We start from the raw sequence: 58,862 nt of genomic DNA on the forward strand, positions 1-58,862 counted from the left end.
GATGTCCCTTTATTGAGGAACACCATTCCCCTGGAAATGTTCCCACCATCCACATCATTTGTTTTCCTCAAACTCTTTTATATTAGGCATTTGGTGATTTCATTACAATATTCCCATTATAAATTCAAGCATTGGATCCCCATTTTTATTAGGTTGATTATCAGATTCTACATATTCAGTGTGTAACAAAAACTGGATAATTTTGTATTTGATAGATCAATACTGCATGTCTCATTTTGTAGTCTGTCTTTAGAGACAAGCTGGTGTGGAGTGCATTATAGTTGTCTAATCACATAGCAATGAGAGTATGAGCTTTTGTTGACAGTAAGCAGATGATACCCAGCTTTACATCTCCACCCCATTCCCAGTCAGCGAAGCAGTGGAAGTGATGTGCCGGTGCCTGGAGGCTGTTGGGGTCTGGATGGGTGTCAACAGACTCAAACTCAACCCTGATAAGACGGAGTGGCTGTGGGTTTTGCCTCCGAAGGACAATTCCATCTGTCCGTCCATTACCCTGGGGGGGATCACTGACCCCCTCAGAGAGGGTCCACAACTTGGGCATCCTCCTCGATCCACAGCTCACATTAGAGAAACATCTTTCAGCTGTGGCGAGGAGGGCGTTTGCCCAGGTCCGCCTGGTGCACCAGTCACTCATGCCCTCATCACCTTGAGGCTCGACTACTGTAACGCTCTCTACATTGGGATACCTCTGAAAAGTGTTCGGAAACTTCAGATCATGCAGAATGCAGCTGCGAGAGCAATCATGGGCTTTCCCAGATATGCCCATGTCACACCAACACTCCGCAGTCTGCATTGGTTGCCGATCAGTTTCCAGTCACAATTCAAAGTGTTGGTTATGACCTATAAAGCCCTTCATGGCATTGGACCAGAATATCTCTGGGACCACCTTCTGCCGCACAAATCCCAGCGACCAGTTAGGTCCCACAGAGTTGGCCTTCTCCGGGTTCCGTCGATTAAACAATGTCGTTTGGCGGGACCCAGGGGAAGAGCCTTCTCTGTGGTGGCCCCAACCCTCTGGAACCAACTCCCCCCAGAGATCAGAATTGCCCCCACCCTCCTCGCCTTTCGTAAGCTCCTTAAAACCCATCTCTGTTGTCAGGCATGGGGGAATTGAGATATTCCCTTCCCCCTAGGCCTATACAACTTATGCATGGTATGTTTGTGTGTATGTTTGGTTTTTAAATAAGGATCTTTTAATTATTTTAAATATTAGATTTGCTATATGTTGTTCATTATTATTACTAGCCGCCCTGAGTCTATGGAGAGGGGCGGCATACAAATCTAATAAATAAATTATAAATTTATAAATTTATAAATTTATAAATTTATTTATTTATTTATTTATTCATTCATTCATTCATTTATTCATTTATTCATTTATTCATTCATTCATTCATTCATTCATTCATTCATTTGGGTTTGTATAGTGTATTTTGGAGATAGTGACAGACGTATGCAACAAAAATTCATTTTAATGTATTTATTTATTTTATTTTATTATTTATTAATTGGACTTCTATGCTGCCCCTCTCACAACATATAATAAACAATATACAGTATCTTGGATCCAATTAATAATTTAAAATCTACCCCCCAAAAAAATCCATTAAAAAAACCCAGTCATTCCATTGGTTCAGCATTGTCTCAGTACATTCATTGGCCAGGGGGCAAGAATCTAATAGCTCCAAGACTGGCGGCATAAGTGAGCCTTCAGACTCTTACAGAAGGCGAGGAGGGTGGAGGCAGTACGAATCTTTGGGAGGAGCTGATTCCAGAGGGCTGGGCCCCCCACAGAAAAGGCTCTCCCCCTAGGTCCCGCCAAACAACATTGTCTAATCGGTTGCGGGGATTCATGCTGATTAGCATACATTCAAAGTGATAATAAAGTTAGTCTGTCTAAGTCTAAGCTGGGTGATACACAAATTCTGTACATATAATTAAGCATTTGAGTTTAAGAATATAAGTTCCAAACATTCTGTTGAAAATTTCTATGATAACAAAATGCCTTATAAGAAACAATGTTTATTTCCCAAACCTTACATTGCTGTTTTGTTAAAGTATCATTCACAGAATTAGAAAAAAATATGAAGCTGGGGATTTAAAGAAAATATAAATTAATTTTATTTGCACACCACATGCATTGTTTTTCAGGCTATACACACACACAAAATGTCTACAGAGGCTCCAAGACAAGGAGGAACATGGCGACAAACTCGAATTCTTCTATATAAGAACTGCCTAATTAAATGGCGGACGAAAAGGACTAGTATTCAGGTGAGTTGTTCAGAAGTATTGTATTTTAACCTCATTTCAACATTAAACCAGATAATTTATATCAAATATATCAAGTTGGTATACAGGCGCATTCCATTAATAAAATCCCATATCTTAGGAGTGTAATACAATATCACATCTCCAATATATTTTTATACAGAATTACTGGTATGTTAATATTTGTTATCACAAAGTAAAAACAAATCATGAATGAACGTGACCAAATCATATGAATCAGGCAACCATTACATTTCTTACAATGTCAATATTAAAAAAATCTTTTCAAAGGAATCTTTTCAAAGGATTCTTTGAGAAGTCCAATAAAAACAGAATAAGATTTTTGAATAAATTAACTACTTTCCTAAATCATATTTAAAAATAATATTTTGGGGGGAAATGCATAAAATTGAATTGATGGTTTCACTTTAAATACAGATAAGCTTAAAGATCATGATATTTCAGATATCTCTGAAGCTGATAAAGCATCATTTGATCAAGGCTTCATTTAATGGACGACGTGTCCATTCCATGAGTCTCCTGTATGATTAGAAGAGAAATTATTCTTGCACAGTTTTCCATTAAAAAAATCTAAACTATCCTTTAATTTTCTCAATTTCCCTTCTAGGCAATCACTTTGCTCTTTAAGCACACATTTTTTTCCTCCTTTGACCAACAGTTTACACATGACTAAGATCAAATAACTAGAAAGAGCATGTTGTTATATAACATTGTTAAAAAGACATGGAGTTTATTTAAGAATCACATGCACTCAAAGCTCAGTGGGACTCTTTTCCCTCCTTATTAATTTGAGATGCAATTAAAATCTTTTAACAAGAAGCAAGCTCACTGACTTCCACATCTATGTTGGTTGAGGCAGGCAGGATTCCCTTGAGTACCATTTGTTGGGGGTCAGGGGAAAGGGAGGGTTTTGCCTTCTTTTTCTGCTCAAGATCCCCATGGACAATTGGTGGGCCACTGTGTGACACAGAATGCTGGACTCGATGGGCTTATCTTCTTACATTCACACTTAGTTAAGTGTTATTGTTTTAGAGCATTCTTCACCCATACTTACTCATTCCCTCATGCAATTAACTCAATTTACTAATGAAACTGGAAGCTGGCCATGTATCTTGTTCAAGGGTACCTTTGCTACTGGTTTGGAAACAGGAGTGTGTGGGCATGCTTTGTACACGTGCAATGCTTCTGTGCATGCACAGAGTGTTTTTGATGACATTCAGGTGGCTGGGCAAAGCCTTATGCTGCCACGGCTACTGGTTCACCTGATCCGGTGCGAACCACTAGCAACCTGCCACTGCTGTAAGTATTTTCTATCCAAACAGGAAAATCTTTCGTTTCAAGTATGTTTACTAAGCTAATTCTATTTTCCAACTCTGATACACAAGACGGCATGTTAGGTATTAACTTAAATAGTCAATACCCTCATTCACACACACACACAGACACACACACACACACACACACACACACACACACTTATACATATAAGTGCATGTAATATACAAAACATACCTGAAGTTCTCATTTGTTATACATTTCAGAGTAGAGATGTAATGTACTGTTCTGGATTATTTTTCCTCTGTCCCTATTAATCTGCCCATTACAGAAATAAGTATTTCCTAGAAGTAAATCTTCCAGATAGGCTGCATTTGTGATATTCTGGATATACTCTGGTCCAGGAACAAGTCTATGAAACATCTTTAAGGAAGTCTTTAAAACATGACATTCAATAATATCATTACTTTTCTTTTTCAAGCAGATTCAGTGAAAATAACTTATTTAGATGTTTCTACTTAAATCAGCAGCACTTAAGATGGCATCTCATTTTAATAGGCCAACTAATACATATGCTAATATTCTAATAAACAGCTCAGCCAATCTGTTTGGTAAAATATGCTTTTAATTCATTTCATTCAATTCACTTACTTATCTTATAAAATGTTATTTTAAAAATCTCAAAATCTATTGCGAATGTTGTGTGTATGCAGGGGTGGGCTGCTGCCCAGACATGGGGGGACGCAGTGGGGTAGTGAAAATGGAGCTCCACCCCATAGTACCCAATTTGCACTGAAAGATGTTGAAAGAAAATGCAGGACGTCCTGCATAAGCCACACCCACAGTGTGGTAGTAAAAATGTTGGTAGCCCTTCATTGTGTGTATGTTATATCCACAGAAGGATTGCAAAAGGCAAGATTGTAAAAGGCAAGTTGTGGCACGGCTATGTTAGACGCCTTGCTGACATAATATATGAATACCCTTAATTCTTGTTTGTTTCTCTGTAAAAATTGAATTTAAGGAATCAGATTACCATTATTGTTATTGTTTTAATTCCATTTTTTACATATTTTGGTCAGCTAAAAGCAGCAGAGATGCCTGATACTCTTGCTTCAGTTTTAGCTTAAAATCATCTACAAAAACGCCTCTGGGCCCTCTGCAGAAAAAATTAAAATAAAGCATGAGCAAGCAGGATAATAGAAAATATTCCAGGGAATTTGAGAAGGTTGTGGGGAACAGTCTTATCAGATTGCCTTAAATGGATGCTTTCTGACAAATCTCTCTTACCATGCCACCAGTTTTCTGAATGGGTGAATTGTGTTTATCTGTGCTTCGTCTAAAATGTGTTTTGATTAAAGCTGCAGTTGTATGTGCTGCACTTTATTGCAAATATAATTGCAAATTATTGTTTATTACTCATTTCTATTTTAATTTTCTCATCTATGTAGGAAATCCTCATCCCTCTTTCCTTACTAGGTTTGCTCATTATCATAAGCATGATCCAGCCAAATAAAAAACATGACAGGATGCCTGATACAGTTCTTTATTCAACAAATCGCACAAGCATTTCTGAGTTTATTGTAGGCTACACACCTGTAACTAATGTGACAAGAAAGATCATGCACAAAATGTTTTCAGAATACTGCCCAGAAGGTACTAAGAATCTTTGATATTTTGTCCTAAATAAAACTGTTTTTCCTTTGGAAGTTACAATCTGTAAATACAAATAAATTGTAATCCCTGCATGGAAATCTATTTTCTCCTATGTAAACAGAATTTTAAAACTTGCTTTCAATTTTTGGCAATCTAAACATGCAAAAAAAAACCCCAAACAAACAATAGGATGCTCTTTATTGCTACAAAATAGTATTTAAGCTCGTTGTTGGATTATTCAGTGCAAAATTTGTGAATAAAAACAGAATAATGCCCCTTTTAAGAATAAGAAGTAGGTTAAATTAGGTAATTTTAAAAATGTTAACTTTGTTCATATTAAAAATGAGTATTATTGCATTATTAGTATTGGTTATGTTGAATTTGTAAGAAAAAAATTGGTCTCCGAAAGGTTTGGGATGATTACAAGTAGAAATATGGTACATGAAGCCTTATAGAAGTTTGTTAGCTATGTCAGCTTTGAAAAAATTGAAAATGGTAAATATTTTTATTTTTTAAATGATAGCACCACCACATTTTGACTGCTTGAGTTTGAAAGGGCTAGTGCAAAGTGCTGCATGCATTACACTGGATGTTCATTCCTAAATAACAAGATGTATAATCTGGATGTTAGATCCCAGACTTAATATCCTGTTTTGCCCAAAATAAAACATCCCCCGGTAATAAGCCCAATGCCAAGCGCTTATTTCAGGGTTCAAAAAAATATCAGACAGGATCGTATTTTCGGGGAAACATGGTAATAGCAGTCCAATTTCCTTGTGGATATCATTTGGTTATTGAGATTGTGGCAGTTCCAATATATTTTGCAAATGTATTTATTCCTGGTGAATAAATACAAATAAAATATTTTATTATTTTGCTGAGTTCACAAATGAATAGAATATTTGAACATACAGTATACTCCTAACACTACAAAATAAACTTTTGATGTTTTGCAGGAAAAGAGGTGCAAGAATTTCTAACTGAACAAGAAATGAAAGAAGCCAGCCTTCTTAGTCCAGGAAAGTTTATAGGTGTAATTTTTAAGGATTCTATGTCCTACTATCTCAGAGTTCCTCGACAAATGATTCCAGAATCTTCAAGCCATTTAGAATCAAAAAGTAAGCTATATACATGCTCTTTAAAAAAAAAAAGAACATTTATCTTGCCTAATTTTATACAAGGTTGAAATAAGATATAAGGAATTTATTCTATAAAAATAGTATAATAAAACTGTTTAGCAGTAATAGATAGTAGGAGCTATTGGATTAGATTTTAGATCATACAAATTATGTAAATTCCAATAATTTGGTGAAAGGGATGACATATCAAAGGAGTAAATATAGTAATATCATTAAATAAATGTTTTTATTTTTCTGGAGATTAGAATTGCTATTGGCCACCATAGATCCATTGGGCCATTTATCCATCCATTATGATCTAGAATAAGGGAGATACAGTGAGTTCACAGATTGTTGGGATTTGAATATATAGAACAGAAACAACCCAATTTAAACAATTTAAGCATATTTAAACAATTAAAGTAAGCTAATACTTTCTTTTATATAATTTGTTTTTTCTATAGCTAGTTGTTCAAAGTCTTTTGAAATGTGTGAAGCTGAAGTATACTGGTACCATGGATTTACAGCACTACAGATCTGCATTGATGCAGCAATTATACAAGTAAATGTTAAATAATTTAGAATTTTCTACACTTTAAGTTTTTTAAAAATACTGGTTTTGGCTTTATTTTTTGAGAGTGGCTGGGTAATATATCACATAAATCATTATTTATTAAGGGGATTAATTGAATAAATTGTAGCTGGTTAAGTTCACAATATGGTTTACAATGGCTTAGGACAGGTTAACCATAGTAAACCAAGATACATAAGCCCCATTAGTATGTAGTGAGGCACATAAACATTGGCAGCATTCATTCATATCTAAGAAAACATAGATTAAGATTTCTCCATAAGGATCAAGGCATTCTCAGACTACTACAAAACAATTAATAAAACTCAAAATGTTTCAATGTTTAATGTAAGTAATTAGTAATTTACAGTGGTACCTTGGTACTCGAACGCTTCCTTTCTCGTACATTTCGGATACCGAACAAAATTTTCGGCAAAAATTTGCTTCTGTATCTGAACAAAAATTCGGATACCGAACAGCCACAGAAAATTTTGTTTATTATCCAAAATGAGGGGACGGGGTGAGAAGGAATGGGAGTCGGAATCCGACACGCCCATTCTGGCCGCCCACTAAACAGCCTCCCAGTCGTGCTCCAAGCTGTAGGGAGTGGGGGGGGGGGGGCGGCTGCAATACCAGCAGTTTCAGGGGAGCTCCTTTCCTTTAAGCAGTTACACCAACTTTCTCTTTCCCGAGAGTAGCGACGGCAGCAGAGGCTTTCCTTAGAGCAGCAGCAGCGCCGGGAACGTGAGATGAGAAAGGGAAGCCTCTGACGTTCCCGGCGCTGCTGCTGCTCTAAGGAAAGCCTCTGCTGCCGTCGCTACTCTTGGGAAAGAGAAAGTTGGTGTAACTGCTTAAAGGAAAGGAGCCCCCCCAAAACTGCCGGTATTGCAGCCGCCCCCCCACTCCCTACAGCTTGGAGTATTATTACTGTATTATTCAGTAATACAAAATGTCCTAAAATATTTCCCATGGGTCATCTCCTGATGTTTGACTGTGCTATACATTTTCAACCTGGGATTCTTTAAGGCAGATCCATCTCTGAAGTAGCTCTCTGAATTTTTTAAAAATTGTCTAGTACATTAGAAACTCTACTATTGTTGAAGGCATTGATAAATATGGTAATGAAATATTTCTAAAATGAAGATAAGTAAATCTTGATATATATGTACACATACACACATGCAGAAGTAGCTTGTCTTTACTCCTTCCTGGCCGAAGGTCACACTGCTGGCTTTGTGCCTAAAATGGGACCAGAACTCCCAATCTGTTTGAGATGATTGTGGAGTCCTGAATAGCAGACCTGAAAAAGCATAGTGGGGTAGGAGTCTAGACAGGAGGAAGAAAGAATCAGATTTTCACTTGGGCAAAGCTAGATTTTTCCCTTTGATATATTCAAGCTTATCTCTGATTTTAAAAACAAAAAAAATCTGCAAGAGCTCTGGTAATATTCAATTTATTTTAACTTTTCCTCCACCCACCCCACCCCCGCCCAAGTTTAAGACCAATCATTCCATTTTGGAACGCCTGGAGGAAACAGAAGTTGTCATAATGGGGAAATCTGCTGCAGTGGAAATCGATTATTTTTTTCGTGGAGTCATTCTGATTTACTTAGTGATTGCTTTTTCGCCATTTGGATATTATTTGACAATCCATATCATGACAGAAAAAGAGAAGAAACTGAAAGAATTTTTAATAGTAATGGGACTTCAAGACACGGCATTTTGGTATGTGAGTTTATTCATTTAATAAATAATTCAAGGTAATGAACAATTACTCTTTCTGCTTCCTATTTCCCTCCTAACAAAAACTCTGTTCAGTACTTTCTGCAATACTTTGCACATGTTGACTGGAACATTGGTGTATAAGAGTTTTTCCAATTAAATATAGTGCTCTGGACAATTTTTGCATAGCAAAATAGAATCTGCTTTGAGCGAGTATAGATGTGTGTGTATACATATATATTCCAAACTTGCAAAGAGTCTTCTGAGAGGGGCGGCATACAAATCTAATGAAACTTAAACTTAACTTAAAGAACTGATTAAAAAATGAAGGGAGACTAGTATTGATCTATTTCAAGTTTTTGGGCTCTCATCAGCTAGACATGCCCTTCTAGGATTTAAACCTGGGCTGTTTTGCCTGCTCTTACAAGGCAGGGGCTACAGGTTCAAATCCCAGTAAGGGTATGGCTGGCTAACAAAAGCAAATAACCTTGAAATAGATCTATACTAGTCTCCCTTCCTTTACATTATCAGCAAAATTATGTTACACTTATAGATTATAGTTTATCTGCCTTGGAATATGGCTCCTGGTGGGGTTAAGAGACAAAAAGGAAGCTGTATACTCCTCCCATATTTGGGTATACCAGGGTAACTCGACAAAAGATACCACGCCAACCCACACATATATGTACACACACACACATATGATTGTGTTGTCATACTATTGTTTGTAGGTTATTATGGTGCTTTTATCTTTTTTTAATACTTTGTATTTACTATTTATATATTTTCTTCTAAATATGTTAAATAATTTTCAACAACTGGAGTTTTTCCTTTGTACTTTAGCTATCAAATCGGAATCCATTCTTTTAAGTTAGAACTTCTGTTTTTAAATTATATTTGTTAACCTACAATAGATTTGGTTAATGATTATATATATTAGATCTATAACTATTTAATGCTACTAGAATGTTATAAAAACAGGAAAAATGTTTGGAAATAGGAGTTTAAGAAAAGTTAGAGTTTTTCTTGAAAGGTGATACAAGATATATTGAATCTTTTTGCTTAAAGCTTCTAACAATTATGAGAGAAGCATCCTACTCTGTAGTTCAGGTTCTCTTACACAAAAGTAGAGGTAGTTCACAACTTACAACATTTCACTTAGTGACAGTTTGAAGTTACAACATTGCTGAAAAAAGTTATTTATGACCATTTCTCACCTTTACAACCGTTGTGGCATCCCCATGGTCATGTGATCAAAATTCAGATCCTTGGCAACTGACTAGTATTTATGATGGTTGCATTGTCCCCAGGGTCATGTGATCACCTTTTGCAGCCTCCAGATAAGTAAAGTCAATGGGGAAGCCAGATTCACTTAGCAACTGTGTTACTAATTTAACAAGTGCAGTGATTCCCTTAACAACTGTGACAAGAGAGGTCGTAAAATGGGACAAAACTCACTTAACAAATGTCTCACTTGGCAATATAAATTTTGGGCTCAATTATGATTGTAAGACGAGGACTACCTATATGTCATCTTTGACAACACTATTAACTTCTTTTTAAAACTGTATCAACACTCGTATCAACATCCATACAAAAGCATCTGTACCACAATGCTTACAGGCAGGAACAACAAAGCATTTATGTAGTAGGACACAGTGAGTGATTTTAAAGTGCAGATACTCTTCATCATTTGTAATACAACTAAAATATAATTCTCTGTAATTTGGATTGGGCTCATTTAAAACATTGTGGAGTAACAAATTCAAAAACTAATTGATTACAGGTTGTCCTGGAATCACACATCTTTCCAACTTAGTTATTTGCCTAATTTTCCCCTATATAGCTTTGAAGTAGCTGTCCAAAATATACTGTATGTAGTACTGGCTTACTGAGTGCCTTGCTTAGCAACATTCAAAGTTACAAAAGTTGAGGGGGGGGGGGGCGCAACAGCTTTGTGATCACTCCTCACATTTATGACTATTTAAGCATTCTGCAGTGACCCAATTACCATTCAGGTGGTTCATAATTGGCATACATTTATAATTGTCACAGCATCCTAACATTATAATTGTCACAACATCCTAACATTTGCAATCCTGACAACCAACTTTCGAAAAGCAAAAATTTCCACCTTCTCTTAATGGAGAAGGTGGAAGTGAAATGATGTAAGTAAAGTGTCTTACTTAACAACCATAGTGATTCACTTAATGATGGTAGCAGAAGTGAATCTGATGTGGTCATGTGATTCTTCATTTAGTGACTGCAGTTTTTAGCAATAAAATTGCCAGTGTCAATTGTGGTCAGTAGCAAAGGACTATCTCCATTGTTCTGTTTAATCCATGCTTCTGGTTTTCATGAAAACATGGAAAGCTCCTTTCCATCTTCTATATATGTTTACGATCCCATTCTGGTTTATTTCATTTCTCTTTTTCCCATTTTTCTGTATTTGCTTCCTGCTCCTTCCTTATCCATTTTTTCAGTTCTACAGTTCTAGTTTGTTATCTATTTTAAATTAAATATTTTCCAATGTTATTGCTATTCTGTAAAAATTTCAGAGTGAGAATGGAGTGATGAAACAAGTGAAACAACTTGAGTACAGAAAAAAATGTTAAACCTAGTTTGATTAATTTGCTGGAGAAACATTTAAACAACCTTAATCAATTGTAACCAGATCTCAGTTTCAAAATAACTAGTCACTGAGCAACTAATCAGAGATTAATTTAAACTGATTGCATATTTTAAAAGAAAATTTAGTTTTTTAAATTGGTGTTGGGTGGTTTTTTGTTTTTTTCTTGTTAGCTGTGTCAGATTCACAGAGATTACCTGGACAAATCCCTACAGTGCTTGGGAGAAAGTCACTGGCCAAAAGTCACCCAGTTGGCTTTGTGCCCAAAGCAAGACAAGGACTCAAAGTTTTCCAGTTTCAGCCTGATGCCTTCATCCAACACCAAACTGGCTCTGTCCTAATAAATGTAAATAGAAATAGAAAAAGAAATAGTATCAGCTGGGGAAGGGGAATAAATGGAGAATGAATGGAACCTAGAAGGCAAGGTGGAATCCAGAGGAAAACTCTGTGGAGATAATATTAGCCTTAGGATAAATCTCAGATTCAAGCAATAATTTTAGATGAATTTTAAAACAATTTATTTTAACATGTTGGAATAGAATTGGCTCTTATTATTTTCATTAAAATAATATTTACGAATAATTATATTCCTTTCACTAAAAAGAAATAAGTTAATATAATATTAATCATTTTCCATTAATAGCCATTGCTTAATAGAAAACTATGGTATCTTCTTTTGAAGTTTAATCAATATGTTACAAGAGAAAAACACAGCAATTATGTTGTACTGTTATGATAATATCTGCTACAGTTCTATGTTTCTTTTCTTCATTTATGTCATGTAAGAACTTCTGAAAAGGCTGCCCTCTTCATTGCCCTGAATATTTTCTTTCAAATTAGTAATTTGCATGGGTTACTTTAAATTCATGAATCTTTGTTTTGTGCTTCTTTTTTCTAGGCTGTCTTGGGTCTTGCTATACTCCAGTCTGATATTTGTTATGTCCTTTCTCATGTCGATCATTGCAACATTCTCTTCACTCTTTCCTCAAAGTAGCAGCTTTGTGATATTTCTTCTTTTTTTCCTATATGGAATATCCTCCGTAAGTGTGTGCGTGTGTGTGTGTATGTATTTGTGTCTGAATGCACTTCTTGCCATTCTGTTGTGGATACTATGTTAACAAGTGTGAGTTCATCTGGCTGTTGATATTCCTAGGGAATAATTCTAGGATCTGTTCACAAAGACACCCAACAATTCGGACACTTACATTTGGGATACAGTGGTACCTTGGTACTCAACCACAATTCATTCCAGAAGTGTGGTCGAGAACCGATTTGGTCGAGTACCGAATTTATTTATCCCATAGGAAATAATGGAAATGGATTTAATTGGTTCCCAGCCCCTGTTAACTCGCTGGGAACCAATTAAATCTATTTTCTTTATTTCCAATGGGATAAATAAATTCGCTACTCCAAGCTGCAGGAAAGGTGGGGGCTGCTGCAATCCCGGCAGCTTTGGGGGGCTCTTTTCCTCATTGCTTCCTTTTATTACCTGTAAGCAGCTTCAAAAACTTTCTCCTTCCCTGTGGCTGCAACAGCAGTGGCTTCCCTTCCAGTAGCAAGAGCGCCGGGAAGTCACGTAATGAAGGGAAGCTGTTGGAGCGGCAGCAACTGCTGAGATGGCTTCGGCGGCTTCCCTTCATCACGTGACGTTCCCGGCGCTGTTGCTACTGGAAGGGAAGCCGCCGCTGTTGCAGCCACAGGGAAGGAGAAAGTTTTTGAAGCTGCTTACAGGTAATAAGAGGAAGCAATGAGGAAAGGAGCCCCCAGAAGCTGCCAAGATTGCAGCAGCCCCCACCCTTCCTGCAGCTTGGAGCTCTTAGAGAGCTCCTCAGCCCCCTGAAGCTGCCGGGATTACATTTCGGATAATGAACAAAATTTTCTCTGGCTGTTCGGTATCTGAATTTTTGTTCAGATACCGAAGCAAATTTTTGCTGAAAATTTTGTTCGTTATCCGAAATGTACGAGAAAGGAAGTGTTCGAGTACCGAGGTACCACTGTATATGCCAGGAACTTGTGTAGTTCTGGCATACGAATTGTTTTGAACAAAGAACAGCACAGGAAAGTGAGTAATTATCCAAATCATCCATAAGTATTCTGCCAAATCAGGGACAGTATTATATGTGGATTATTCAACACTTCCCAAATAATCAGAAAAGTTGCTTTGAAACATGGGGGAATGAGAATGAAGAAGATCCCGGGAACTGTCTTTTGCGGCTATAACATAATTCTGGGAAAAGACATGGCTGCTTTAAAGAAATATAGATAAATCCTTAGTCATATTCCTATACACTTTGAAACAACTTTTTGAAATAAATTCCAAAGAATTTCAGTCCTAAGGATAACAACCCATTACTACTCATTGCCCATTTATGAAAAAATTAAGAAACAATTATTGCAAAGGACTCAGTAATATTACAGGTAGTAAAGTTACAACTGACCTCCCCACAAAGGTATTTATAACCCTGTTCTGAAAGCTTAAGGCCACAACCATCCCTGCAGTCGTGTGGCTGTATTTTGGGACTTGGCAGCCAGCCTACGTTTACAGCTGTTTGCAGCATCCCTCAGTCACAGGCAGTGATTTAGAATGTTTACTTAAAATGTTTGGCAAAAATGCCCCATAATGAAAAATGGGTTAATTTAATAGCTGTGGCATTTGCTTAACAACTGCTATAAAGAAAACGAGTCAATCATGTGGGTGACTTGCTTTATGCTGTCACTACTTACAACCATAGTGGGCAGGCTCTATTAGGGTAATTGGTTATTAATTATCTGTTCTTTATCCAAAATATGAAAGAAAAATATCATGGCAATTTACCCATATGGCAAAATGAATATTATGCATTATTTATATAGATGAATGTTCTTCCCTTGTAGAGCTAGACAGACAAGCTGTAAAAGGTAAAACAAGATCGCTCATATATATAACTAGTCAAGGCTTAAATGAAACAAACCAAAAACCTAGATTGCATCATAATATTACACATAACATATGTTAATGTAGGCATATTAAAATTATGCGTATACAGAAAATAATTTGTTCTCCAGTAATAATTGCATAGTTCTGAAAAGCCTTTCCTTAAGGAGAGTGGGCATTTCAGTATGTTATGCCGTCCTGAGTCCTCTGGAGAAGGGCGGCCTAGAAATCAAATAAATAAATAAAATAAATATCCACCTGTCCCAAGCACTAAGATCTCTCCATTATCTTAGTAGGAGCGATCTAAGATAGCAGTCCAAGCCTTGCAGTAAGGGGACATTGATTTGATTCTTTTTAAACATTAGTATTCACATTTTGGCTGCTGGTTAATAACAGTCATGTCTGATGTGTAAGAAGCAGATGAAGATGAACCAGAAATGTAGGTTTTTAAGAAGAGACTGGACAGCTACGTATCTGAAATAGTGTAGGTTCTCTTGCTTGAGCAGGGGACTGGATTAGAAGACTTCCAAGGTCCCATCCAGATTCTATTCTACTCTTCTCTACTCCTATTTCTATTCCTATTCAATTATTCTATTCTACTCTACTCTACTCTACTCTATTCTATATTCTACTCTACTCTACTCCATTCTATTCTATATTCTACTCTACTCTACTCTAAACTTGTACTCAGTTTGAGTTCTGAGTACTGCTGAGTTTAATGTTTTAAATTTATAATTGTAAATTATAAGAATGAGGACATCTTTAATAGAGCCTTTGTTCTATTGGAACACCACAATTTTAGTGCATAGGAGGTTTGAAATCTCTCTTTCAAGGATAAGATATGCATATACAGAAATGAAATGATACCATTGCTGTAAAAAATTTACTCCCAACACATTTGCAGGGCATTACGTTGAACAAGTTGGCAACTGTACTCTCTGTAAGAAATTCTGTGTGAGGTATGAGATAGACATCACTTTTTATCTTTTGAGATAGGTAAAAACATATAAAAATCTGATTTTGACATTTTGAGGTGATATTTCCTGCACCCTGAAACATGTTTTCTATTTTTCTTTAGATTTCTTTTGCATTTATGCTAACATCGCTCTTTAAGAAATCCTCAAATGCTGGCTCAGCACAGTATTTCACGACTGTGGCTTTTGGTGCTATAGGTGTGACTATTGTCCTGCTGCAAGACTTCCCAAAATCCTTTGTGTGGTCATTAAGTCCACTCTGTGAGTGCACATTTTTAGTTGGTGTTGCACAGGTTAGTAAAGCATCCTATTGGCCTTTTGCTATTATTTGTTACCCACTGGACTTTATTCTACTTTGATACATGTCACATATATCCTTAATTCAAACATTTAGTAAATGAAGTACCGGTACTTGTTTTTAAGGGATTTATCAGTTTAAATGGGTATTTTATTTTTAAAATGAGTATTGAAAGCTGTGCAGTAATTCCATCTTAATTAAGTTTAAGTTTAAGTTTAAGTTTAATCAGATTTGTATGCCGCCCCTCTCCGCAGACTCGGGGCGGCTCACAGCAACAGCAACACAATGTAAAACAAATCCAATATTTAAATTAATTTAAAAAACCCCACAAGTTAAAACCAATCATACACACTAGCGTACCATACATAAATTTTATAAGCCTAGGGAGAAGGAACATGTCAATTCCCCCATGCCTGACAACAGAGGTGGGTTTTAAGGAGCTTACGAAAGGCTAGGAGGGTGGGGTCAACTCTGATATCTGGGGGGAGTTGGTTCCAAAGGGTCGGGGCCGCCACAGAGAAGGCTCTTCCCCTGGGCCCCGCCAACCGACATTGTTTAGTTGACGGGACCCGGAGAAGGCCAACTCTGTGGGACCTAACTGGTCGCTGGGATTCGTGCGGCAGAAGGCGGTCCCGGAGATATTCTGGTCCAGTGCCATGAAGGGCTTTATAGGTCATAACCAACACTTTGAATTGTGACCGGAAACTGATCGGCAACCAGTGCAGACTGCGGAGTGTTGGTGTGACATGGGTGAATTTAGGAACGCCCATGATAGCTCTCGCAGCTGCATTCTGCACGATCTGAAGTTTCCGAACACTTTTCAAAGGTAGCCCCATGTAGAGAGCATTACAGTAGTCGAGCCTCGAGGTGATGAGGGCATGAGTGACTGTGAGCAGTGACCCCCGGTCCAAATAGGGCCGCAACTGGTGCACCAGGCGAACCTGGGCAAACGCCCCCCTCGCCACAGCTGAAAGATGTTTCTCTAATGTGAGCTGTGGATCGAGGAGGACGCCCAAGTTGCGAACCCTCTCTGAGGGGGTTAGTGACTCCCCCCCCAGGGTGATGGACGGACAGTTGGAATTGTCCTTGGGAGGCAAAACCCACAGCCACTCCGTCTTATCCGGGTTGAGCTTGAGTCTGTTGACACCCATCCAGACCCCAACAGCCTCCAGGCACCGGCACATCACTTCCACTGCTTCGCCGACTGGACAAATTTGCTCAGATATTTGTGGGTTGGTATTTGATTTCAACAAAAAGAACTAATCCCATATCATAAGGTTTCATACTATATACTACAGTATGTGTATAGCATTACCACAGTGAATCTACTGTTCAATGGTTTGTATAAGTTTGCCTTAGACCTAGGCATAGTTTTTCATGAGCTTTAATATTCGCTTTTGATATACGGTAAATGTCACTTCCAGTCACTTCGTTTTGCCATAAATTCAAGCTGCAAAAGTTCTTCTTCCTGCTTTTCCCTCTTGGCAGGAAAATTTTCGACTCTGTTTTTCTCTCTTCTTAGAGTGCACATTATGTGCCAGAACCATAATATTAAACCGTAAATTGGTTTCTCTGGAGAAACTGTTTTTCCAGCACACTTCTATAACAGTTAAAGTGAAATGAAGCACAGGAGGGAGAATTAGCAAAAAGTATAAGAATAGTGTGAAAGTAGATATCTGTGGGAGGGAAAGAGGTCAAGGGATATATCACATGTCATGATATCCTGATGGAAATCTTATAACTAGCCTTTTTTAAAAAAAAAAATTATTGGTTTTTGCACATACATAACACAATACAAACAACATACAACAGTACTCTGTACATGTGTTCCCATCACCCAACTAAACATACATTCCCCACCACCAATTGGGGTGGGGTTTTTTTCAAATATTTACAAGTATATATTGTTATAACTAGCCTCTTGCATCCAATGTCAGGACGCACATACAAAAGGATGAGATTTGTATTAGAACATCACAATACATATTTCAGCATGTTTTGTTACCAAAATAGTACTGAGTGTCCGTGGGGGCAGATTTTAGTATAAAATAAGAAAGATGTAAAATACACAGCCTCTTTATTACATGTTGTTTCCCAAAATTCCTTTTTGCTGCCTTGGCCACAATTTCTGTTGTGTTGCCAGCTGCAAACCAGAAATAAAGGCTTGGAGAACAGAAAACCTAAAATATGTTGATGACTGATTTTCTGAGCATTCATTAGTTTGTAGCTGCTGGTTCCAATCTGAATTAGGTTTGGGGGAGATTTCCCTCTCATTATTCTCTGATGATAATTAGAGATATGTAATTCTTAACTTTTCCTTAACATTTTAATGCCGCAGCACTTTCACATTTCCTTGCAGGTTATACATCTGGAAGATTATGAACACGGAGCTGTTTTCTCACATTTAACCCATGGCCCTTATCCATTAATTATTGCCCTTACGCTATTGGCTCTTGATAGCATGCTGTATTTACTCCTAGGAGTTTACTTTGATCAGGTGATTCCAGGTATGTTTATTAGAACTGGAAAAGAATGTAGATGGTGAGATTTATTCAGTAACCATTCAGATACAGTACTTAAGTAGGGAAGAAGTAATTTTGAATCTGGCCTTAGTGAGAGAGAGCATCCATCTCGTTTAACATTCCACAATATTCCTATATGTTACAGAAGTTCAGAAAGAAGGCATTACACATAGTCCTTGACATACAACCATAATGGAGCCTGCTAATTCACTAGCAGTTTTAAGCTGTGATGGTCACAGCTCATCATGTGACTGTCCCATGAACTGAGGCAGATCATCACATGACTGACCCAATTTTTTTTTAAAAAAACTGGCAGTTGTTAAGCCAATGCCACAGTTGTTAGGGGAACCCATTGTTCATTCTGGGATATTTTTGCTGAAAACCAGAATTAAATGCATTTTTCAGCAAAATATGACTGTGGGATGCTGTAAACCAGGAGTATCAACTCAAGACCCAGGGACCAGATGTGGCCTCTGGGATGCTTAGATTTGGCCCAGGGGGGCTACACTGGAAACAGTAAAGGACCAGCCTGTGCTGCTTCTGCCAGAAAACACAGAGCTCATGGGGGTCAGCCCCCCCTCCCCGAGCTCTGTTTTTGCTGGCGGAGGGTTTCAAGAGGCCATTTCAACTGAGAATGGCGCTTGGGAGCCCATTTTTGCTGGCAAAGCTCCCAGGCCGCCACAGGCATCCCAGACATGAGTGACATTGAGCTAGCAATGCCCACCCTGGCCCCTTGAGGTCAAACACAACCCTGATACGGCAATCTATTAAATCAAGTTAGACATACCTGTGTTATGTCTAACTGTAAAGGAAGGTTGGTTGCCAAACACCAGACATGCAATCATGTGACTGTTGGGAGATGGGCAGTTGTCGGAATTTCTACAGAGGGGAATGCTGCTCCGATAGCGGAAATGGAGTTGTGCTGCATGCGCAGCTCCATTACTGGCTGCCGTGCACCCGTCATGCTCTGGCCACGTGGCCTGGTCTCTCTTCCCTCCCGCGCCACAGGCATCTCTCTGTGCTCCCCAAGGCCACGATTTGCTTGGGGCACCATTGCCGTGCTGAGAGATGCCTGCTGCGCAAGAGAGCACAGAGCAGACTGCGCGACCGGAGTTTGGGGCCGCCTGACCTGTGGACCACATGCCATCTTCTTGCCGTGGCCCCTTCGCAAGCAAGGTGTAGGAGGGCCCAAAATGTAAGGGGCGGGGGAATTGGGCCACGAGCGGTGGAGCCCCATGAGTGGCAGGATGGGGGGGGGCAGCAGTGAAGGAGATACTTTATTTTCAGCCTTTTGTGCTTCTGCATATGCACGGAAGCAAAAAAAGCCAAAAAATGGGTGAAATCTCGCATGTGTGAGCATCCTCACATGAGATTTGGCTTCTGCGCATGCGCAAGAAGCTAAATTTTGTGCAGGGATTGTGTGCGTTTGCTGGGAGCAAACGAGCGTGCGCACCGGAAGCATGCGTGTGCTTGTGCCAGAAGCCCTGGGCAATGGTCGCCCACCGCTGACTGTATACATCTTTTGGGGAGGTCCATCATAGTGTCAGATGATCTCTAAGTGATCAGTTGCAAGTTGAGGACTATTTAGATACACAGTGAACTAATTTGCCATGGTGGTGCACTGGTTAGAGTGCAGTATTGCAGGCTACTTCACCTGATTGCTGCCTGCCTGCAATTTGGCAGTTCCAATGTTACCAGGCTCAAGGTTGAGTCAGGCTTCCATCGTTCTGAGGTCAGTAAAATGAGGACCCAGATTGTTGGCGATATGCTGACTCCATAAACCACATAGAGAGGACTGTAAATCACTGTAAAGCAATATAGAAGTTTAAGTGCTATTGTTATTGCTAATTTACAAATTGTGCTAAGCCATGGTATATTAAATCTTAATTATTGTATAAATTAAAATTGGTTGAGTTTGCACAACTTAATATGCCATAACCCATGGTTTTCAAATCACAACACATGGCTTCATATCATGCAATCAAAAATAAAGCATGTTATCAATGGTTTCATTGTGCAAATCCAGCCAATTAGGGAACATATTTTTGTGCAGTAGGATAAACGTTCAGATGTATATTTTAACATAATAGTTTGTGGGATCTATAAGCCAATATAGAGTCACACTACATAAATTATATACAAGGTAAGTGAGTAGTTTTACATGCTCTCTGTCTACATTTTTCTCATATAAAGATTGAGTGCCATACTACTAATTGACAAATGTAGAAAATCTCTTCAGGCACATGTGAACCTGGAACTCCAGTCAAAAATCATCTATCTAGTTCAGGATGAAAGGAAGAAATACTTCATTCAGGGTTAACCATTTTAAATCATTTCTTGTGCACTTTCTAAGTACTGAAGTAAATCTGACTATTAAAATCACATCTGTTGACAACTCAATTGAATATGGTATTCTTTTTGCTGGCAAGCTTTGACAGCATATACTTTGCTTTCTTAGTTTGTCTTAAATAGGAACAACATTTTCAAATTACTTTTATACTTGATCATACTTATAACTATTATTTTTTCAAAGTTAAATTTTAAAAAAAGGAGAGTAGTGCTCAAAAATGAAACGGAGCAAGTTAGTGGAAGAAATGTGGTCTTGATAAATTGGAGCATTTATTTTTATTGTTGAATGCATAGTTTAAAACCACTTTTTAAAACTGCCTCAGTGCCCCAAAATATTAAATATTTACCTTTTAATGTATGTGTATTTTATTTCCAGGAGCATATGGATTGCGACGGAGTTTTTTCTTCTTTTTAAAGCCCTCATTTTGGATTAAAAAAAGAAGAAATTATGAAGAATTGTATGAAAGCTGTAGTAATGAAAACCAAGATTTCAATCAGGTCATTGAACCGATACCTTCTGAATTTAGGGGAAAAGAAGCCATCAGGTATGACATTAATTTTGATTAAATTTAAATTGATTAAATTTAAATCCACAATGCCAATTAATATATATTTTGTTTGTAAGAAAAATAATGGTAATTTGTTTATGTAGCCACAAATAAAGAGTGACTTTATTTGCTCAACTTTGAATATACTGTACTTTTTCTTTTTAAGGTTCAGCAATGTAGAAAATAAATATTATCTGCCATTTAAATATTATATGATAATTTTCATATATGTGTTTTACTCTGCCGTGAAGTCATTTTCTGTGTGTTCTTTATAAGGCTGTGGTGATTTATAGCCCATGGGGAAAAAAATCCATATTGGATGTTGGTTGGCATTGGTATCCAAACCCTTTTACTCAGGGGTGAAATCTACTTACCTTCCCTACTGGTTCGGAAGTGCGTGTTTTTCACCCTCTGCGCATGCATAGAAGGCTTTGCGTATGTGCAGAGGGTTAAAAAAAAGAAAATGGCAGTGTCCAGGCAGGTGGGTGGAGCCTTGCACTGCCACTACTACCGGTTCTCTAAAACACAGACGGCCGCCACCACTAGTATACCTGAACCGGGCCAAACAGGTAGCATTTCACCTCTTCTTTTACTACAACACCATAAAAAGCATTTGTATGTCAGCCGTCAAGGTAAACTGGATCAAGAAATGGATGAGACATTCCTTGCATGTCTCATCCAGTAATGGGTTTCAGTTACCTTTGTTGCTGATTTGGAAATGTGTGCATGCACGATGATGTCCGGGCATGTGGGCGGAGCCTCCCACTGCTGCCGCTAATGGTTCACCAAACCAGGGCGAAATGGTAGCATGTGGTCTCATCTCATTGTGTAAGAAATGCAGGAACTAGAAAAGAGAAAATTATTAATTTAATTTTGAAAAGATTCAAACTTTAATTAAAAAACATAAATGGATATAGTTCTAGTCCAATGCCAGGCCTCATTGATGACATGGATTTTTGCAAGCAGAAAATCTGTGTACATGTTAATCCAGGAGACACTGTAAAAGTTGGATAGCTGTTTGAATAGTGCCACATTCTCAGCAATTATCCTTGTCTACTGGGAGAAACCTCCATTTTCTCATGTTGTCTTTAAACATCATGCATATAAAAACTACAATGTACTCTGATTTCTTAAAAATTGCATCTGCCTATTTTTTTTCCAGAATCAGCCATATTGAGAAATCTTTTGTTAAAAAGGATGAAATTTTGGAGGCTTTGAAAAGTAAGAGTGTTTAATTGTCAGTAATCTATGGACATTGGAATTCTTGCACTTTGTTAACAGTGATCTAGGCGAGTAACTCTTAGCAATTATGATTTGTAAATTCTTCGAGGACTTTAATTATGTTCACTATATGCTAAAGCATGCCATTTAAAGGTCAATAAAATATTATTTCAATGACATTCTAAATGTTTATGATGAGGCTAGCAGCAGTGCCTGCTGATATACATAAATCCCCTATGAATTTTTTTTAAATAGATTTATCCTTTGACATATATGAAGGTCAGATCACAGCATTGCTTGGACACAGTGGAACAGGCAAAACAACTTTGATGAATATTCTTTGTGGATTATGTCCACCATCTGATGGTATATATAAAATGTTTTCTTTTTTTCTTTTTTCTGCCCACTTTTAAAAAATCTTACCCATTAAAATTCTCTCTGTTGTTCTTTACATATGTAAGATGCTTTATAATGTCTCATTCCCCTTTGATGCATGTGTAAATTGTGTACAATGTGTCAAATATGAATGCATAAAGTTTCATTTGGATTTCATGAGCAATCTGTTATAGCAGACAACTCTTTCTCTCTATTAATTTTTAACGTATTATGATAGGTATATTTATTTCACTGTGTTCTGTCTGTTGTTAGCCATATGATTATTTCCTCTCTTCACTATTTTATAAATTAGGCTTTGCATCAATATATGGAAATCAAGTTTCTGAAATAGATGAAATGCTAGATGTAAGAAAGATAATGGGAGTTTGCCAACAGATAGATATATTTTTTGATGTATTAACTGTGGAAGAGAATTTAACAATTATTGCCTATGTTAAAGGCATACCTCCCAATGATGTAATACAAGAGGTGAGTGAGTTAGATATCACTTATATTCCATGACCACTGTTATAATTTTGATAAAATAAAATTACCAAGAATTTTTTGTAGCGAGACTTTAATCTATCATAGCATTCATCAAGCTGAATGCCATTTAAATATGTACCTTTTGAAGAAGTTAACGTAGATATATTTGGGGAATTAGAATATAGAATTAAGTGTATAATTTAGGTTAGAAATTATTAATTTCATAATATTTCCCTTTTTAAAAGAAACTTAATCTAGGGATACCATAAGGAAATATCTTTTATTAAATCAAATTCTCCTAAAAATTCTTGTTTTTAACAGGAATATGCTTGGGTGTGTATGTCTAAGTTTTGCATCTCAAAATCTCTTCCAATGAACAGTGGCAGGGATAACAGTTGACTGAGCTATTCAGCTGATAGCTAGCTGGGTGTGAGAAGGTGTGAAACTATTCTGAGTATTCTTAATGTTTTCAATTTTAAGTTGCCTAGAATCGAGATTGAATTGGATGGTATACAAGCTTGTATAATTAATAAATGTAATAAAGCACCATATTTTATTATTAGAATACATAATATATACCTAATAAACATAATTAAAACCCCTTTCTGTTGGATTTTGTAAGGTTCAGAATGTTTTATTAGACTTGGATATGCAGTTCTTTAAAGATAATCAAGCAAAAACTTTGAGTGGAGGCCAGAAAAGGAAGTTGTCAGTTGGATTTGCGGTTCTTGGAGATCCAAAGGTAAATGCCAAAAGGACAAAACATTTATTTTTCCCCTACATCTCATCTCATCTTGCATCTATGCAATAGCCAAGTACTGTAGTTGTTTAAATTAATGTCACCCAAAGTTGAAACTCCTAATTGGGAATTCACAATAGAAACCACACTAAATATAGTTACAGTTGTTAAGTGAATCACTGCAGTTGTTAAGTTAATAGCATAGTTGTTAAGTGACTCTGGTATCCCCACTGACTTTGACAGAGATTATCCACGATTGATCTCTCCAGGTTCCTAAGAGGTCAGTAAGGGGCGTGCATAAGTGCACTAGTGTGCCTTCCGTCCCCTGTCCAATTGTCTCCCCTTTATCTCATTTATCTTTTCTTCCTTTCATATATCTTCTCCTCTATTTTTATATCTTTTCTTCTATCCTTTTCTTTATATATATGTACTTTGCTCATTGCTATCTTACAATGGTTATATCCTTATAACATATAATTTTGTGATCATATCACATATGTTTTGATAAAAGGTAGTAATAAAATGATTTATGCTGTGTTCAAAATGATGACTTAATGGATACACATTTATTTATTTAGGTATTGCTATTAGATGAGCCAACAAGTGGTATGGATCCATGCTCCCGGCAAACCGTTTGGAACCTCTTGAAAAACAGAAAAGCCAATTCTGTGACAGTATTCAGTACCCATTTCATGGATGAAGCAGACATTGTTGCAGGCATGTTGAGAGATAACACAGCCCATGACTACGGCAGATATTCCTTTGATGGTGACTGTCTAAAAAAAGAATAACTGAAGATTCCATGTACTCTTGTTTCTAGATCGGAAAGCTGTGATCTCTCGAGGAATGCTGAAATGTCTCGGCTCCTCTCTCTTCCTTAAGACAAAATGGGGAATTGGCTATCGTTTGAGGTATTATTAGCTTCACTGCCTGTTTCAAATAGATTTTACTTGTACCTAAGTTTTATAAAGTTTTTCTGAACCATTAAAATTTTATTTCATGAAGGAGAGTGTGAAAATGTAAGAAGAGCGCGAGTTACTTAAAAATTGGTTATTTGGGAGGACAATAATGATTAGCAAGCCTAATTAAAAAAAATAGATTGTAATGCAGCCTAAGGACTAATTAATAGCGGGCAGCCTATAAACATTTTAAATAATTAAAATTAAAATGCTTTGTATTTTACGTAGGTCATAATGCTATTTTCTCAACTGCAGGTATAAAGTAGCTGCCATTGTATGAGCTGCACCCATAATAGTAAAATTATCTGAATAAATTTGTAAAATATTTGAGCAATCAAACATGAATAGATCAGAACTTATCTGCCTTCTTGAAGTTTAACATCTCTGTACTCGTTCTATAATGATTTGTAGTTAAGAAAATAATGCCCAGTTTTGTAATGACATTAAAATAAAAACAGTAGAGGAAAACTATCAATTGTTAGGAGCCTTCAAACAGGTTTGCTATAATGAAGAAAAGAACATTTTTCACAGATCCTGCCCATGTACCTCCAAGGCACCATTTGCACCACTTCAACACCTTGATTTATTAAACTCATTAGTGACTCTGGGTAGCTCACAACATTTAAAAATACAGAACATAAAACTCCACAAAAAATCCCATCCCATTCCCCCAATCAAATCACTTGGTCATCTCTATTTTTCCCCCATTTTGAAGTCCCCAGGACTGCTGACAAAAACACACTTTTAGTCTTTTGGGAAAGCATCAAGATACTGGTCAGCAGACCGTCTAGGAAATGATGCTCCAAAGAAAAAGGGCCACCCCTAAGAAATTACAACACATTTACTATAGATCCTATCTGTCAAGCCCAAGAATCAAGAACAACACATGGGGTTACTTCTGAATATTTTTCATTATTGTTGTTCACTTGTAGACAGATAGCATAGCATAACTACAGATATACTCCATGAACTACTAGGGAAGATCTTAGCACACATTCTCTATTATAATCTTGCTTGTTATGTTTAAGAATACAGTGTTCCCTCAATTTTCATGGGTCCGAACTTCGCGAAAAGTCTATACCATAGTTTTTCAAAAAACATTATTAAAAAAATACTCCATGGTTTTTTTGCACACCAAGGATTTTCTGGGGCTGCCCGATGTACAATACTGTGCGTTTTAACTCTCCTCCTCCCCTCTCCACCTCAGCCGTCCTGCTTCTTTAAATAAAAGCTCCGTTTCCACCCCAGCCTTCCGATCCCACCCCTTTAATTCTCGGAGCGTTGGTACGCTCCAATTGAAGCCGAGCCTTACTGCCGCCCGCCGCCACCGCAGCGAGCGCAACAAGGTCCTCTGCTTGCCAGGTTCTGGGGGTAAGTAAAACCAGGAATGAAGGAGGGAGGGGGAGGAAGGAAGGAAAGAAAGGGAGCATCTCTACTTCACGGAAATTTGACTTTTGCGGACGGTCTTGGAACGTATCCCCCACGAAAATCAAGGGGACACTGTAGTGAGATCCACAATGTTGCAAAGATGGTTTTACCTTCTATGTGTTTGATCTTCTTTAGTATGCAGATAGACAAGTATTGTAACACAGAAGGTACAGCATTTTTGATCAGGCAGCATATCCCTGGAGCCAGTCTGTTAAAGGAGACTGAAGAACAACTTGTCTATGCTTTACCATATAAGGATACAGATAGATTTTCAGGTACAGTTTTTCTCTTTTTATCAGCTAAAAATTGGAAGTTGAAATCTGAGGCAACAAATGACGGGGCTGGCTACATCAGTAAGCACCACACTAGCTGCTGAGTGTTTTGAAACAGGAGCAGTCTGGGAGAGTGCTGGTACAGTTGTGAGGGGGCAGGTGTGATTAATTAGTTGTGTGAATGGGGTGCATACATTCCTTGGCTATGAGGAGTTACTAAGGATTGTGGGGGGAGGCAAATAAAGTTAGGTTTGGGAACAGAACTCGTTCTTAACCTGGGGACTTTCTGTTTATTTTTATTTGTTCTTTCTTTGCATACCTACAGTTCCAGTTAAAGTAAACAATTGGCTATTTGTTGTCCATATTATGCCACATTCTTCTGAATTTCAACAAAAAACTCAACCCTTAACTCTCTCAATCCTGAACCTGCTCAAATAATGCTTCCAATCAGTCTGGAGATTGTGTGATGTGAGTCTGTATGGAGAGGAGCAGACTCAGAATCAATTCCAGCAAAATATCTGGCTTGTCTGGCTCCAGGAACTTTCCATTATTAGTCCTGGATGGGGCAGTTGTTCCCCATTCAGGATCAATGAACAATTTGTGGTTTTCTTCAACTTGCAACTCCTGCACAAAGAGCAGGTGGAAGCTGTGAACAGGAAGGTCTTTGAAGAGATTCATTTCAGGCACCAGCTGTGCCTGTTCCTAGATTAGGAGATTCTAGACAATCCCTCAAGCCTTAATCACCTCAGAGCCAAGTGTTGCAATGAACCATGCGTGGCGCTTTTAAGGACCACTCAGAATTTGCAGCTGGCCCCGAATGCAGCCATATGCTCATGGCACACTATGAAACAATGGATACTACTGATTGATAACATGCACTCCACAGTTCATTGTAACAGTTGCCATTTAGAAAATCCCCCCCAAAACATATTTCATATATTTCCAGTCTATCTATCTATCTATCTATCTATCTATCTATCTATCTATCTATCTATCTATCTATCTATCTATCTATCTATCTATCTATCTATCTATCTATCTAAACTATCTATCTATCTAATTTACTTACTTACTTATTTATTTATTACATTTATAGGCTGCTCTTCTCCAGTGGACACAGGGCGACTTAAGGGGGTGGGAGGTCAGTTCTGTACCTCTTGTGGCTGCACAGAGACTCAAGGCTAATACTGCACTTAACACTCCTTCCCTGCATGCCTGGGTGTTTCCCAACCATTCCCAGGATGCAGGAAACACACCTTTTTAGTTGTAGCCGCAATCCTCCCTGGAACAGCAATCCCCCCTTGCCCTAAGATTCATATGATGAATACCTTGGTGATATTCAAGAAGTCTTTGAAATATTGCTTTGCTCAACTCTTGAATTAGGAGGGTTTTGAGTCCCTACATGGTATTATTTGCTTGAAGAACTGCATTTTCTGGATATGTGTGACTTCTGTTTCCTATTGTTGCATTTGTTGTTTTTAAAATAAGTACAGGTAGTCCTTAAAACTCCTAATCTGGAATTCACACTAAATACAGTAGTCCTCGATTTATTAATCCCAAAATTTTCATTGCTAAGCAAAACGGTTGTTATTCTTGCCACAGCAAGAATGGTCCTAATTATTAAGTTAGTAGTAAAGTACCTAGTAATAAAGGGAATCTGGCTCCCCCATTGATTTTGCAGGATTCTGGAATAGTGCAATCATCATAAATATGAGCAAGTTGCCAAGCATCTGAATTTTGATCATATGATTATGGGGATATTGCAACAGTTGTGTGAAAAATGGTCATATGTCACTTTTTTCAATGCTGTTCACTAAATGAATGGTTCCAAGTCAAGGACTACCTTCAGAGTCTTATAGAATTAACCCAACTCTAAATCTAATCAATAAATAATCTGAAAAGGGATCCACAAGCTACTTTTTTGCTACTTTTATATGGAAGAAAATCAGGAGTGGGTTCTAACTTACTTCCCTGCCGTTTTGCTTCCTCCTGTGCCATGTGGCTGCGCCTCATGGCCACTTCTGCATACACAGAAGAAAAAAAATATTTGTGTGTGTGGGGAAATCCCATTTAAAAAAATAATAATAATAATGGCGGCATCCATGGACTGTCACTGACAGAACCAGTTCTGTGACATTACCATGACATCACCAGTGGTTTGCTAAAGGTTCTATAGAATTGGTGCGAACTGGAAGGAACTCACCTCTGAAGAAAATGATTATGGCTCCTCTTAAAGAATGGTGGCTCCAAGTTTTGGGTTTTTTTTTTGATAATTATTCTTCTCTTCCCTCTAGCACTGTTTGCTGATCTAGACACCCATTCCCATTTGGGTGTTATTTCTTATGGCCTTTCTACCTCAACCTTAGAAGATGTGTTTTTCAAACTGGAAGTTGAAGCAGAAGCTGATCAACGGGGTAAGAATCAATTATATAACTTCATGTGGTATTTATCATATAAAATTATTAAAGGTATATTTCATCTTAGTAATATTTGTAATTTGGAGATTTCTCTAAAAACACATTCTTTTAAAAATTACAAGATGATTAAAACTCCAAGAAAATAGTAATATATTTATTTATGAAAATTATGCCTTGAGAGTATATGTATGTACATGTGTATATTTATTTCTCCTATGAATATTGGTGATGTTCTCAAAAATATTGTTGAGTATGTGCTGATATTTTATTTAATTTAATTTAATTGTGAAACTTTGCTAACAATGTGATTTCAAGAGTTTTAGAGATAATTGGAAAAGATAAATTTAGAAACATTTTTTCTTGTTTCTTTTTCCTTTATTTCCTAGATTTTGGCGTTTTTAACTTAGAGCAAGCTGAAGACAAAATGAATAGGAATTCTGTTGATGAACTAGAGCAAAGCCTGTTAATGCTATCTAGAAGAAAATCTTGTGTGATGAGCAATAAATCTCTTTGGAGAAAGCAGGCCCTTGTTATTGCAAAGGTTCATTTTCACAGTTTTAATCGTGACATTAAATCAATATCAGAAGTGTAAGTATCTTCTATTGAGTTTCTTCCACATTTTGGAAAGTGACTATAGCTATTCTTTTCTGTTCTGTTCTGTTCCATTCCATTCCAACTGCAATATTTATATAAATCCATTTTTAATCAGAGATTATTTTTAGTCTGTACATGTAGGCCGGCTTTCATATCGAATGTTTAGTCTGGACAAACTGTACTGTTGTGATTCATGCTTAACTTTGTAGATCTCAGGCAATTTTCTAAAATAAGAAACCTTTTAAAATTATAGGAGTTGAAAGCTCTTGTAAGATCTTGTGCATATATTGTGTATTTAGAATCCTCACTAGTAAGAGAACTTGTAAAGGAAACATATTTGTAAGCATATTGGACCTCCCTAATTTATTTATTTTAAAAAATTAAGGACGTAACTATTTATTTATTTTTTCGCAACTAAAAGTGCAACTTTTGTAGCATGATATAATTACACTTTTATGTCTTTCTCTCATATTTACTCTCCCTGTCTTGTAAACTGTTCTTTCTCTGCCTTTATCCTACGAAGAATTTTTATTCTATTGGAAAATATTCTCCATTTGCTCCCTTCATTTATTTATTTTTTGTCTCCCATTGTTCATACTTAATTTCCCTTCTGTATTTAATTTTCAAAAATACCTCAGATGAAATTAAGATTATTAAAATTTTATTTTTCTGAAAAAGTGCAACATCAGAATATTTACTGTTCAACAGTAATGCATTCAGACGTGTTAATGTATGTTTGTACTTAAAATTTTTAATATAGATAAATGGATTGAGTGATTTTTTTTAATAATAGAAAAAAATCAACTCCAGATGTTAATCCACTTTTACTCTAAAGGAGAGTAATTCTTTAATGTAATTTGACTCAACTTTTTTTCTCTCTCTCTTAAAGGTTAGCACTGTTCCTAGTATTTCTTTGTGTTGAGATTTTTATGTTTCACGTGTATCAAGAGTACTTGAAAAATGCTATGGCTCCTATCAAACTCTCTCCAGATTTATACTTTCTTAAACCAAACGAGACTGATCATAAATACAAAACCAGCCTTCTTATTCAAAACAGCACTAGTAAGTAATGAAAAGCACCACTATTTTTTCCAGTTTGTTTCTTCTACTCCTTTTCATTTCTATTATTATTATATACTTTATTCATTAAACATGAAACTCAGTCAACTGAACATTCAGAAATGCATCACAAATACCATTGACTGGTGCTAATGGTTGATACAGATTGCTGCCAGCGTCCTAGGTGTCAACTACGTACTTTCTTAAGATATACGATTTTCTGAGTAGCGCATGGTGTTATTGCAAGAAGCTGCAATTTGTTGATGTATTTTATAAAATTCCTGTACTTGGTACCAAGTGTCCCAGAATCACTGTTACATGTTTCATCCTTAATTGCATAATTTTAATGGCCAGGTTGCGATATTTCATGATTTTTTCCAGTTCTTTTTCTTTGACTCTGGCATCTTCTACTTCCACAATGTCAATAAATTGTAAATGTTTATATTATTATTTCAACAATACAACACGGCAAAAGAGATCATCATGCTGGACTTCGTATTTCATCACCAGTCGGCACTTCCCAAGCACCTAGGACTGCGTGATGTAGTGGCGAATTATGCATGCCGATCTCAGTAAAGCGGCCTTTTGCAATTGACAGATGGAGATTTTGTCAATTCCAAAGTTTTTCAAATGTCTGCTGAGATCCTTTAGCACAAATTATTATTTGGCGTGGCAAGGACCACTGGGACAACTTTCACTGGCTTATGCCAGAGTCATTGCAGCTCGATTTTCAGATCTTCGTATTTCACAAATTTCTCTAGTTACTTCTCCTCGATTCTGCTGTCTCCTGGGATTGCGATGTTGATGATCCGTACATGTTTCGTCCATAGCCATGTAGTTTCAATAGCCAGGTCACAATATTTCATTTGTTGTTGTTGTTGTTGTTGTTGTTGTTATTATTATTATTATTATTATTATTATTATTATTATTATTATTAGCAGCAGCAGCAGCAGCAGCATTATTAGTAATTATTATTATTATTCACACAAAATGAGAATATTTTCTATACATGGCTGAGATACTTAGTCTCAGTCTGAATTTTTCAATTTATTGAAACTGGAGTGAACCATTTTTTGCCACCAAATATTTCTCTTTTTCCTGACGTCCAAAGCTCTAGAAGAGCTGTGTTGATGAAGTGATAGACTTCCCTGTTGTAACTGCAGCACCATACATTCAATGAGAATATATATGAAGAATTATTTGAATGTAGAGAGAGATTATTGGGATGACACAGACTTGTTAATGATCACTATCTTCCTTTATTCATGACCTTCTAGGTGTAAACATTGATGACATGATTGTAAACCCACTTCAGAGCCAGAATATACTGACAGAAATGTTCAATGGCAGTGATTATGTATCAGCTTCTCCTCACAATGCAGCATTAAATGTAGTTCATGTAAGCAAGGTGAGAAGATATATAACTTACATTTAACAATTGGTAGCACATGGTTTTTAACTGTTTATTTAAAACATACATTTTGCTAAAAAAAGAGGAATTCCATCCAACACGCTATTTAGTTTGGATTTAGTTTTGTTTTAACTGGAGCAAAGTTGATATATGTTGCTGCATTGGATTTATAGCTAATAAGTTAAATCTTTATTGTTCTTGCAGAGCTTTGTCCTTAAAGCTGCTTTTAACCGAACCATGCTACATTCTTTACCTCTTATGATGAATATCATTAGTAATTTGTACCTACACAACTTAAATGTAACTGAAAACATCCATGTCTGGATTAGCTCTTTCATTCAAGTAAGTAAATGAAAACTCAAATAATAAAATGAAACGATAGCAAGTAGTACTTGACAGACTTTCCGTGGAAACAGATGCTTAAGACAAGTTATATTTCTCTTTCATTGTCTATTAGTGCAATTTGTGAGACATAAGATGAAACACAGCCAATTTGCCATTTCCCCTGGTTTTCTAGTGCTTCTTGTTTTCTCATTTCCAGACAAGCTGGAATAAAAAAATATTGAACTAGTGGTAAACATCTGAAAGTAAATTATGTGTCATTTAAGTTTTCATTTTTTCCCTATTACTAACATCTTTATCTTTCAGGAAATTACTGATAGAAGTTTCATAATGGTGATGATCGTTCAATGTTTGACAGTAGGTGTTACCATGACTGGATTGCCTTCATATTTTACTATGGAGAATGCAGAAAACCATAGGGTAACTTTACATTAAATCATTTTTAAAATGATAGCATTTGAATGAAGCAATAAAAAATGAAGTAATAAAAAAATGATGCAATAAAAAAATTCATGCATTAATTTAAATAAGAGGTCCCCAACTTTTCTGGCTTGGCGGACAGGTGTCAGTGGGGGGATGGTTTTGTGTGAATGGCCAGCAAGTGCGCTTGCTTGTGCAAATGGAGTTGTGACAGCGCCCACCGCTTACACAGGTAAAGCTGCTCATACGCTCACCTGCCATTTGTGCAGCTTGGTTTCATGGTGTAAGACATGATTTGCCTGCCTACATTTATATTCAATATATAAACAGATGTTGGGTATATATTTCAATTTATTTCAATATTTGAATATATTTTAAAATGAAACTCAAAAATTATTTTAAAAATCATTCCCTGCCTCTGTTATTGCTTCCACGCTTTGGAACATTTTCACCCTTTGGATTTGGTTAGCCTAACCCTGCCTGCCTTTGGAAAGTGTTAAAAGATCTGTTATTTTTCTCCAGACATGAGAATGGATCAGTTTTCCCCCTATTTATGAATTTATATGTTACTCCTTTGTGTTTTTAATATTTCGATTTTAATATACTTTTAATTGAGCTGTTACTTACGTTAGATGCTTTGAGTCATATTCTGAGTAGGGTGGCTATAGGTAAAGGTAAATGTTCCCTCAAACACGTGTGTTAGTTGTTTCCAGCTCTAGGAGCGGTGCTCATCTCCGTTTCTATGCCGAAAAGCCAGTGCCATCTCCGTGGCCATGTGACTGGCATGAGTGCCCACGGCGCAAGAAGCTCTGTTACCTTCCCACCAAAGTGGTCCCTATTTTCTGCTTGCATTTTTACATGCTTTCGAACTGCTAGGTTGGCAAAAGCTGGGACAAGTAATGGTAGCTCTCCTCATTACATGGGATTCGAACTGCTGAACTGCCAGCCTGATTGACAAGCTCAGCGTCTTAGCCACTGAGCCACCACATCTGTATAAATTGTGCCTATATAAATTTATTAAATCAATCAATCAATAAATAAATATTTAACCATATTTATAATACAATTAGCACTACAGTCTTCAGAGAGGGGCGGTATACAAATCTAATAAATTATTATTATTATTATTATTATTATTATTATTATTATTATTATTACGTGCAAGGAGAACCTTTTCTTTTACCTTTACCTATAATAGAATGTATAGCAAACAGCATACATCTGTGCCTGAAACCAACTTGAATAAAAAGACATATGCATATATAGAAAAGGAAGGAAAGAAGGAAAGAGAAAGAGAGAAAGAAAAATGAAGGAAGGAAGGAAGGAGAAAGAAAGAAAAAGAAAGAAAGAAATTTAGATCAGCATGAAAAGCAGAGATATACAATTCAGATTAGACCAAATGTTGGGTATATTAAGTGTTACATTATAAAGGGCAAAAGTCTCCTTGAAAAAAATGTTAAAAACTGAGAACCAGCAAATATTTAAACTGATCAAATATTAATATATATATTGGATTATTTAACTATGCATACCCATGGATTTAGTTATTCTTGCCTTTGTTAATCTGACTCCTGAGTTTAAAAGGAATCAAAAAGAACCCCACTAAAAATTCATTATCTCATACATCAGGATCGTCTCCTCCTCCCTCTCTTCCTGATGCAGTCTTCATCCAATTCTGAGCTGTGATTATATAATATGCTCTGTCAAATACTCATTTTAACCAATTTATTTTTTGCAGATTAAAGCTTATACTCAGCTTAAATTGTCTGGCCTTTATCCATCTGCCTATTGGTGTGGACAAGCATTAGTCGACATTCCTTTATATTACACCATTCTCCTTGTCATGACGGGGATCTTATTTGGCGTTTATCATGAAATTATTTTTTCCCCAATGAAGATCTTTGCTGTAGTAAGTCTTCCTATGTTCAAACAATTGTTATTTGGTTTTTCTTCAGTTTATTTCCACTTACCAGTTAGTAAGTTTCCACTTACTTATAATAACCCCAGGTCTTGTATTATTTTGTACTCCTAGACCAGAGATGTCAAACTCGTATTTCATTGCAAGCTGCATTAGGGGTGTGTTTGACTTCAGAGGGCATGTATGTGTGTGTATGTGTGGCCAAGGGGCGTGGCAATGGTGAGCGTGGGCAGGCCGGGGTATGGTAGGCAGGTCCTGGGTACCTGTATAGGCCAAGTGCTAAGGCACGACTTCTCCAAGACCATCCCGCACACTCATTATAATCTCCCTCCCTCCCTCCCTTTTTCTTCTTTTTCCTTCCCTCTTCATTATCCTTTCTTCTTCCTCCCCCTCTTTTCTTATTTTTCCTTCCTTGCTCTTTTCCCATTTTTCCTTCTTTTTCTTTGTCTTTCCTCTTTCCTTTTCTCCTTTCCTGTCACTTCTTGTATGCTCAAATGCAAAAGGAGAAACATTTCTCCTTTTGTTTTGTTTTTAGTTCTGCTGTACAGCCTCCTGCAGCCCTCTGCCAAAGAAAATAGAGCATGGTAGCCCACCCTGCAGCCCTCTGCCAACCAAAATGGAGGCCCCCCTGAGCTCCATTTTTTCTAGCAGAGACACTATGGGCCAGTCCTTTGCTGTTTCCTGACTGGCCCTGCAAGCCAGTTTAAGCACCCCATGGGCCTTGAGTTTGATACCCCTCCCTTTTTTAAAATGCCAATCCCTGATAAATGCCCATTCCTTGAAGAGCGCCCAGAAGCTTCCGTTGGTGCAAAATGCAGTGGCCCACATGGTTTTGTGCAGATGCCAATATGCACATATATGACCTCTCCTGTAGGAACTGCATTGTTTGCCGATTTGCTTTCAGGTGCAATTCAAGATGCTGGCCGTCACATTTAAAGCCCTTCATGGCTTGGGACCAGGTTATCTGAGGGACTGTCACTTGCCATTCACATCTACCTGACCCATCAGAGCGGGGAGTCAGGGAATGTTGTGGGTCCCATCCCTGAGGGAGATACACCTGGTGGGACCCAGAGGAAGGACCTTCTCCATGGTGTCTCTCTCTTTTTGGAACATCATTCCCCCAGAGATTAGAATGGCTCCCACTCTAATACTCTTCCGGAAGGCGCTGAAGACCTGATTCTGCCAGTGGGCCTGGGGAATCGAGAGCGGGATGGAGCCCATTAAATGGCTTGTGTGATCTGCTGTCACGAGGGTGGGAGGATGAGAGATCGGTGATTTTGTTATATTGTAGTATATTAATTTATTTGATTCTTTTTGTTAGTTTTTATTGTTTTAAATGTGGTTTTATATTCTGTAAGCTACGTTGCTTTGCTCTGGGCTAATAGTCAGCAATATAAATTCAATAAATAAATAAATGAAAATAAATAAATGAAGCATCACTTTAACAAAGGGGTGTGTTGAATCTCTTAAATTCCAATAATTTTAAATACAAAACATCCTGTCTTAAGCTAGAAACAATTGTATTGAATGAAAATTTATTGATTCATACTCAAAACGGGTTGTTTCAATTATTCTGGATGTGTTTCAAGTACAAAGTGCTTCCAAATGATCCAAACATCCTGTTTCAAATGCCATATTTTATTCATAAAATATTAACCTGAATTTTTAAAAAGTTACAAATTTGAAACAGTTCTGAATTCAAGACATTTTGCACAGTTCGTAATAGCTTACTTTCTCACTATTTTATCTTGTAGGATAATTTGTAAAAAAACTAAAAACGTGTGTAAAATTGCATATTAATGAACATATTTCTTTTCTTGCAGGTTTTTTGCATTATAGGCTATGTACCCTCCGTAATTCTGTTCCATTATGTTGTCTCTTTCACTTTTAAAAGTATACAAAACACCAAAGAATTTTGGTCATTCATTTTTCCAACTGTGAGTAAACAGGCAGAGCCTAATTTGTTTTTCCCATTTATTCAAATTTCTAATTTTGTTTCTCTGTTTATGTATACATCTTCATGTTGGAATATACATGACTTCAGCTTTTAAAAAAAAATTAAATCATGTGTACCATTATTCTTATTTAGTCTGCGATAAATATCATGCATGCCTATCTATTTTGTCTGTCAGAGAGGGGCGGCGTACAAATCCAATAAATAAATAAATAAATTACAATGAATCAAATCATTGTTGTCTAAGTCATAATGTCCAGTTTAGGTGTCGCATAATGTACCATCGACAGTCCTTGTAGTTCATTATCTACTATGGGGAACATACAAACCCTGTTTTAACAAACCATGATAAAGTTGTTAAGGCTGCTATGGGTTTTGTAAGCATCAGAGGATGTTATTACCAACTTTCTCAGCATTAATGTAAAACATCAAGGGACAAGAAGAACTCTAGTTTGATATTTCCCCATTAATTTTATTATGAGTCTGCTTGTTTTGTTTTTCAGGTAGCTTTGGTCTGTATTATTGTTACAGATGTAGCATTTATAAAATGGTATTCGGCAGCCATTATAATTCACATGTCCTTTTGTATCTTCGTTCCAATCTACCCTCTTATTGGGTGCCTAATTACTTTATTAGAGGTAAGTTTACTATAGACTAAATTCAGTATTCAGAATTCTAGTGTGCCAAAGAGCACTACACATTATATATATATATATATATATATATCTCATAAGTTTTAAAATATGTAATGTAATATATCTATGTATCTATGTATGTATCTATCTATGTATGTATCTATGTATGTATCTATGTATGTGTATGTATGTATGTATGTATGTATCTATCTATCTATCTATCTATCTATCTATCTATCCATCTAATCTAATCTATCTATCTATCATCTATCTATCTATCTATCTATCTATCTATCTATCTATCTATCTATCTATCTATCTATCAATCTATCTATCTATCTGTCTGTCTAATTTTAAAACTTGCGATAAACAACCATAATATGCCTTCAAAACAACAATTTCCCTACAATTGAGACAGGAGGAATGGTTCATCCAAAGTTCAGTTTTAAGCTAAATTAGAACTGTTATTGACCACTTCTCTACTTTTTGTATTGTATGTGAACTTCTACTCATTTCAGAATTATTCTAAAACATAACTTATGTAAAAAGGCAGGCACTACAGATATCGAGTGGCCGGGAAAGTGAATATAGTTTGCATCCACAATCCTCATCAACATTAATTTTAATTTTAATGGTAGTCAAATTGATATCTGTAGTGCTATGGGTAAGAACAGCCTTAATGTGAAAATTTTCTATCATCCTCTCACCTGCTGGTATCTTTTTAAGGACCCCACCAACTAAGACATGAGAGACAGCCCTTTAAAACAATGTCTAATGTTTAGTTAACAGAAGAGGAAAGTTATCAGTAAATGTATCCAGAGAAGGAATCCAGAGTTACTGTATAGAGCAGTCAAAGACTGCTTGTTTTGGAAAATAGTTGGGTTTGCTCAATATAATTCCGAATCAAATCAATAAAGGATTTATCTATGGAGATTGTTAATCATCCAAGTCATGGTTGTCCCAAAGCTGCTTTTTCAAGGGGCTACTGGACTTTCTGGTTTTTCTTCAAGTCATAGCTGAGGAAGCTTCTTGGATGAGGAGCAAAACGTCTTCAAAGAAAAACCAGAAAGTCCAGTTGCCTCTTGATAAAGCAGCTTTGGGACAACCATGACTTGGATAATTGACAAGAAAGGATTTGGGACAAGAAAGGATTTGCTGTTATATTCCAAAATATGAATTATTGTTGAAACATAAGAAGAGGGTTTGTTTAAAAAAAAATTAATCACTTTCATGATCTGCCAAAGAAAATGAAAAAATAATTAGAATAATTATTGTCTTGCTAGGAGACAAAGAAGATTGGCCAAAAAGTGGAAAGAGGTTCAGAAAGATTGTTGGTTTCAATAGTAGCGGTAAGAGTTCTATTTTTTCTTCAGAATTCAGAAAATTTGATACATTTTAAAAATTTTTGGTACATATTATATTTTTCTTCTTTATACTCTGAATAGGATTATTATATTCTTCATTCTATGCTATAAACTCATGCAACAGAACAGTCATGGCATATATAATTTGGTGAATCCTGGATAGAGTTACTGTCAAATATATCCTCATTCAGTGAACATCTCATGTTCTAGAAATCAACTTACAGTATTACATACTGATTATTAGGAGCAAGGTATTGCCTCTTAAATGCCTCCTCTCAATTAGTACACTTTGAAAAAAACTGGGTCTCAGTTCAGGTCCAGCACAAGAACTATAATCTGTGTCATATACACTTTATCCTAACCATATTCTAATATTTAAGCATTGTCCAACCTTTTTTAGCAAATAAATAAAATAAAAATGGAAGTGTCCTATAAGTTTCCAAAATAAACAATAAAAGTTCTAGGTGCACCATGCACCAAGACAAATTCCTTGTGTGTCCAATCACACTTGGCCAATAAAATTCTATTCTATTCTATTCAGATAACAATGAAAAAGATACAAGAAAAACTAAGGATTCTAATCAACTTATTAGTTTTCTTTTAATATATTATTATAATTTTTTTGGAAGAATGTTAGAACATAAAAAGTTTGGAAGCAAGGAATAAATTAATGAAATACAAGGAAAAATGACGAAAGTGAAATATCAGAAAACTAATATATTCCAATGTATCATTAGAAACATTGGCACAGCCCAGTACTTTTGGGTTTCAGTGCCTGTCCTTTAGAATATCTAATCACTTATTAGATTTGCTTCTATTTTGCTGGCCTCCCAGAAAATACTCAACATCTCTCCAAACATGACAGTCAGGAAGTTAGTGAAGCTTAATTAGTTTATTTTGTTTGAGATTTTATTCTCAGTTGCCTTTTTCTTAAATTGTGATCATATATTGCATTTATAATTAGTTATATTGCTTAAATTTAAATTCTGCTTATTAGCCAGAGTTACTTTGGTCAGAGGAAAGGCCATATCCGTATATGAAACAAAGTATATTACATAAAATGAAGTACAAGAAATAAATGAAAAAAAAGACTTCAATATTATAAGATTTTTCATACACATTTTATGAGCAAAATTCAACTGTCTCTATTGAACTTTAAGCTGAAAGTACTTTAACAGTGTTAAGGGTCAATATAGCATACATTATGAGAGTTCTGTTTATCTTCTCCAATACAATTAATTAAAATGTAATTTGAAACAAAGCTGTATTAATGTTGCTTTTTTTGTTTTTTCTCTTTCTTTTAGCCCTATTTGCAGTGTATAATTTGGCTCTTTCTTCTGCGACACCTTGAGGTGAAGTATGGAGGCAAATCAATGAGAGCAGATCCTTTCTTCAGGCAAGTATTCTGCATTTTTCTTTTAAAAATCAGTATTAAAATTACTTTTTCAAAGCAAAACTTGACAACAATAAGCTGCTTCTTTAATAATTTTTCACTGAAGCTTTTTGTCCACAAAGATATGAAATTCATTTATTAGATATTCCCCGCCCCCCTCGGGTGTGTTCTGTTAAAGTAGCAGGATTTTTGACTTTTTCAGAACTCTCTGCTTAAGACTATTGATCCATGAAAATCCATTCTTCTCAAAATGTTTTCATATAGATACCTTCCCCTTCATCCTTGCACTTCCAAATTTACACCATGTTTTCTAAGTCCTTCATGGCATCCTATGTTTCTCCCACATCTGTTTGGTGGATTATTTTTGTATCCAGTAGTATTTCCCAATTGTGACAAATGAATGTACAAATAATGTGACTTTATTATGTCATTTGTCTATAAGGACTACCTCCTCATCCATTCTGTTATATGCTCAGCAGAATAGCCCTTGGTGATTCTAGGAACCTTTTATTATGTTTTTTGCTTAGAGCATGAGTGTCAAACTTAATCACATGACATGATGTATTGTGACATTTTTTGTCTTTGCGGAGCTGAGATGGGCGTGGGCCAGCACATGACACATCTGGCCCACTTGCCACCAGTTTGACACCCCTGGCTTAGATCTTTCCTTCCAAGAGTCAGGGTGAGGGAGAAACAACTGTAGAATCCTTGCACTGAAGTTAGAAAATGCTTCCTAATGACAAAGTCCTTCACTTGAAATACACTCTCATTTGGCAGCAAGGATCTTAGGCTTTGGCCTAAAGGATCAGACTTGGCATACTAGATAGAATGTTTTTGCAATCTATTTAGAAGTTCCACAAGCAGAGATTGAATATGTTTTCCTATCCAGAGCTTCTACACGGCTCAAGGCCTGTAAATTCTTAGATGTATCACATGAAGACGATGGCGATGAAGATGTTATGGCCGAAAAGCTTAAAGTTAAAGAGATGATAACTTGCCAGGACTGTGATGAGGTAAACAAGATTGTCTTAATCCTCCCAACCTAATGGCACTATATATACATTAACTCAGAAAGTTCCTTACAAATTATATGGAATATGGCTAAAGTGTATCTGAGGGGTGTAGCAATAGGTTATTTAGCAAAAAAAAAAAAGGTGAGGAAGGAAACAAGGCAAATGCTAAAATATACTTCAGGAGATTAAAAAAACTACAACTTTGTGGTAAGCCGCCCTGAGTGTGCAGAGAATCTCACATGGGTGAGATTGGCCAAAATTTATACAAATATGAAACCGGACTGCTGGAAGTATAAAAATAAGGATGGAACATTTTATCATGTGGTGTCAATGCCCCACAGCAAAGAAATATTAGGAACAGATAAAGAGATGGCTACAGGAGATAACATTGAATTTAAAGATGAATTATTTTTATTAGGAATAATTAATCAAACGATAAAGAAACAACTCACCTACAAAAAGATATTGACAAAATTGAACGGGTCCAAAGACGGGCTACAAGAATGGTGGAAGGTCTTAAGCATAAAACGTATCAGGAAAGACTTAATGAACTCAATCTGTATAGTCTGGAGGACAGAAGGAAAAGGGGGGACATGATCGAAACATTTAAATATGTTAAAGGGTTAAATAAGATTCAGGAGGGAAGTGTTTTTAATAGGAAAGTGAACACAAGAACAAGGGGACACAATCTGAAGTTAGTTGGGGGAAAGATCAAAAGCAACATGAGGAAATATTATTTCACTGAAAGAGTAGTAGATCCTTGGAACAAATTTCCAGCAGATGTGGTTAGTAAATCCACAGTAACTGAATTTAAACATGCCTGGGATAAACATATATCCATCCTAAGATAAAACACAGGAAATAGTATAAGGGCAGACTAGATGGATCATGAGGTCTTTTTCTGCCATCAGTCTTCTATGTTTCTATGTTTCTATGTAACTCCAGTATGTCATTTTACACATAGTAACAGCAGCAAGAATTGTTTATGCTCATTGTTGGAAACTGGAAAATATATCAACCAATGAGATGATTATACATAAGATATTACAATGTGCTGAGATGTACAAGCTCACGTTAGAAATGAAAGGCAAGGAGGAAACAGAATTTTAGGAGGTGTGGGATAAGTGATATAGTTGTTTAGAAAAGAGAAACAAAAATGCATAGAAATAAGTGTAAATAACTTCAAGAGACATGTTAAAAATATTTATTTTTATGTAAATTGGAAAAATGGAAAATTTAAAGAAAAACACAGAAGATCCTTTTTTAAGAGGCAACTGGACTCCTTTTGTTTTTCCTTGAAGACGGAATAGAAGGGATCATCTTTAAGGAAAAACCAAGAAAGTCCACATAAAGTATACTTGGAATTAATCTCTCCAGGGATCAGAGAAAGCAATCTGTAGTAAAATCACAAAGGGATCTTTATTATTTACCTAATCTTCATGGATTGATTATAGCAATAGCAATAGAACTTAGACTTATATACCGCTTCATAGTGCTTTTACAGCCCTCTCTAAGCAATTTACGAAGTCAGCATTGCCCCCAACAATCTGAGTCCTCATTTTACCCACCACAGAAGGATGGAAGGCTGAGTCAAACTTAAGCCAATGAGATTTGAACCGCTGAACTGCTGAAGTATCCTGCAGTGCTGCTCTCTAACTACTGTGCCATCATGGCTCTTATATCCCTAAATCCCTTATAGTCTTATATTGAATATATTATAACCCTAAATCAGCCACATTATTCCTCTCATTCTCATCCGTTTCCATTTTTATAATGTCCATCTCTCTCATAGCAACAGAAAACACTTTATTCCTACATATTGGCTAATCTTGCTGACTAAAAGAAATAATGTAATTTGAAGGGAATTATTGCGCTTCATAGACACATGCTAACTCACTGTAACCTTATTTTTCATTGTTCTTTAGAAACCTGCAGTATTGGTCATCAGCTTACATAAAGAATATGATGGAAAGACTGATTTCATTCTTGGAAGAAAAATGAAAAAAGTGGCAACGAACTATCTTTCACTTTGCGTTAAGAAAGGTTACTTTTAAATTATTTATTATGTAATTACTTTGTCAAAAATGAAACAATTAGCTACTTGAAAAAAACATTTCCTTCCCCTCTCCCCCATTTTTGCTTCTTTTTTAGGAGAAATTATTGGAATTTTAGGCCCCAATGGAGCTGGGAAAAGTACCTTGATTAATATTCTAGCAGGAGAAGTTGAACCAACTTCAGGCCAAGTATATAATTTTCATCAAATCTTTGCACTTACTCTTTCTCATTATTTTTGCTTATTAATCGCTATTGAGGTCCCATCCACAAAATTTACAGTACTTTCTAGGCAGAGGAAATGGATATTTCTTATTGAAATGGGATGTTGGTCTTACCTGATACATTCCTTCTATAGCATCCAGAAATGGGTAAATTCCATCTGCTTGCTGATTGGACTGAGTGTGTCAAAAGCCATTTAGGTCATGCCTCTGTTGCTACCTCTTAGCAGCTTTTGACGAAGTAGTAAAGCAACAGACTCACAAATGCCCTAATCAGTAAATAATTAGTCCTCTAGTCCAAAGGCAGACAGTCAAGGTTCAAGTAGGCAACAGGGTGAGGCTGCATGCTATATCCACCTCTCTGAGAAGGAACTCTCCAGATAAAACTAATGTCCCTATTGTGCTTGATATAGCATCCAGAAATAGGACATACCAAAGCTGGTTGTCTATCCGGGAAAGCCCAGACTGTCTGACTGTTCCTCAGTCTCTGATGATCTGTTGTAGCACCCTTTGTCCAAAGGACACTTCCACCTTATAGCGTTCAATGAATGTAAATGACCACCTTATAGTGTTTGACAAATGGAGAAGGGGAAGACCAGGTGGTTGCCTGGCAAGCCTCCTCAAGGGACGCTTGAGTCGCCCATGCCACCAAGGTTGCTGTGCTCCTTGTTGAATGTGCCTTAATGTGGTCTGAAACTGGTTGGGATTGAAGCTTGAGACTTTGCAATTGGCGAGTGGATCCAGCAGCCAATAGTACTTGTAGATGCTCTGCGTTCTAATGGGGATGGCTGGAAAGATAGAATAAGAGATTCCGACCTTTGAAACGAGTAGGGTACTTCTTTTTCCCTCCAGACTTTATGTGTCAATTCCCTAATGCTTGCCTGGAACTCTGGGAAAAGGTACACAAAGCTCCCTTCAGAATCTATCAAGGCTGTCAAATGGAGCAATTGAGCGGTGGGTGTAAGATGGCTTTTCTCCAAATTTATGGATAAGCAGTGGTATCGCAGGTCCTGGATGGTGGTCTCCACGTCTAGCGGCACCTGCTGGGCGAAAGGCACCTGGATTAAGATATCATCCAGGTAACACTGGACATACACATATGTGACCCTCAAATGGGCTGCTATAATGGCCAGAAGTTTAGTAAACACTCTAGGAGATAAAGGCAGTCCAAAAGACATTGTCTATACTGGTAATGGTGGTCAATGAACTGAAACCTGAGAAATTGTGGGAAACAAGTATGGGCACATGCAGATATGCCTCTGTCAAATTGATAGAAATGAGGAAGTTGCCCTCTCTCATGCCCTCCAGAATGGAATTAAGTGAATGCATCTTAAATCACTTATAGCAGATGAAACAGTTAAATCATTTAAGATCCAGAAGATCTCTCCAGTGACCACAAATAAAATTGAATAAAATCCCTATCCGCATTGATCCTCAAGTTCTGCAAAGCTGTCTGCATGAGGATCCTCTTACAAGGGTCCCTGGAGACAGAGCATCGAAGAAAAAACATTGGGGGAGTGGAGAGGAACTCTAGAAAGAGAGAGACCTGATCAGATGGTCTCTCTGACCCAAGCATCTGAGGTGGACTCATAGCATCGGTCTGCAAAATAGGCCGGACAACTTCCAATGGGGAGCTCAGGAGTGCATTCACTTCTGGCGCTTGAAAGAATGGCTTCCTTCCCCTCGAAAGAGCCGTTGGGACCTAAATTGTCTGTTCCTATCAAGCCTATTCTACCTTTACCTCTGCCTTTGGAAGTAATAGTTCTGAGAGCGATTGAACACCACACCTGAGTCGTGGGGTCGATAAGAAGGCCGCTGGAAGTATGAGTCTGCACGTATTTCTACATGTCTGGAAAATGATGGCAAGATCCATCAGCCATAGGTCCAGAGCCCCCCCAAAGAGTTTGTCTCTGAAGAAAGGGATGGAAGCCAGAGAGACAATTTAGATCAGCGGCTTTTACTGATGGCTCAGAATCAAGGGCAGACGCTAATGACGATGCCTGTGACAAGCTGCTCGTATAATAGCGGCTCTACAAGGAACTCCTAACTGCCAATCGACCCCACAAGGAATATCATCTCATTAGGATATCCTGAATGAGGGAGTCTTCACTCACAATTGCATTAATAAGGTAATGTCCCGAAACAACTAGATAATAATCAAAGCGATGATTATACAGATCTGCTGATTGTCAGGAGCAGCAGAAACCACCAGCAACTCCACCGATGCTAGTGAATCATCTGTCAATCTCACTGAATAGAACATCTGATGAAATGGAAATTCAGATGAATATAGACTCCAGAAATGGTCAATCCCAAACAGGAGGAATGGTTGGCACAATGATCCTAGCTGAACGACTGAGTCAAAAAGCTGCCAAGGAGAAGCAACAGAGGTATGACCTAAACAGCTTTTGACAGGCTCAATCCAATCAGCAAGCAGATGGAGTTGACCCATTTCTGGATGCTATATCCCCTGCAATGGAGAAATTTTTATTTCAGCATAGTTAATGACAAACTATCACTTGAATATTTTATTTGTAACTAGCACAAAAGTAACTAAACCTCATATGGATAACCAAATACTTATATCTTCAAAGCTGTGCCCGCTGATGTGATCCAAATAGCATTTATTCAGAAAGCCTGGCACTGGAGTTATTTCCCCTTCCCCCAGTGGTCTGTGTTGCTAATGTGTTTGATGTATGAACCTCTGAGTTTGTGTTGCGTTGAATGTGTTTTTAACTTTTAGACTACCCAGAGACATCATGAATTAAGTGGCCTATACAGTTGATTTATAGCTCAGTCAGTTACATAGAAAAGATCCCTGCAGTTGACAGTATCTGAGCATATGGATTCATCCTCTGTGTGACTGCATGCACAGATTTGATGCACTCTATAAATGCCAGCAATCAATAGAACATGGGAATGGATATAAGCAATTAAATGAATTAATTTTATAAAAAAAATAAGGAATGAAGACTATTGGAAAATAAATTCCTAGATAAATGCTTATAGAACAGTATAATACTTTTTTTGATAAAATACAATGTTGCATTTTGTCTGTTAAATTTATTTAACATTAAGATTTTAGGGAATTCAACTTTTCACAATCTCCTTTAACTAGAACAGTGTTTCCCAACCTTGGCAACTTGAAGATATTTGCACTTCAACTCCCAGGGGAATTCTGGGAGTTGAAGTCCAGATATCTTCAAGTTGCCAAGGTTGGGAAACACTGAACTAGAAACACTGAAGGGATGCTAAGAAGAGATTCTTGTATTCGCAGGTGTTGATGGGAGATTATTGTTTAGGTGAAAATATTGTGGATAATTCCATGAAATATATGGGGTACTGTCCACAGACAAACCCACTTTGGCCTAATATTACATTACAAGAACATTTTGAAATTTATGGAGCAATCAAAGGAATGAGTCCTAGTGACAGGATTGAAGTCATAAAATGGTAAGAATCACAATTATTTGATTTCTGTATACATTACTTGTATTTTCTCTTATTGTGCAATGACGCAATCTTGTTGAAGATACTGATTGTATTAATATTTTATAAATGCTATAAAGATTCTAATATAGTTGACTGTTTATTTACATTTGGCTTTTAAAAAACTTATTTACTTATTACCTGCCATTTCACCAAAGAATGACTTTTAAGAAAAAGATAGCACATTTCAATTTTTATATTTATTATTTTATATTTATTTATTGGGAATAGTTCAGCTGAATATAATTCAATATACAAACTTCAGTTGCATATAGTTCAATATCAACATGAATGAGCCATAGTGGCTCAGTGTAGAGTGCAGTACTATAGGCTACTTCTGCTGCCTGCTGGCTGCATGCAATTTTGCAGTTCAGATCACACAGGCTCAAGGTTGACTCAGCCTTGCATCCTTCCGAGGTCAGTAAAATGAGGACCCAGGTTGTTGGTGACAATAGGCTGACTCTGTAAACCGCTTAGAGAGGGCTGTACTGTGAAGCAAAAGTATAAGTCTAAGTGGTATTGCTATTTATGCAACAGATTAAAGCAAGTCAAGATGCCTGCACATACCATGTTTATTATATTATTACTAAGAATATCTCAGTTTCTTCATTCTTGTACATATATTTCATAATTTTTCTTGAACAAAAGCATTTTAATAATTAACAAAAAAACATGTGTATCCAATCATGATAGACGTAATTACTATGAAGCTTTATATTTTATATTTAAGTTCAATAAAATAACAGGTCCTTCATCACATTTGATGGAAATACATATATAAATCCTGTAGACCTAGCTCCCCTTAAGACTTAATAAAGCCAAAATGAGCAGAAGTTTTCACCTGAAGTTTTCAAAAGTGAAGTCTTCAAAAATGGGTTATAGTTATTGCTGATCTAAAGTATTTGGAAACACTGCTGTAATCAGATTTTTTTAAAAAAGAGTATATGTAGGTGTTATGTCTGATATTTATCATAATTGATGAGAAATTGAAAACATGAAAAATGAAGACTTGTGTATTTCAGCTATAAGGTATTTCAAAAGATTATGCAGTCCCATACCTCTGGACTGTACGAAACAGTGATACTTCTCAAAACCCATTATTATTGGCCTTAAGAATAAACCCCAGTGTTCACCGTATTTTTTGCAGTATAAGACACACCTATTTCCTCCCTAAAAGCGGCTGAAAATTTGAGTGCGTCTTCTACTCTGAATGTAGCTTCTTTTTTCTTGAAGCTTTTTTCCCCAGCCCTAACTAGGTGCTAACGACATTCCCAGCTCTTACATTGCAGGCTCTTTCATTGTTACCCTTTGCAAAGAATGTTTTCCAAGCCCTAAGTCTTTGCAGGCTTTTTTCATTTCTCTACTTGCTCTGAATAAGTTTCTTTCCAGCCCTAACCAGGTGCTAATGATGTTCCCAGCTCGTACCAGCTTGAAAGCTCTTTCATTGTTACTCTCTCTGAATAAGTTTTTTTAAAGCCCTAACCAGGGGATAAAATAATGTGCTGAAGCTTACCAGACTAAGGACACTAGCCAGATGAATATCTGGTAGTCAGATTCCCCCCCCCCTCTATTTTCCTCCCCCAAAACTAAAATACGGTATTTTTCTTGGCCTTCTCCCAATTTTTCTTTATAGAGATATTGATAGTTGTGATGATTTTTTTTCATTCTCAACTTTCTTGGTGAACTATGTTTTGTTATTATCACTGCTTTTTATTAATGCTTACATTTATTATATTATTTTTATATTGTTAGTTACTGGGAAAGTCCTATGTCCTAAAATGGGGGTTGAAAATATTTTAATTAAATAAATTGTGCTGAGTCTATCTTACCTGCCCCTCATTTTATAATGTTCTATGCATTTATGAGTCAGACTGCAATATCTTAAATGTGCAAATTTTAACATCTTATTAATACTTTCCTTTCAAGACTACAAAATGTACTTGTTTTCTACAGTTTTTCCAAAGCACTTGACCTTAAGGAACATCTACAAAAGAGAGTGAAAAAACTTGGTGCGGGAGTCAAACGAAAGGTATTTTCTATTTTTAAAAATGATAGCGCAGGTTGTGTTATATAAAGAAAATGGACAGCAAAGTAATTACTTCTGATTCTTTATTTTTCAGTTATGCTTTGCCTTAAGTATGCTTGGTAATCCTCATATCACTCTACTAGATGAGCCATCCACTGGTATGGACCCTATAGCAATACAGCACATGTGGCAAGTAGCCTCCCATTTTGTTTTTGTGTAATTTAAGTTGTAATTTAACATACCATATTTTTCAGAGTATAAGATGCACTTTCTCTCTCCCCCCCACCCCTCAAAAGAAGGTGAAAATTTGGGTATGTCTTATATATCAAATGTAGCCCTGCCCATCCACCGGCCCCTACCCTTTGGTCTCCATGTGTTGCATTTCATACCTGTTCCAGGCTGCAGGGATTGCCACAGCCCATCACCCCAAAAATTGAGCTTTTGGAGGCTGAAATGGCAGTCCCTCCCAAAAGGAGCTTTTGGAGGGTGAAAAAGCAAGAAGCACAGTCCCAAATGACAATCCTGAAGCTGCTGCTTTGTCGGACCAGTTCTGCACTTTGCCTGCTGTACTCACTGCGACGATCAGCTGCATTTCTGAATCTGGACATCTGCCCCAACAAGGCGCGTGTGAGCATAGCTTGCGCTCTTGCGCGCTCACAACCAGCAAACCTGTTGCTAAAGTTCACTTCTGGGAACAGCTGATTGGTGGTATTCCAGGATGCCGATCCACCATCAAAATCATGACTTTCTAAGCTCTTGTTTCAATAATCAAGAGAGAAAATTCAACTGTTACTCAAGGATTTATCAAAATTTAAATCTTGTAGACGTTTAACTGAACTTTCAGGGAAAGAAAAGAGATCAGGATTCAGGATAATAGAAAGCTCACAGTCTGAAAACAAAACAAACCCTAGAAAATGGAATGTGAATGGGAAAAAGGAAATGAGGAAGATAACAGTAAAGAAAGATTCAATTCAATTCAATTCAAACCCTTATTGTCAGAGTACAATGTGTGTACAATGCGAGCATCCCTTCATGCAGCCCCCCAACCCAATACAACTTACAATGAAAGATAAAAAATCCTTGACCCAGTGAATCCTACTAATAAAGGGGTGGACTGGTACCCAGAATCCAAAATTGGGCTCGCCGCAGCGGCTCACGAGTGCTTGTGGGGCCAGCACGATTTTGCTTCTGTTTTGGCATGCACAGAAGCAAAAAAATCTCACCAAAACACCGGTGCACCTGCAGTTCCATGAGCAATTTTGCTATCTCCACAGGTGCAGAAGCAAAATTGCGCTGAGCCCACAAGCACTCACTTTTGCCTTACCTTAAAGCCCAAGTTTGTGAAGAGGCCTGGAAATGAGTTTACAGCATTACACATGACTGCATTGTTTAGAGGCTTAGTTAGGAACCCTTTAGAAATTTAATTAAGGAACTTTTTCTTCTTTGTTGAATTGTGCATTATATTGTACAGGAAAGCAATCCGAGCAGCTTTTAAAAATAAAGAGAGAGCGGCTATCCTGGCAACACATTATATGGCAGAAGCAGAGGCAATTTGTGATCGTGTAGCTATCTTGGTATCTGGAAAGTTAAGGTATTTCCTTAGCATCTTAATTTTTTTTTTTTAATGAAACTTAAAACATGATTTTGAACATTGAATTCATTATCTATCTATCTCATCTTTTGCCCACCTAACAAATAGGTACATTGGAACAGTTCAACATCTCAAGACTAAATTTGGCAGGGGATATTTTTTAGAAATGAAATTAAAAGAAACACCAGAATCACAGCAGAAGGAATACCTTCAAAGGAATATTTTGAGCATTTTTCCAAATGCAAATTGTCTGAAAAGGTAAACATTAATGGATTGATTCTAGATTTGGTCATGTGTAGTCTTAGAATTAGATCTATTGAAATCTCAATTATTTAAAGGCAAAATGGTGCTTTAGAGCACATAAGAAACTTACCTAATATCTTTCATAAATCAAACACAATTTTTCCTACATTTTCCTATAAACTCAATGGTCATCATTTACTGATGAAATTATTTAAATAAGCATGACTGCACTATATGGATTAAACTAATGCTTCTTTAATCATATATTGCTAACTTTGTGATGCTGTGATTTATTTGTCAAATGTAGGTATCTCCTATCTCGCTCAGAGTGCATTTTTATAAAAGCCGTATAAAAATGCAGTAATCAGTAAAAGATAAAAATCAGATATTTTATGCATCTTAAAATATGTATGTCTTTGTGTTGGCGTTCCCTAGCTATTATCACATTTAATATATGTGAATCATGTTTCAATCAGTGCTTTTATTCTGTTTTATTCTCCTTTTCTCATACATTTATTGTATATTTTTATAACTGCTGTAATCTGCTACAGAATTTTTAAAATGTATGCTAAAGTTGTACTTTCTGCCGCACGAATCCCAGCGACTGATTAGGTTCCACAGAGTTGGCCTTCCCCGGGTCCCGTCGACGCTCTACATTGACAAAATGCACATATATTTCTATACATGATAAAAATTTAGATTGTTGAGAATAATTAAATGAGTATGAAGGCCAATTCAGCCAAAGCACAGGCAGCTGTGATTTCATATTGTGTATGTAATAATAGTTACTGTATATGGCTAAGGTCATCTACTTCTTGTTGGAGCTTATCCTATTTTTCTTTTACTTTTTTTACAGTTTTGCTTCAGTTTTGGCATATAAAATTCCAAAAGAAGATGTCCAGTCACTTGCACTGGTCTTTTCTAAACTGGAAGAAGGTAAGGATTTAATTTTATAGATACATTGAATACAATAGACTCTTCAACCTCACTTATCCACCTTAATTTTGTTAACTGAAATTCATCTTGTTGTCTGTCATCACTAACATCATCCTATTAAATTATGTTTCTATATGCATTTATCTTTTTATCCAACCTTTCGTTTTCTGATGAGCTTTTTTCATATTGCTTTCTAATTAGCAGAGCTTCTAGTTTTTTGGACTTCCTTTATGGAATATATTTATAGCACTAAAGCATAATGCTATTAAGTTGTCAAACATTGTCACAAAGTTACATAGGAGATATACACATGCTGCCATGCTAATAAATGATGGTGTGCAACCTTTGGAAGTGTGCACAGGAGCAAGAAAACGAGAAAAGCAGTGTTGTACTACTGCAAAAGCCATCCCTTTTGACATTTGTTGTCATGCTGTATGCATAAAATACCATGACCCTTCCTTCAGGAGGAATCCAGTGGACACTTCTGCCAATCTTAATAGAATTGTGGAAGTCAGACTTAGTCTTTAAATTTGCTATAAACCACCTCCCCAATTACATTTTGTTTCCTTTTTACTAATGACTAGGTGTAAATGGTAAAATATACATAGTCTTTCAGTGAATAATAAAAAATTATTTCTGACAATTTTAACAGCAAAACATGCCTTTAATGTTGAAGAATACAGCTTCTCTCAAGCAACACTTGATCAGGTAATTAGATAAAGATTTACGGTACAAAAATCATAATATGACCTCCAAATATATATTTTCTACAAATATATTTTCAACAAATATACAAAGCAGTCACTTTGTTATATGAATTTTTCATTTCCATCCATAATTTCATAAATGTCCATTTGTTTTCTTGTTCTGCGACAAGGGCATAGGTGTGTCATTCAGAGCCCACATTTCATTCATAATGTTGTAAGAAGATTTTTCTATAAGAGTATCAACACTAAATGACTTCTTTGCCTCTGTTTTCACTGAGGAGGATAGAGAGCATTTGCCTACCACTGAATTAGTTTTCTCAGGGAGGGAATTAGAAGAATTAAACCAGATAGAGATAAACAAGGAAGATGTTCTTGTATGCCTTTCTAAACTAAATGTCAACAAATCGCCGGGTCCAGATGGCATCCACCCTAGAGTTCTCAAGGAACTCGGGTGTGAAATTGCTGAACTTCTAGCTAAAATATATATTTCTTTAAGATCAAGCACTGAGGATTGGAGGGAGGCAAATGTAACTGATTTTCAAGAAAGGATCCAGAGATGATCCAGGACACTATAGACCAGTCAGTTTAACCTCAGTTCCAGGCAAAGTGATGGAAACCATTATTAAAGATAAAATTATTGGGCACATAGAAAAACAGGCATTGCTGGAAGAAAATCAACATGGTTTCTGCAAAGGCAAATCAGGTCTTACTAACATGTAAGAATTCTTTGAGGATGTAAATAAACACAGAGATAAAGGGGACCCAGTTGATATTGTATATCTTGACTTTAAAAAGGCTTTTGACAAAGTCCCTCACCAAAGGCTCCTAAAAAAAGCTCTTCAGCCACGGAATTAGAGGACAGGTTTAATTTATTCATTAATGATCTGGATGTAGAAGTAAATAGTGAGGTAGCAAAGTTTGCTGATGACACTAAATTGTTCTGGGTAGTAAAAAGTGAAACTGATTGTTGGGAGCTCCAGAAGGATCTCTCGAAATTGAGTGAGTGGGCAACAAAGTGGTAAATGCATTTTAACCTAAACAAGTGCCAAGTTATGCATATCGGGACAAAGAACCCCAATTATACCTACCAAATGATGGGTACCAAGCTTTCTGAGACAACTCAGGAAAGGGATCTTGGGGTTTTAGTGGACAGCTCAATGAAGATGTCAACCCAGTGCGCAGCAGCAGTAAAAAAAGCAAATTCCATGCTTGACATGATTAGGAAGGGAATTGAAAAAAAGTCGATAAGTGTTGTTTTGCCTCTGTACAAATTGATGGTGAGACCACACTTGGAGTACTGTGTACAGTTCTGGTCACCGCACCTCAAGAAGGATATAATGGAACTGGAAAAGGTGCAAAAAAGGGCAACAAGTATGATCAAGGAAATGGAGCACCTCCCTTATGAAACCAGGTTGCAACGCCTTGGTCTCTTCAGCCTTGAAAGATGGTGTTTAAGGGGTGACTTGGTTGAAGTGTATAAAATCATGCATGGGATAAAAAAGGTGGATAGAGAAAAATTATTTTATCTATCACACAATACTAGAACAAGGGGGCACTCTCTAAAGCTCATAGGTAAGAAAGTGAGGACAAATAAAGGGAAATATTTCTTCACCCAGAGGGTCGTTGGTTTATGGAATTCACTTCCAGAAGAGGTTGTGACAGCTGTCAGCCTTGATAGCTTCAAGGCAGGATTAGACAGATTCATGGATGTCAAGTGTATCGGTGGTTATTGAAACGGATGTCCACATGCTGCCTCTATGTTGGTTGAGGCAGGCAGGATTCCCTTAAGTACCATTTGTTGGGGGTCAAGGGAAAGGGAGGGTTTTGCCTTCCCTTTCTGTTCAAGATCCCCATGTACAATTGGTAGGCCACTGTGTGACAGAGAATTATTATTATTATTTATTATTTATTGGATTTGTATGCTGCCCCTCTCCGCAGACTCGGGGCGGCCAACAACAGTGGTAAAACAACATGAACAATCCAATAAATAAAAACAACTAAAAAACCCTTATTATATATAAAAAACCCCAAACATACACACAAACATACTATGCAAAACTTGTAATAGCCTAGGGGGAAAGGATAACTTAATTCCCCCATGCCTGGCGACAAAGGTGGGTCTTAAGTAATTTGCGAAAGGCAAGGAGGATGGGGGCCGTTCTAATCTCTGGGGGGAGTTGGTTCCAGAGGGCCGGGGCCGCCACAGAGAATGCTGGACTCAATGAGCTTTGGCCTGATTCAGCATGGCTCTTCTTATATTCTTATGTAACATGACAATTGAGAACCTTGCCCTTCTTCCTCCTGAGGTTTATCTCCAAAACATAAGGGATACTTTTAAAAGCATAAAGGAATCTTTTAATTAACGTAGGTCACAAATCTGCCTACCTGTTATCTGGAATTCTAGCGAGGAAAAGTTGTCATTAAAGCATCCATGTGCTGTTCATTTCTTTTAGGTATTTGTGGAACTTGTCAAAGAACAAGAGGAAGAAGATAGCAATTTTGCTACATTAAATGGAACAATTAGTTGGGAAAGATCCCAGGAAGATCGAGTAATTTTCTGATTTGTTTGCACACTGAAGAATCTGGCTATTTCATTTCAAGGCACTTTTTTGCCCTGAAAATTGATGCTTTTGGGGGGGTTTGGGGGTGGGGGGGAATATGCACTGAGTACTATAACATACTCTTACACAGCTGAAAGAATTCACCTTCTTTGCCTTACTATGCTATAGATGAAATGGCTTTATTTTTTTAGTAATCTTATTAGGGTGCAACCTGCAATCAAGGGGCAATAGGGTTTGCTATATCTTTTTCTACATGTGCAGCAAGCATGGCATTTTGCATATCAGATAATATAGCCAATGAATCAAATTCTACAATAATCTAGTATTTATTTATATGAAAAAAGATTCCAGTCATGTGTTCCATTACATTTTGCTTTACAATGGGAGTAGAAAGAGATCAATGTACAATGAAATTTATAAAAATAAGATTCTCCTCTGAAAGGATGGGAGTTCTCAAAAATTATAGGTGGAGGTCCTCAAGGCTGCAGGAGGAAGGTAAAATCAGCAAAAAATAATTTCCACCCTCTTCAAGTAGCTCTCAGTTAAGAGATGAGCCTTCACTATATTTTGCTCAATTCCATGAGCTGAGTTTGTAGGACAGTGGATTTACCCCACGATTTATGTATAGTAATGAAACTTTTTATATACAATGCATTTTATGAAATTTTATTTTAAGAATTACTTTATATTCCAAAGTACCTTTTTCCCTTGTTGTTAATGTTTTCAATCTATGTACAATAAGCATTATATAATCAAAAGTATCATTTTTCAGAAGACACTGCTAAAGGCATTGTCTATATGTTTGCCAGTTCCTGGAACTTTTTGTCAGTTTTCATTTGAACATGCTGTATATAATCCTTAAAAAAGCAGTTGCTTAAGTACTTAGCTTTTAAATAATTGTTATTTAGGTGACTTGCAGCTCAGGATATCTTACAATAAACAAAACATCAACTACTATTTATTCTGTGATGAAGATAATTTTTGAAATGGAATGAAGGAACAAGCAAGTTGGACTGCTTTGCAAGTTGTGGCAATCCAAGGGAATATTATTCCTGGTAGTGATAGGATCAGTTTCTTATATAATCTACTTAGTCTTGGTTGGAGAATCAAAATAACTGAAATGAAGAGTGGGAAGAATCTTTAGTTGACATATGTTGAAACGCAATGCCATCTTTTCTCGTTCTTTGAACCTGTGTTGAGTGTATGAAAGAGAGAAGGAGTGCATCTTTTAGTGCAGGGTTATACTCCATAGTGAGTTCCCTTAGGGTGGGGATCATGTAACACTTTTAGCTCAAAGTGCCGCACTTATTACCAGGTAGAAAATCAAGATGCATCTTTTGCATTTATCAAACATACAACCTATAACATAAAGACTTACTGATCTCCTGATGATTTGTGTCAAGATTTCTACTTTCCCACTGATAGTAGCCAAAAATGGTGTCCTCTTTCTGATCAGCCACCTGATACTGTGGGTTTCTTTTTTCTTTGTATGCAAATTGCTAAAAGTGCAGAGAAGGCTTGCCGGGCATTCTCAGCTATCCCTTTTCTAACTTATGGTCATTGCTTTTCCTCCTCCTAAGTATTCAGAAAAAATGGGACTGAAGATGTTCAGTAAAAATGGTCAACTCCTGACTTCAGCAATTGAAAAAGTTATAGGAGTTAAGATTAAAGCGATCTTAACTTGGAGTTATTATTTAGGATATGGGATGTTAGCACAAAACTAGTTATTTCACTGCCCAAAAGTGCTAGTTTCTTTAGTTTGTGCTCATGCGCTTTCCAGGGTGCACCTGAGGAGACAAACTAGCTTTGCACCAGGAAGATGAATAGCGTCTGTGTTTCGTCTGAGGTCTTTTCTCATCACTGATGTCACCCTGCTGTTGGGTGTCACATCTGGGCAGGTCCAGCACTGGCAGGGGTCTGACCATCTGCACAAAACACCACCAATGGTATCTATTTATCTACTCACATGTAAGATGCTTTTGAACTTCTAGGTGGGCAGAAACTGAGACTAATGATGGGAGCTCACTTCAGAGGTGCTAAGATTCGAACTTCCAGAGCAAAAACCACCTCAGGCATCTTTAAGCCACTGACCCATTGTGCCTCTTAACTTGGGGTTGGTGAGATATTTCATAGCTTTACAATCATAAAGCCTTCTGTGGGTCAAATCTAGTTATTTCTCACCCATCATTGAACATAAATAGTTGCACACTTGATGGGATGTAAAACTACAAGTGAATTGAAAGGGCAGTTAATAGCAGCCACAGACCTCTAGGTGGAGCTCCTGTTTTGCTCTTTCAATATTTTATGCATATCTGTTTCTTTGGCAGCTACAGTTTTTCTTCTACCCAGATGTGGATTTTATGTGATAGCCAAGAAAAAGACATAGCCTGCAGAGAGGCAGAATACTTGAATAAATTCCAGTTGACTTAAGAAATATGTCCATTTATGAATATAGCACATAATTTTTTAATCTGTTGGCAGGATCATTACCACCAATATTCAAACTTAATACGAACCGCTCCAAACTTGACTGTAAAAAATATGATTTCAACAATCGAGTTATCGAAGCGTGGAACTCATTACCGGACTCAATTGTGTCAACCCCTAACCCCCAACACTTCTCCTTTAGACTCTCCACGATTGACCTCTCCAGGTTCCTAAGAGGCCAGTAAGGGGCGTACATAAGTGCACTGGTGTGCCTTTCGTCCCCTGTCCAGTTGTCTTTCCTTTCTTTTACCTATCTTATATATTCTCTTCCTTTCATATATCCTCTCCTCTAAGTTAACTTTCACCCTCATATATATTACTACATGTCTATTTTTCTTCCTATGTATTTGTGTATTGGACAAATGAATAAAATACATAAATAAAAACACATTCCTGCTAGCCAGGTGAAGAATTAAAAATACACGCACAGGCCCACAAGCTTTTAAAATGTTCCTTTTTGGCAGACAAGACAAAATTAAAAAAGAGGAATAATTTATGAATCTCATAGTGACATAGAAACCAGCTTTGCTTCTTTGTTGAAGTAAACATCTGGTGAATTCAGACAACATTCTGAAAGAAGCAAAAACTTATTCCCAGAAACACAAATGACATGATGAAAGCTTCAGCTAGAAGCACCAAAAAATCACTGCTGGAGTAAGATGCAAAGTCACATGGAAAAGTGTCTCGTCAGTGCCACAAAATATTAAGAGATGCTTCACAATAAAATTGTTGCCTTGGCTTCTGTTTCTCTGTGCCTTTTTCTGATCAATACAGCCCGGGAAGTCAAAGGCTTTTCTAATCACCTTGTTATTATTTCATTTTGTTCATCTCTTTAAAATCTTCCACTGGGATAGATTTATTCACTGGTGTTATTTAACTACTGACCATGGGTAGGGTGGGAGTAAGGACTTTTGCATTATTAAGCAATTGTATCTTTTGTAAAAATAGACAACATTTTTCTAGCACAAAACAATTTTTAGATTATAATTTAATGCATTATAATTTATTGCATAGAGTGGGGAATATTATAAAAACAACAGCTTAATATTTCTAACTAGTGAGTTCAACAGAGACAAACACTCTGGAAAACTGGAAAACACATTCTGCCATATAGTGTATGAAGATCACCAGAGAGCAATTTAACTGACATTGATTAGTTGTCCATAAATATGCAATACTGTCTATAATATGATTATTCAACAACTAACAAAGAAGAAACGTTTTTCTCTTTTTTTGTTTGTTTTTAATTTTAAAAGTGTTTTATTTACAATGCAATTAAAACATAAATACAAATAATAAAACATAAAGACAAATACACAATGGATTATCTTATTTACATTTGATTACATCTTTTTCCATTATCTTTCTTGGAATATAAAGCAAGATAATAATTAAATTAAACTACACACATTTTGCCACATTTATTACCCGTATTTCTGCTGCTAAGCAAGACAGTGGTTAAGTGAGCTTTACCCCATTTTACAACCATTTTGCCATAGTCACTTTTTTTCAGGGCCATTGTAACTTCAAAACGTCATTCAACAAATGGCTGCAAGTCGAGAACTAGCTTTACAAGCAGCAGAGGAAAACTCTGAGCATTCTGGTACTGTATGCAATTGCATTCTCCCTTTTGATTCCCTGCACCAGCTGATGAAGCAACATT

General features: G+C 36.8%; 1 protein-coding gene across 1 annotated transcript; it reads left to right on the top strand.

Annotated features, from left to right (window-relative positions):
- Positions 1-2,159: 2,159 nt before the first annotated feature.
- Positions 2,160-55,669, top strand: LOC139158661 (cholesterol transporter ABCA5-like). Its single transcript, XM_070735979.1, has 38 exons — positions 2,160-2,295; positions 5,037-5,241; positions 6,198-6,359; positions 6,824-6,921; positions 8,425-8,654; positions 12,179-12,320; positions 15,273-15,461; positions 17,826-17,973; positions 20,714-20,882; positions 22,048-22,106; positions 22,362-22,472; positions 22,795-22,970; positions 23,590-23,709; positions 24,285-24,423; positions 24,527-24,617; positions 26,229-26,368; positions 28,660-28,779; positions 29,169-29,370; positions 30,266-30,438; positions 31,714-31,844; positions 32,052-32,189; positions 32,496-32,609; positions 34,348-34,518; positions 36,351-36,464; positions 36,985-37,119; positions 38,400-38,465; positions 39,785-39,876; positions 40,763-40,886; positions 42,812-42,929; positions 43,038-43,129; positions 46,437-46,612; positions 48,602-48,677; positions 48,769-48,863; positions 50,146-50,265; positions 50,374-50,523; positions 51,365-51,444; positions 52,097-52,152; positions 54,605-55,669. Exons 1-38 carry the CDS (start codon positions 2,191-2,193, stop codon positions 54,710-54,712), a joined length of 4,935 nt encoding a protein of 1,644 aa, XP_070592080.1. The 5' UTR covers positions 2,160-2,190; the 3' UTR covers positions 54,713-55,669.
- Positions 55,670-58,862: the final 3,193 nt, after the last annotated feature.

The sequence above is a fragment of the Erythrolamprus reginae genome, chromosome 2 (genome assembly GCF_031021105.1).
Source record: "Erythrolamprus reginae isolate rEryReg1 chromosome 2, rEryReg1.hap1, whole genome shotgun sequence".
In the NCBI taxonomy this organism is placed as follows: domain Eukaryota; kingdom Metazoa; phylum Chordata; class Lepidosauria; order Squamata; family Dipsadidae; genus Erythrolamprus; species Erythrolamprus reginae.

What these genes read in the sequence shown, in the direction of transcription:
- LOC139158661 (XM_070735979.1), top strand. Translation starts at nt 2,191, where the DNA reads ATGTCTACAGAGGCTCCAAGACAAGGAGGAACATGGCGACAAACTCGA. An exon ending in TTGATGCAGCAATTATACAA is followed by an intron (nt 6,922 to 8,424) that starts GTAAATGTTAAA and finishes CCCCCGCCCAAG; the next exon opens with TTTAAGACCAATCATTCCAT. An exon ending in GGTCATTCATTTTTCCAACT is followed by an intron (nt 36,465 to 36,984) that starts GTGAGTAAACAG and finishes TTTGTTTTTCAG; the next exon opens with GTAGCTTTGGTCTGTATTAT.